Below are 72,089 nucleotides of genomic sequence, written 5' to 3'. Positions count from 1 at the left end.
GTCTAGTGAAATGGAAGTTTTACTTTAGTATTCCAAAGCTCAGGCCCCAGAGAGTCTGCATTAATGGGTCTAAGCACTGATGTATTTAAAAACTCCCCTAGATAACTGAATATGTCACAGGGATTGAGAACCAGCTCTGGTCCAGTGTTTCCTACTCCTGCTGAATCCTAAGAATCACATGGGGATATGATTAAAAGTGGGCCCCAGATCCACTATATTAAAATAAGAGGGCTGGAAGGTTGTGTTTTTAACAAACATCCCAGTAATGTTTATAATCGGACCGATTTGGGAAGTACTGATTGTTGTCAAAAATAAAATCTATTAGGGGCGCCTGGGTGGCGCAGTCGGTTAAGCGTCCGACTTCAGCCAGGTCACGATCTCGCGGTCCGTGAGTTCCAGCCCCGCGTCGGGCTCTGGGCTGATGGCTCAGAGCCTGGAGCCTGTTTCCGAGTCTGCGCCTCCCCCATTCATGCTCTCTGTCCCAAAAATAAATAAACGTTGAAAAAAAAAAATAAAAATTTAAAAATAAATAAATAAATAAATAAAAATAAAATCTATTAAATGAAATGTGAATTAATTTATCATAAATTCTAACTTTTAAGTTGAATTCAAAAAATTTGTAATCAGTTTTTCATTATTAACGAGCCAGAATTTGTCTTTCGTATAAACGTCATGCCACCATTTTATGAAATGTCAGAGTGAAGTAGAATTAAAATAAATATGGCCTTATATGTTGTTGGCTTTGAAAAGACCACATAAAAAAATGGACTTTGTCTTGGCATTAACACAATTACAAATCAGTTTGTTAAAATATGTTTGGATTAGGAACATCTGATTTCTTGTTCACAAACTAACCTAAACATTTCTCGTTAAATGAAATTTAGCCATGACTTAAAATATTTGAAGAAAAGCAGTCATCCAGAAAATTAAGGTCAACCAAAAACAGATGGCATCTATGAAATAGGGTGTTGAATTCTCTGTTATGCCAAGTAAAAAAATAAAACAAAATCTGTGTCAAAAGATAGTCCTTGTGAAATCTCTATGTCTTATCTCAGGATGCATATATATTTTGTAATAACCCACAACTTTTTAAATAGCAGCAGACCTTTCATGTTTATTTCCAAGACTTCTGTTATTTGACGATAAAGTTCCAGGAAGCATGATTTTTGGAGGAAATACATTTTTATGTCACAAACCGGTTAGGTCTTCTCAGGGCCCATTACATATACTACATTTCCATTTGCATCCATTAGAAAGAAAACATCTTTTTGCTTCCTTACTGCACCCTTTTTTTTGAATTTTTTTTTTCAACGTTTATTTATTTTTGGGACAGAGAGAGACAGAGCATGAATGGGGGAGGGGCAGACAGAGAGGGAGACACAGAATCGGAAACAGGCTCCAGGCTCTGAGCCATCAGCCCAGAGCCCGACGCGGGGCTGGAACTCACGGACCGCGAGATCGTGACCTGGCTGAAGTCGGACGCTTAACCGACTGTGCCACCCAGGCGCCCCTTACTGCACCCTTGTAAAGCACCAGCCTAGTGCTACTTTTGGAGAGAAACTTTTCCCAATGATGATGCGTGGGGGTGGGGGGTGGAAAGCATGTTCTCAAGTCTCAGGTGACTAACCCCTCTAGACCCTCGGAAAAAGGAAGGGAGAATAAATGACACTGGCAAGGGAACCAAATGGTTTTTGGTGAAGACAAAAATAACAGATCCTATTCTCGGGTAGCGAACACAATGAACAAATGGTTGCTGTTGTAGAGCTTTCTCATCAGGCATTTCCACTAGCCTTTCTATCTTTCAGATATAATGAGCAACCCAGATTTTTTCATTTACGAATGAAGAAAACCTCTTTCTAGGGCACTGGAATGTGAAAGGCATGAATAAAGATGAAGAAATGGGCATTTTCATTTTGATTGGAGCTAAGTAGTTTAAAAAATGATAATAGGATTGAAATGTATTTAATAAAAAATTATGCTGTGAATAATAAATCAGGTATTGTAATTCTGACATTAAATCATTTTCTAGAATATCTCCGTTTTTCAGTAGCATATGAGTTCAAAACTAAGAACTAGAAAGTATATTAGACATTTCTTATCCTGAAGGACATTTTTTTTTCCTTCTTTGTAGAAAAAAAATAAGGGCAAAACCATGCCCTAAATTGATATTTGTGGATGATGTAGTGTATAGTTTTAAAATTAAATATATTGTGAAATGCTTCACAAATATTAATTCATTAATCAAGACTAAGTTCCTTTGTAGATTATGGCAAAAATGCTATTAAAAGAAATCATATCCTTGTCCTGCTATCCAAATGGCTTTTCCTGTACCAAACTCTATTATGAAGAGCTGTATATTTCATGATTATTCAAGTTCCTAGGAAGAATTTGGTCTTTTTCTGACTAATGATACCATTTGTTCCAAACATCTGATTTCCAAGTTACAGAATAAATGATTCACAGAATGGATTTATTCCAACATAACTTGCTCTCAAACCACATTTTCTGACATCTCACTGAAATCTAATGATGTGAAAAGATATTCATGTTATGTTGTTAAATAAAATAATTTATCAAGTAACTACATGGTACCAAAATGTATAAACATATGCCTATAGCTATAGCTGTCAATATGTCTAAGAGGAATTATAGTTTATTCACATTTTTTCTGCAATGAACATGGCTTCCTATTGTAATTTAAATGGTTTTATTTTACTTATTTATCTTATTTTACTTATGGTATATGACTAGGAATAGCCTTAGTCAGTGTGATAAGAGACAAAGTAATTGTCAAGATTATGACACTTAATATTTAAGTACATTCTCAAATAAATAGAAAGTATCAAGACCACAAAACTAGAGTTAGACTCGTCATTATAATTTCCAAACTGCTGAGTAAGTCTTTTATCCTCCGTTCTCTCAACGCCTGGGCTCCCTCGTCTTCTTACAGACATTCAAGGCTACCCAATGCTCTTCTGGATGTGCATTGGATATCTGGGAGCACCCAAGATTTCCCACAACATGGGCAAACCAAACCTGGATCCCACCCTCAAGGAGTTTAGAAGAAAAGAGAAGCCATGTTCACAAATAGCAACCATTAAAATAATACAGGATAAGTTCCTTGAAGGGAATAAAACCATGTTGTTATGAAATTCTAACACCTTCCATTGCCCACCATTTCCCCCTTGGGTATCTTCATTGTCTCTTCCCTTGCACCTTTGATCTCTGCTGGCTCCGCCCTTCAATTGTGATACCCTTTCTAGTTTTGTTCCGCTCTCTCCCTTTCATATCAACAAATTCCTGTCTTCCCTTTCTTAACACAAACATGCATATTTCCTGTCTCATTGCCTTACTCCTTTCCAACATGGTTTGGAACTGCCCTCTGGGATGGAGGCATCTACATAGAGCTGCATTCAATAGATTCCCTCTGTGCTAAGGCCCCAGCCTAGAGTCAGGCTGAGACTTCACCCTGGGAAGAGTCAGCCAGGACCCTCCCTTCCGAACACTTCTCATGACTTTTGCCAAGGAACTGCATATAGCAAAACATGTGAAACAGGCAATGTTGAGGAAACAGTGTTAGGAATGGAATAAAGGTTGGTAGCAACCAATATTTCTTATGCTGAGTCTGAGTTCTAAATCTGTATTTGACTGTGTCTGAGTCTATGTGACAGAACTAAAAATATTAATACATTCAGCACCTTTCTTCTTCTGCCAGTTTCAGGAGATGGCTTCCTTGCTGCTCACTTCCAGGATTTTCCTTATACTGACATGGGGTACTTGATAAAGGAAAAGAGCCAAGAAGGAAAGAGCTGCAGACCAATGAATAATAGATCTGGAAGACTGAAGGAGGGCAGAGGAGCTGGCAAACCCAGGAGAAGGTGGGGTTCTGACTAAGAGAGAGAAAAGAGAGTTGGGGGCGGGGCGGGGGGGGGGGGGGAGATGGGGCAGTACTGTAGCCATGTGGGTAAAATGGGAAAGTTTGCCATGTGACGTAATTCCAGGTGGCCATTTCCTCCAAATACTTCAGCAAAAGCACACAGGGATTCTGAAGCCATTTGAGGCATTGTGTGAGTTTCTTTTAGATCTGACAGAACCAGAAAGACCTAGATCTAATCAGGTTTCAGCGCGTGTGTGATGTCAGGGATAGTGAGGGGTGTGAGGAAGGAGAGTGGGCAAAAGAGAAAGATACACAGTAAGTTCACGGTGTCAGTAAGACCACACAGAACATAGTCCTTTAGTCTCCAAGGCTTTAAGAGGAACTCCATTTGGGAGCGATTTTACCCCTATTTTTGCTAGACACTTATTGACGCCAGTTTTTCCCCACTAACAAGAAATGTTTTACAGTGTCACACCAATCTATTTAAAAACCAGAGAACCAGAGAACCGTGAAAATTCTGCACAAAAAATCCCAAACCCATGACGAAACAAACAGCAACGTGTGTGCTGCTGTATCGAGGTCCTTTAAAAGCTGTCAATGTTCATTATAAAATATTAAATGACTGAAGAAATATTAGCATAGATTCTTTTTTACGTTTTAATTTCACTGGAGTTAGGGACTAAAGGGGCAGCAGGAACTCCGTTTCACTGGTGTGAATGACTCATTTTGTCCTAAGTAAACTCCTACACAACCAAGTTTATTATACCCCTGTGTATCATCTGTTTTGTGTAAAAAAAAAAAAAAAATTAAACTAAATTAAGTTAAGTTAAATTAAAAATCTGGTAATAAGGTACAAATTCTAAAAATTAATGTTGCATATTAAAAATGTTATCAGACTATAAAATTAGTTCATTCTGGCATTAAGGAATTACGTAAACTCAAATAAACCCAAGAGAGACAGAGAGAAAGAATAAAATTTTTAAAAAGGACACTGTGAATCTTTTGGTTTATCTTACCCACCAGAGAATTTTGATGTAATTAACCCTAGTCTGACTTAGCTGCACTTTTGCTGTGTCAGAAGTCAATAGTAAAGCTCAATGTTAAAGGACACATCCCATACACAGGCAGCTGACCTTTGCCTTTCTCTGATTCATTAGGCTCATTTGTTACCAGATTTTAACTTCACAAATCCAGAACTTTCTGTATCTCTTGCCAAAGGAATTCATATGGACACCAATCTGTCCAGCCGTTCCTCTGTGGGATACGTCTGCATAATACCCTCTGTTCACTGTAAAGTTTTATTCCTCTGGAAGTTGAAGGTCTTCTGAATCATTATGAAAATGTCTGCTGAATGACCTCTCCTTTAGAAACTTCTAGAAAAGCTTTAGGATGGCCTGTCATTTCCAAATGGGTGGCCAAAGGAGTACATACACTCACACTGAGTTTCCCAGAGTTTCGATATTATTGCAGTCCTAATTCCTGCACCTCCTTAAATTCCTTCTATCCAGCTGACTTTAGTCCTTCCAACGATCATTTCCTTCAATCTTTCACTATAATTTAGAATCCTGTACTAATCCTAGGAAAAATGGAGAAATATGGTCAGGCCATATGTATTTTTACTGGGAAAAATAAGTAGTTGATGAGGTAGGCCTATTTTCACTCTACTTAGCAAAGGTAGAAAAAAAATCATGCTTATATTATTTTGTTCTTTGCATGTGCCCTGTTTACCCTTGAAACACAAAGACAATATTGTGCTTCCTTCAAGTTTTACCCACTACTTTCCAGAATCATTCATCAAGAAGGCAGTTGTATTGGGCAAAAGATTGGAGTTAGCATGGGAAGGAAGAAAAGGCAAAAGTAGGCTCAGCTAAATAAACAGTCCCAGACAAGGTGTATTAGGAGACTAGAGGAGGTGGTGACGAATGAAGGGAGATCAAAGCTGAAGAAGGTTTAGGTACACAGAGGTCACTCAGTGTTCCAAAGCTAGATGAGTGTGATATATCCATTAAGTTTCCTTCTTGTTTTGGCTGTCCAAAGGCTGAGAATTACATATTTATTGTTGACTCGCCATAAATCTCTCTGTATGATCTCCCTTCCCAGGTGCACAGGGTATGTGGTTGTGGCCACGAACAGAAATTGCTGTGCATCTTGAAGGCCTGAACCGAGCATTGGAATATGCAATTTCATGCTCATGATTGCCATTCAGGAAGCCAAGAGGCAAAGGCAGCCTTGTCTGAGGTTGTTGTCTGCGTACTGAAAACCAAAAGATAAACATTAATAAACAGGGAACCCAAAAGACCTCATGTACGGAGCAGGGAAAACAGGTGCTAGTCACCTCTAGTGTGAGCATTTTGGCAACACGCTAAGATGCTAAAGATGTTAAAGGTTGCAAGCCGTCCGTTCTGAGACACTAACTCTCCCCCACCTTACCTGGAAATTTTGCTCATCTATGCCATGCTTTTACCAGAGAGCACGGGGGACTTCTGTGCACACACGTGGCAATTTGCAGCATGTGGCAGATCCTGCTGGCTCTCACATCATGCCCCTGCTGGTCCTTGCTCATGTACCGTTTGAGCAGTTTTTCTCTCCTAGTGACAAGCTTCCTGAGGGTTCCAATACCTCCATTTTTCAAAACCCTTTATCATCAACCTTAACAGAAAGTCAAAATTTTCACCTCAATACCAGGCTTGACTCTCCCCAGATTAGTTTTGGCAGTTTTCCTCTCCACTGTTTCTTTATGGATGTATTTGCACTTACCTTTAACCTAAAGTCCCATGATACTATTGGGCCCTACAATAAATATTTACTGCTGATGAGAATATGAGATGCTCTATAACCTAGAACTTAAAGGTTGTGAAGCCACAATTTGGACGACGCTCTTTTAAACTAAATTTGATCATTGATAACTAATTCAATCATAATCACAAATATCTACATGATGTTTTATATTTTATGAAATACTTTTAGCCTGCCCATTATGGCATTTGAACCATACAACTAACTAAAATAGTAGAGCAGAAATTCTTGTGGCTCCCTATTTACAGATGGGGAAATTGAGGCTCTGGGGGATCATATGACTTGCTCAAGAGGAACAAGTTTTAACTGTCAGAGCAGTGACTCAGAACCACGACTTATGACTCCAAGTCAAATATTCATTCCACCCTTCTATGATGGTGGCCGTTTCCTGTCTTGAGCCTACATTAGAATTAAAATCTCCAGTGAAAGGGCACTAACCATTTTCTGGCATAACTGAGCAGCTGAATGTCACTGCTGATGCTTTCGGTCTTGCATATGTCTAGCTGTCTCATGACCACCTGGTCTTTATATTTCCTAATGCTTTTTGTACATAGCAAATGTCAGAGACAGTGGTTGGTCGTTGTCATTTCCCTCTTAATGATTTGATGGAGAATGTGCAAGTGGCCTGTGCATACTCTATTCAGAGGTCAGCTTGAAGCAAAGAGTTGCTATAAAGATAAGCATGTAGCCATTATATTCATTCAGTTTAGGCAAGGATGCTACTTTATCATTTACGCTTTCTTCCTTGGAGCTGATAAAGAAAGGGATAACTCTTCTGACTGCTAATTACCATGACAGAGGGAGATAGCATCTCTTTTGCCAGAAATAAGAGCTCTAGTTATGCTTGAGGGACCATGGATAAGCTACCTACCCCAGAACAGGCCCCAAACAGGTCCCTGGAACCATCTCCCTTTATGTTTATTTAAGCTGAGAATGATGTTGGGCCACCCTCTGTGAAGGCCAGGGTGAAGACGCTTTATTTTACACCAGACTTGTATACTCAGAGCTCATAGTAACTCCAGCTTCTTCCAGTGCAAAATAAAATGGAATATGTTGGGAATACCCGGAACGGCCCTCTGCACAACTCCTCCTCACTGTCACGCATGTCCTTCTTTCCTCCAAAGCAGCTTCCCTCCTGGCTAGAGGGATGAGACAACATCATTCTTTTTTTAATATAAAGATTGATTTTCAGTGTTTAAAAAAAAACCCTCCCATATGACAATAATTGTTATTTCACTATCTGTTAAACAAGAAAATACAGAATTAAAAAAAGGCTTTGTTGAAATCAATGTTTGAGAAGACAACTTTGGGTATTTTATGTTTTTTTGTGGGTTTTTTATTTTAATTTAGAGAGAGAGAGAGAGATAGTAGGAGAGGGGCAGAGGAGAGAGAGAGAGAGAGAGAGAGAGAGAGAGAGAGAATCTTAAGCAAGCTTCACGCTCAGTGCAGAGCCCAACGTGGGGCTCAATCCCACAACCCTAAAATCATGACCTGAGCCCAAATCAAGAGTCTGACACTCAACCAGCTGAGCCACTCAGGTGCCCAGAAAACTTTGTTTTTTATTTACAATGGTATTATCAATACCCTTTGGGGGGAAAAAGTCATATATGTATGCAAGACATATTTATGTCTCATCTGCACATGAACTCAGAACCATTCTCCTACCCATACATCCTTCTACAAGTGATACAGAACTTTTGCTTCTCAGACTATCCCATCATCTGAAGTCTCCATAGCTCAATTTTTCCAAGGAAAGAGATTGGACTTTACACACAAACAGCAAGGGACATCTGCCTGGTGTGAATTCATTCACCCCGTCAGCAAACATTTCTTGAGCACCTCCTCTCCCACTGCCATGCAAGACCCAGGTTTGTGTGATTCCTGAGGACTTCCCCACTCGTTGACGTCCAAAATGGCGCTAGTCAGAGCTGCATTCCTTTCCTCTAAAGCTTGGATTTCCCAACATTCAAATTTCCCTGAGCAAGATAAGACTTCTAAGTTGTCCATTGCTTCTCAATCCTCCCTATATGGCAAAATCACCTGGGGGACTTTCAAAAGATGACCAATGCCTGGTCCCACCCCAAGCCAATTAGAGTACATAGAAGAGGGAAAGCCAGACACCTTTTTTTTTTTTTTTCATTTTTATTTGGGTTTTTTTTTTTTTTTAAGTTTCCAGATGATTTAATATGTTGCCAAGTAGAAACTATTGGCTTCTCAATGTTTCTAAAGGACCTAAAGGAGAAGAAAAGCAAGGAGACTTATGTGGGGAAACACCTCTGAATGTACCCCTGCCTGGAGTTTGTATCAGTAGAGCAGGGTGAAGAAGGAAGACAAGTTTCTTGAACATCCTAACTCTGCCTTCGACCTGTGCTGACCCCTCTCGTATACTGCACATGTTACTGAGGATTTTCTCATCCCAAACACTTTTCCATTGGCCCTGGGAGGAAGACCACTCTGGCACTTCTATTTCCATCATTAAAGGTGAAGACAGATCTCCAGAAACCTCTTCCTCTTCACCACCATACACATGCTCTCACCACCACCGTCTTGATAACCATCTTTTATGCATTTATCCTCAGTATGTCAGCCGCCACAAAACCTCCCAGATTCCTCCTCATCTCCACACATTAATCCCCTTCAAGCCCCCTACGTACTTCATTCTGGCACCTTCTCCCTTCTTTCCACCAGTCCTGACACCCATCCACTATGCCTTCTGAAATCCGTGACCCTCATTTGCAAAAACCCCCTTTGATTAGTTATCAATAGATTTTCTGCATAGCAAACAACTCTACAAATTAGTGGCCTTCAAAAAATCGTTTATTATATAGCATTAGCCTTGCCAAATTGGATATTAGATCATGTCTTGACTAGACAGTTTTAGTTTGGAGTCTCTTGTGAGGCTGCCGTCAGTTGTCAGCTGGAGCTACAGTCATCTGAAGCTTTGGGAAGGAAAGATCTCTTCCAGTGCGGTTCACTCATATGCTGGCAAGTGGCTTCTAGTTGTTGGAAGGAGGGCTCTCTTCGTCTCCACAAGGATCTCTGCACAGGACTGCTTGAGTGTCCTCATGGCTGGTGGCTGGATTCACCAAGAGCCAGTGGTCTAAGAGAGCAAAGCAGACTCTGCAGTGCCTTTTATGACTTTGCCCCCTGAAGTACACGTCATCATTTCTGCAGTATCCTATTGGTCACACAGCTCAGCCAGATTCAATAAGGCAGAAGACTTTCAAAAAGGCTTCTTTGCCAGAAGGTGAGAATCATCGGGTACCATCTTGGGGGCTGGTTGCCACATCTTATTTTCATGAACAATTCTCTGAAAACTCTCTACTCTTTGCCCTCACCCAAACCTGACTTTCTCCTGAGAACATCCCCTCAGCCTCCCAGTTGAAGACTGATTTTCCTGTTGTAGATCTCAGTTCTTCAAGCCTAGGGATAGGTAGATGTCATGTTTGCTCCTTATTTCTTTCAGACTTCTCTTTCCCTCTTCCCTAAAAATGCCAGCTTAGATCTCACATCATCATGTATCACACTCCAGTGATGCTTCTGCCATCCTCCACATTTCTCTAGATTCTAGTTCCTGGCTCATAATCATACTCTTTAATACAGCTCTTATCTTAATTCCTGAAGCTATGGACACACAAGTAGATTATCATGTCCACACCCTCAATTCCTTAAATTTCTCCATGCCAACCATTCTACCACAGACTTAAATTCCATGGTCATATTCCTAGACCACATCATCAACAATAAATGCAAATCTTTTTTATGTTAATTTCATGTATTCTACCCTCTGACCACCACCTCCAATCCATCTAGCTCACTTCTTCTATGATTCTATCCCCTGATCAGCTTTTAAACTAATTGGGACCATTAATTTATTTATCTACCACCATTCCACTGTCCCTCACTCCTTAATTTGACCATCCCCCATACATATCAAGCTTAAATCCAATAACTAATCTTTATCATTGTTTCTTTATATATACCCTTGACTCCTTTGCCTCTCTTCAGAGTTATCACACTTACTTGAAAGACCAGGGTCTTGGTTAAAATCCAACTTTCTTCCCTATGCCCAGTCTCCCCCGAACAACTGAATGTGACTGGAGAAAAACAGAGTCATGCTGAATGGTCTCATTTTAAATTTATGAACTCATTCTCAAATACACTCTTAGTACTCTTTTTATGTTTTTTATTTTGAGAGAGAGAGGGCATACGCGCACAAGAAGGGGAGGGACAGAGAAAGAGGGAGAAAGAATTTCAAGCAGGCCTCCACACTGTCAGCACAGAGCCCAGTGTGGGGCTTTGATCCCACAAACCATGAGATCATGACCTGATGGAATCAAGAGTTGGACACTTAACTGACTGAGCCACCCAGGCGCCCATGCTCTTAATGCTTTTAATGTTGTCATAACTTGTCATTTACCTGTGTTGACCGCACAGAGCCTGCTTGGGATTCTCTCTCTTCTCTCTCCCTCTGCCCCTCCCCCAGCTCACTATAAATAAATAAATATAGGGGCGCCTGGGTGGCTCAGTCGGTTAAGCGGCCGACTTCGGCTCAGGTCATGATCTCTCAGTCCGTGAGTTAAAGCCCCACGTCGGGCTCTGTGCTGACAGCTCAGAGCCTGGAGCCTGTTTCAGACTCTGTGACTCCCTCTCTCTGACCCTCCCCTGTTCATGCTCTGTCTCTCCCTGTCTCAAAAATAAATAAAACGTTAAAAAAAAAATTAAAAAAATATATGTATATAAATAAATAAATAAATAAATAAATAAATAAGCTGGGGGGAGAAAAAACCATTTCAGTCAGACTTTTGCCTCACTACTCCACTGAAACTACCCTTAACAATGTGAACAATATCCGCCATGTTGCCAAATCCAGGAGCCAGTTGCTGGCCCTATCAGCAGCATTCGGCACAGTTGAACATTCCCTCCTTCTTGACACACTTGCTTCACCTGGCTTCCAGGACACCACATTCTCCTGTTTTCCTCCTGTATCACTGGCTTCTTCATCCTAATCTCCTTTGTTGGCCCTTTTTCTTCTCTTCAACCCTTTAAGGCAGCAATGACCCAGGGCTCATTCCTTAGTCCTGTTCTCTTCTCTAACTACACTGATTCTCTTGGTGATCACAGCAGTATCATAGATCTAAATTCCACTAATATGCTGTTGACCTCCCTAATGTATATCTCCAACTCCAACTCCAGATTTATATGTCCTTGGATGTAAAAATAAACATCTTCACACAACATGCCCGAATCTGAATTCCTGCTCTCACTACCAAACCTGCTCTATCCTCATTGGCACTCCCAACTTCCCATTCAACAGATAAAAATCCCTGACATTCTCCTTGACTTTTCTCTTTCTTTTACAGCCTACATTGGATCCAGCCACAGATCTTGCTGGCTGTACTTTCAAAATATATTTAGAATCTGAATGTTTTTCACCACTTTTTCTGCTGCCACCTGATCCAAGCCATCATCTCTCACATGGCTACTGCAATAACCTCTTAACAGTTCTCCCACTGCCCCCATCCCTTTAGAAGTTAGTCTCAGCATGGTAGCCAGAGAGATATTTTTAACACATTCTGATATCACTCTTCTGCTCAAAATCCCCAATTGTCTCCCTATTGGCACAGAGTAGAAGACAATGGCTCTCTAGACCTTATAGGACCGGCAATCCATATCACTTACCTCTCTGACGGCATCTCTAACTACTCTCCTCCTTAATTTCTCTACTCCAGCCACACTGGTCCCTCCTTATTCTTAGAACGTGAGCCAGACACCCTCCCATCTGACCACCTATACTTTAGTTATTTCTTCTGTGTAGATGTTACTCCCAGCTTGGTTAACTCCCCCACCTTTTTCATGTCTTTGCTCAAATGTTATATCACAGATGCTTACCTTCACCACCTTATTTATTACTGCAACAACACAACTGCACACACACACACACACACACACACACACACACACCCTGCCAACCCTCACTCTGTTCCATTTCTTTCTATTTTCTGCGTCATTTATCATATTCTAAGGTACTTGATAACTTATTTATCTTTTTATAGCTTATTCACTATCTTCTCCTTGTCCCTACCTCCCCCTCCGATAATGCAAAATGAGAATTCTTTGAGGACAGGGATCTTTGCAACATTTACTAATCTATCCCAAACCTACCACTTCGTGTAACATATTCAATAAATCAATAAACAATGTCCTCCTGGAATTTACAACCCAGAGATTATAGGTATCGTTTCTATAGCCAATTAGTAGAAGAGCCAAAATTTAAACTCAGACATTATGAACACAAGTTGAAAGAAACAATCCTCTCTCAAACCCTTGGAACATCAATACTATTTAAGTTTTGACCACGAAATAAGAATAAATATGTTACTTTAATTAACTAGATTATTAGGACAGATAAAGATTTTTCATTTTTCTTTGCCGAATTAGCTGTGAATTTTCAATGTATTTCACACCTCCAAAACTTCTGTTCTGTGGCTTAGAATCATTGTGTTCTTAGCTTTCCTGACTTTCTCTTTATTACCATTAGCAACACTAACAGATGATTTTCTTTTATAGCCCATTTTACACAAATAAACTAAGTTTTTATCACTTTAGGGGAGTTTGTGTGCATGCTAATGAGCATAGAACAAGACTGCCAAGTAAAAACTCAGAGGCTGTACTGGACCCTTCCTTCCTCTGTGAGTCACTCCAGCACATTAGTGTTGCAAAGCCTGCAACCAAACTTCATTCCTCAGCACAACTGCAAATCAGTACATGTTACGTTGCTTGAAAATAGTCAAAAGCACAAATGGTTAAGCCTCAAATCCCCGTCCTATAATTGGATTCAATCATTACAACAGACACCATGAAGTAGGGGTAGGACACAGATGAAAAAGGGAAAAGGATGGAAATCCAAATAGCTAGGAGCTCAGTATTTCCAACTAGAACTTTTTCTGCTTCGGGCAACCCTTTAACTCTTCCAGGTGGTGGCAGCAGGAAGGTAGCAAATGCAACAAGGAACTGTCAAAGTAAAAATGTCTTAATGTTACAACTGTGACTCTTTAAGATATAAAGTGTGTCAAAATTGACATAACTCATTAATGAGGAAATCAGCAGAATGATAAAGCTGGTTCAGAGAGTATTTATATGGGGCGCCTGGCTCAGTTGGTTAAGCATCAGACTTTGGCTCAGGTCGTCATCTCACAGTTTGTGGGTTTGAGCCCCGTGTCAGGTTTTGTGCTGCCAGCTCAGATCCTGGAACCTGCTTCAGATCCTTGTTTTCCCTCTGTCTCTGACTCTCCCATGCTCTCTCTCTCTCTCTCTCTCTCTCTCTCAAAATGGAAATAAACTTAAAGAAAAAAGAACATTTAGATAACTGAGCAGGTATAGAAATTGAAGAAAGTATCTTGGAATAAGACTACTGCATTAGATTCAAAACTGATGGATATTCTACAAAGCAATAAAAATGTAACCTTAGGAGTTATACTTTCTAGTAGACAGAAATCTTTGCATCTCTACCAGATAAAACTCTATGCGTGGACATGTAACTTCACAGAATTCAAGCCCTAATTAATAGCAAATGATATGCCAAACAAAAGGATGTTCCCCCAAAGAATTAAGTAATCCTTGGATGGGCCTCAATGACACTCCAAGGACACATAGCCATCCCTTTGTCTTATTTTTAAGTTTTTTGGTATAAATTTTTTTGTAACAAAACTTAAGGAGAAGAGCCTTCTCTTAGCCACCTTTAGAGAAACACTCTATTCCATTACAATAAAAATGTATCTGGTCTGCGTTGCAAAAACAAACAAACAACAACAACAACAACAACAACAAAAACCTTCCAGTTCCAAACTCTAAAAAGATTCCTTCAGACTACAGCCTATTTTAGTCATAGAGTATTTTCGTTGGATAATGTATTTCGCCTATAAACAAGAACATAATTAATGAATGAATGAATCCCATATTTCAGTTTGATTTATATATTCTCTGTATGCAAAGAATTCATTTAGAATTCTTTTTAGAAATGCAAAAGCACCTTGGCGAGGTGACCTTAGAGTCAAATGATGTCCAGAGAGGTTAAGCAATTTACCTGAGGTCACACTACGACTCTGACACTGAGCTCACAGAGAAACTTAAAGTTGCACAGAAAAACATATGGGGCTCTAACAGGTGAATTTCTAACTTCCTGTGATTGGTCTATTGACAACCCCCGTCTCTGACCCTCAAATCATGCTGCTGTGGCAGAAAACAGGCTTTTTATCAAGGAGCTCATGTTTAAGGACTATGAGGACTTTGTAACTATTACTAATCTTCTCCAGTAAGATGCACAGCAAAATAAACAGGTTAATTCAGCTGCAGAAAAAGAAAGATGAAAGCTTAGACACAGCACCATTTACATTGGCTAGTCAATTTATTTCGCTTTTTACAATTCAATCTTCTTCTTTTCTAATTTTTTTTCTTCCAAGTATTTTTTCTTCCAAAGAGAAATCTGCCTCACTGATGAACACTTAAATTGTAGAAAATAAAGCTGTATTGTTAAAGTAATCAGGTTTTACAAAAGATAGAGTATATTACAAAAGGGGAAAAAAAAAAAAAAAACAAGGGAATTTGACTACTGAATAACCTTGATGGCAGATTAGAACGCATGCCATTTCTCATCTTCTTTTTAATTCTCCTTATCTTCAAATTGAATTTTTGAATACAGGATGGGCTGACAGTATTGAGAGAGTTTTGTTGCTTACTTTGAAGTATTTATGTCAGCCATAGTAATTATGCTTGAGCAATAGTAGTCTTTCATCGTGAATTTGTAGAAGACGGATTTTTCCCCATCAAAATTATTCACTTAAAATGAGAGATTTGGCATTGGCAGATAAAGCTCAATGAGTGTTAAAATTGGATGCTAATTGCCACCTTGACTCTGCAATCCCTGAAGTTTTTTGAATGATAGGTTTCACACAATTTTAAGTTAATTCAAACCTATATTAATTGAAAATACATATGCATGCCACAGTGGCATTTTTGCATTGATGGAGACAAAGAAATCTGTCAGAAAAATAGAATAACCAAACTGGAATGTCAAAATCTGAAAAGTTTAGGGAGAAGTGTAATATCAAGAATACACCTTTTCAGTTGCATTTCAAGTTTTAACCCCATAGTATCCTGTAATTATCTTAAATTCTAAGGGTGGGCTTAATATTTACCATCCAACCTGGACAATTGAAAATATCTTTTTTATTGAAATACTCTTAAGTATACTATTCAGGGGCGCCTGGGTGGCTCAGTCGGTTGAGCATCCGACTTCGGCTCAGGTCATGATCTCTCGTCTGTGAGTTCGAGCCCCGCGTCGGGCTCTGGGCTGACAGCTCAGAGCCTGGAGCCTGCTTCATATTCTGGGTCTCCCTCTCTCTCTCTCTGCCCTCTCCCGCTCATGCTGTCTCTCTCTGTCTCTCAAAAATAAATAAACACTAAAAAAAAAAAAATTAAAAAAAAGTATACTATTCAAAGTGACTTAATAGAAATGTTTTTAAAAAAAATTTGAGAGAGAGAGAGAGGAAAGAGAGTGCGTGAGCACAAGCGGGGGAGCGGTAGAGGGAGAGAATCTTAAGTGCGTGGGGCTCGTGGGGCTCATGGGGCTAGGTGTCACAAACCATGAGATCATGACCTGAGCCAAAATCAAGAGTCTGAGGACGCTTCACCAACTGAGCCACCCAGGCATCCCTGAAAAGAAATCTTTTTAAATGGAAGCTGATGATTCTTATTCAGCTTTCTCAAGGTTGTTAATAAACATTCCTTTTCAAATTAAATGAGTATATCCAAATACAGAACAGATGTATCAATAAAATTTGGACAGCTTAAGCTGCCCAAAGCAGTGTTTCCTAATAGTTTTCTTGGCACATTCAAACAATTTCATATTCTCCTGTTTGGGCTAAATGTAAACTAAAAAGGAGAAGTATGACTGGTTTCACACAAGTGACCAGAATGGGGCCCTTGGGGGTGCCAATCCTAGGCTATGACGTGACAAATTGGAGCCGTAAAAGAGCAGAGATCCTTTATGACCCAGAAACCAACCCCTGAAGGCTGGGGAAACATCCTCGGTCCCATTCCCCCAGGGGAAAAAAAAAAAAAGTTTCTAATTGTTCTTAAAAATACAGTGAAAAGACAATGACGCTGTCCATTTTGGTTTTTTTGTGTGTTTTGTTTTTTTTTTTTTTTTTTCAGCATCTGAATTAGATATATGTGAAGGGGCACGCCTTGGGGGAAGAGGGAGCTGAAAATCTCCAGGATCCTAAAACAGAGAAACTTTTTATTTTGTTAAGTGAAAGTCACAAGTCCAAAAAGGTCCTCTGGCCATTGAATCATGTCTTGTGTTCCAGGTGACCCCTCCCCCCCCCCTTTTTTAATACCTCCTTAAAGTCATTAGAAATTTGTATCTTGAGCAAAATGTACCATTTAAAAAAATTTTTTTTAATGTTTTTATTTATTTTTGAGACAGAGAGAGACAGAGCATGAGCAGGGGAGGGGCAGAGAGAGAGGGAGACACAGAATCTGAAACAGGTTCCAGGCTCTGAGCTGTCAGCACAGAGCCTGATGCGGGGCTCGAACTCATGAATCGCGAGATCGTGACCTGAGCCAAAGTCAGACGCTCAACCGACTGAGCCACCCAGGCGCCCCCGAAATGTACCATTTTAAAAATAAAATTCCTTCCTGGAACTCAGATACAAAGTCACGAAGGTCACACTTTGACCTATTCTAGTGAATTGATAGATGGGGACTGGATGTAACAAGCTGCTACTGTTCCGATTCCTTGAATTCCGGCATCAGATGCGTATTCACACAGATTGAATGGGAAAGGCGTGGACATTAGCTATGCCCAGGGCATGAAAGATGCTACCCATTAGCATCTATGCCCATTAGCGTGCCCAGGGCATGAAAGATGCTACCTAAGTGCTACCTTACAAGATTTTGTTTGTCTACCAACTTCACAGGTGATGGGATAGAAAAGGGAAAAAAAAATTTGTTGTTGTTAGATAAAGAAAAAAAGCCTCAAACTAAAAATGTCAAAGATAATCTAACCAAAGGAGATATTCTAAAGCCAGTGGTGACATCATTGCCTTCCACCTTACCATAACAAACACCGTATACTTTTACTGGAATTACATTAAAGTATGTTCATGTAATTCTAAAAGAATGAAATATCACTATCTCAAGAGATGATACTATTTCCCAAGGTATACATGCCCTTAGGGATTTTAGATTAGAATATGATATGTGCATTACATATATAAACAAGGTAAAAAAGGTTGTACTTAATGATAAAATTGAGCAAATACACTGGGAGCATGACGTACCGTAAAGTTATCATTTATAATGAAAACAAAAGTAATCTGGGAATAAAGACTTTGAAAAAGCAGGAGAAATAAATTCACAATCTTGACGGTCAGCGTGAAGCTAGAAATTGAATTTACTAACGTGTTCTATGCCACTAGTAATAAGTTTCAGAAGTCCCTAGGTTTTCCTATGCTATGTTCAGTCTTTTTGTTGTTGTTTCCAGCTGTTGTTTTAATAAATGGAAACATTTCATATGTAAAAGAAATGACATATTAATGACTAGAACCTACTACAACGTTATTGGTAGCATATGTTCAGGACGTAAAATAAATCATTTAAAATATGTTTAAGTTAGGGGCGCCTGGGTGGCGCAGTCGGTTAAGCGTCCGACTTCAGCCAGGTCACGATCTCGCAGTCTGTGAGTTCGAGCCCCGCGTCGGGCTCTGGGCGGATGGCTCAGAGCCTGGAGCCTGTTTCCGATTCTGTGTCTCCCTCTCTCTCTGCCCCTCCCCCGTTCATGCTCTGTCTCTCTCTGTCCCAAAAATAAATAAAAACGTTGAAAAAAAATTAAAAAAAAATATGTTTAAGTTACTCAAATCCCAATTTTTAAAAAATGAGCCACATCAAGGAAAACACCTAATCAAATGGCTCCTTAGCCAGGCAGCCAGATCTCATTTTCCCCTCAGCCTCTCAAGCTTGGTAGGTCTGTGTTGCATTTTCCCTGGTAAGGACTGGTATTTTCCTTTTTATAGTTCCTATGTAGCAAGGTCAAGCTTGAATCTACTTGACTTTTTCTCTTTGTAAGCAATAAGTCTCCTGTAACCAAGGCAACTGATATTGGCTCCGATTACCTATTCCATATTGGTGAACAGTCCAAGATTATATTCACAGCCATAATGAATATGTTTGATAGCTTCAGAGTTCCAGCTAATATAGACAATCTTGGAAAGAACTTTTCTAAATAAAGGGAGATACTTGCATTTTCCTTGTTTTTTTCTTTTTTAATTAAACCAACTTTTTATTTTGGAATTATTTTAGATTTACGGTAAAGTAGAAAAGATAATACAGAGAGTATACCATTCAGCTATTAACATCTTACATTACCATAATACATTTGTCAAAGCCAAACAAACAAAAACAAAAAGATAAAAATCCCACAGAATACAAAAACAAACCCAATACAATCCTTGGTACATTGCTATTAACTAATCTTTAGATTTATTTGTATTTCATCAGGTTTTCTATAAATATTCTCTTTCTGTCCCTGTGATTCAATTCAGGGTACTATATTTCATTTACTTTTCATGTCTCTCTAGTCTCCTCTGGTCTATGACGGTTTCCCAGTATTTCTTGAGACAATTTCCCAATATTCGCCAGCTTTCTCCACTGTAAGTTCTAATTCTCCCTTCCTATAGTCTATTATTTGGAATTTAGTCACTAAGTCTAGCCCACCCCTCAAGGCAAGAAAGTTTCCATCATCTGAAGGGGAGAGTATCTATAAATACAAAATGGAATTCTTTTGTAAGGAAGATCTGTCTCTCTGCCGTTTATTCATTCATTTATCCATTTATCCATCCATCCATCCATCCATCCATCCATGCATTCATTTTGTTGGTCAAATGATTCCAGCTCTTTCAGGTTGGCTCCTATGTTACTCTAACATGAGCCCATTCTTTTGTTTTTCTCTCCTAGGTTTTTGGAGCTCCTTTTCTTTAAACTATATCACTTAATCCCTCGGGTATCTCATCTAGTCTCTTGGCTTTAAATAATACCAGTATGCTAATGTCCCTCAAATTTGTAGCATTAGCTCAGCCTTCGCTTCTGAATTCTAGACTTGTATAGTCTTCTGCTTCCTCCTCATCTCCACTTGGGTAGCTGACAGGCATTCCATCTCAACAAGTTCAAATCAGAACTTTTAATCTTCCTCTCCCACCCACCCCCAATCCTCATCTTCCCATGTTAGCCAATGATAATTCCATATTTCTTGTTGCTCAGGTCATATCTTACATCCTTCTTTCCATCCATTCATCCGCTCACTCAGAATCTCACTGTCTCTTATCAACTCCACTGCTATCAGCCTGGTCCAATTCACAGCCATCATTTCCTTGGCTTATTGAAAGAGCCTCTGCACTGGTCTCCTTATTTCTTCCGCTCAAGTCCTTCTCCAGCCCATTCTCACACTGCTGTCAGGATAATCTTTTTAAACATAAATTAAATCATGTTATTCTCCTCCTCTAAACTCTTTATTGGTACTCACAGTAATGATCAAATTCCTTAGCCTAAATTCTTGTAGCCCACAACTCTCCATAAATCTTCTGTGCTTCCGCACTACCACCTACACCACACACACACACACACACACACACACACACACACACACTCCCAGTGTCACTCTCTGAGTCCTTCTCCCAACAGTCTCTCCCACATTCACTGTGTGCCAACTACACAGGCTCCTATGCTATTGACCAGTCCACCAGGCATGCCCCTGCCTTAGAGTGTTTGCACTTACTGTTTCATCTGTCCAGAATGCTTTTTCCCCACCCACCCACATGGCTCATTCCTTCACCTCCTTCAGGTCTTTCCTGAAATGTTATACACTTAGTGAGGCCTTCCTTAGCAATGTCCCCTCCACTCACTGCCCACCACCTTCTTTCTTAACACTACTTTGCCTGATTTAATCTTTTCCATAGCACATCATCAACCACGCTATGTATTGTATCTTTTTATTGTCTAGATTCCCCCTTGAGAATAGTTAGCTTCTAAAAGCAATGTGTTTATTTCCTATATTGATTACTGTACCCTCAACCCCTAGAACCATCTCTGCCCTTTGTAGGAACCCCCAGTGCTGCCACAACCTAACACTGCAATTATATGTCATCACTGACAATATTATAGCACTTCCTAATGTTGGCAATGGAAACGATTTTGTGCCAGAAGTTCATGTCCTGTCCAGCAGATGTCGAATGTTGCTGTGTTTCACTCAAAAATATAAAATATCCCACCGCATCTCTGTTCAATAGCCTTGGAAAAATGCCTGAGTCCAAGTCCAAAGCAGAATATATACAAGATAAGCGTCAGACATTTTTTCACACTCATAGGGGAAGGGAAAAAACATCTTGAAAACTACTAGAGTCATGTCAGAGGGATTCTGGAACCAGCTTGAAGAGATTCTCATTGGCCAAGGAAGGGACAATTTGAGCATGATAAGAATAATAGCTTTAATGGATTTAAACACATCAATATGTTTAAATCCATGTGTTAACAATGATGCCCAAAAAATCTAAATGATCATATTGTAGATACATTAAGTCGTTATTTTGAAAACTGGTAAATAAAGAGAAGTAATCTAATGTTTAGCCTCCCTTTCTATATGAACTTGACCATTAATAACCAAATAGTACATGAGAGGTATTTTTCTTCATACAAGTATTTCAGCTAGCTAATAAGTAAAAAAAAAATGACATAGTAATAGGATATTACCATTTTGCAATATCTAATAAATTATAAAGTCTAGATATCAGATATCAATGGCTGATGGCATCACAAGAAAGAGAGAGAGAGAGACCCAGACACCATCTTCCTGCTGACAGAACGCTACAATATTCTATGAAATAACCCTGTTCCCCCAAAAAATCCAAATCACCTCATGAATCCAATCAACCTTCAAGATCTAATCAATAATTTGCAGGAAAGATAGAGGACAGCAGAGCATGCTAAGAGACACTAAACGGACACAATCAACAAATCCAGGTTTGCAGAAACTCAAAAACTTGGTTTTTTCCACAAATAAATTTCAAGTACAAAAGAAGGGGGCAGGGAAACCATAGGAATTTAGAGTGTAGTAAAGGTGGCATGTCACATCTTTATGGAAAATGCAGATTATTTAACATGGGATATTAGAATTCCTGACAGGATTTTGAAAAAAATGAAAGTAAATCACTTATACTGAAATAAGTACAGGAATATAAAAGATTTTATACATCAGTGACTTGTTTTTTATGCTATTGAGATACAGAGGGTCCACCTAAGCAAGGTGGCAGACCGAAATCCATGATACAAAGTAATCATAATTTTGACAACACTAATTTTAAGCTTTCATAGAGAAAAACACCACAAAATATGTCAAATATAAACAGCAAATTGGGAAAAAATATTTGTGACATGCATATCAGAAAATGAGGTATTTTTTTTAACATTTAAAGACCTCATTTTAATTTTAATTTTAATTTTTTTTTTGAGAGAGAGAGAGACAGGGCGTGCACATAAGGGGGGGAAAGGCATGGGGAGAGACAGAGAATCTGAAGCAGGATCCGTACGCAGCCCAGAGCCCAACACGTTCCCCAATCCTGGGATCAAGACCTGAGCTGAAATCAAAAGTCAGACACTCAACCGACTGAGCCACCCAGGTGCCCCAACGTTTAAAGATCTCTTAAAAATCCATTTGGAAAAAACACAAACCCTCCAATAAAAAATAGATGAGGACATGAAGCACCAATTCCCAGAAAAATAAGACAAGGAGATTCATTGCAGTCTTGTTCATAATAGTCAAGTCTTAGGAATACATGTTCATCAGTGATGAAAATAAAAAATAAAAATTAAAGGGGAACATATAAATTAAAATAAAATTAAAAGACATATCAACTGGGGCACCTGGGTGGCTCAGTCAGTTAAGCAACCAACCTCAGCTCAGATCATGATCTCGGGGTTTGTGGGTTCGAGCCCTGCATCAGGCTCTGCACTGACAGCTCAGAGCCTGGAACTTGCTTTGGATTCTGTGTCTCCCTCTCTCTCTGCCCCTCCCCAGATCGTGCTCTCTCTCTCTCTTTCAAAATAAATAAACATTTAAAAAACATCACAATGTCCACAATGTGTGGACACTATTTGAGTCATAACTCAAATGAAAATCTTTTCCTAAAGGAATGATATTTATGAAATAAACGGAAATTTGAATATTGACTGAGTATTTGATATCAAGAAATTGTCAATTTTTTGGCTTGATATGTTTTAAAAAGTTCCTATCTTTTAGACTGTCATACTAAAATAACTATGAATGAAATTATATGATGTCTGAGATTTCCTTCAAAATAAATAAGGAAAAAAGAGATAGGAAAAACCATAAGGTGATAGTTGGTAGAGTTGGGTGTTGAGTACACATTGGTTCATAGAATTATTATATCTAATTTATTGCACAAAGTTCTCATAATAAAGTGGAGGGTTTTTTAATTTTTATTTTGTAAAAGAAGAGACAGCATAGCTTGGTTTTAAGATCATGGGCTTCATAGTCAACTGCCTAAATTTAAATTTTAGCTCAAGCAATTACTTGAATAGCTTCTCTCTCAGTTTTCTGACATGGAAACTGGAGGTAATAATACCCACCTCTAAATAAATAAATAAATAAATATGCAAAACAAAACAAAACAGAATAATAATATCCACCTCATTGGACCGCCACGAAGATGACTTTGCGATGACACCCGAAAATTGGCAAACAAAATGCCTTTGACTTTGATTTCCGAAAATCATGACATAGATGTAATTCTTCCTGTTGCATGCGGTATTACTTCTAAATTTTTCTCACACCGCCCCCATCAGTCCAAGTAGACTATCAGAATCCCAAGACAAGAGGTGATTTTAGAAAATGCCACAGTCTCTCGTTTACTTGCTACCGGGGATCACGTTCCCGCCAGACCGTTACTCAAACGGTTTCTCAGAGATGCTCACCTGGCAAGACGCCGACAACCAACACCAACTTGCGAACCATGTGAGTGAGCCAATTTGAAAGTGGATCACCAATCCCCAGCTCGGCCTTCACATGGCTACCACCCCAGTCAACAACTGACCCAACCTCATGAGAAACCCTGAGCCAGAACCGCCTGGCCAAGGCACTCCTGAATTCCTGACCCACAAAAATAATGAACACTGTAAGAGACAATGAATGTTATTTAAAGCCCCTAAGGTTTGGAGTAATTGGTTACACAGTAACGGAAAACTAATAGACATAAAAATATGTGAACATTAAAATTCACTGGTAAATATAAATCTAGCTGTAAAATGCTACGCTGGTTTGCATAATTCTCAGAAAAATGTTCTTGAATGAACTTCAGAGAAGTTCCTCTACAAAATCAGTGCTACTCATGGTTAATACATGGATTAATTAATACAAAAGATTTAGTACTGACCAAAAAAAAAAAAAAAATGAATTTGCTTTCTTGGGTACATTATCCACTTGTGTGAAAACAAAGTATATTCTTGAAAAATAAATATTTGATTAAAAACTATCTAATGTAAAGCATGAGATGTAATATAGATTGTCAGCAACAAACTGTTCCTCATGGCATGTGTAATTTTGGTTTGCGGTCAATTTTTTTTTTTTTTTTCTCAAGTGATCTTAGTATTTTTGTTGGAACCATCTGGCAATACTATTTCCAAACATGCATTGGAAGTTCCAGTATGGAACTCTGCGTGGAGCTATGCAAATAAGGTCAGGGATAGTTAGAGCTATAAACTATAATTGACGAAGATGTTAGTTGAACAGAAGGTCCTCTATTTGCCAAGCACTGTGCTAGATGCTTGAAACAGAAAACTCAGTCGAGTGTAGATTTTAAAAAGCTCAAAGAGTCTGAGAACTCTTTTAAGCATTAAAGGCACTGATACAAGGGAAGATCAATTCAAAACGGAGGGGAAGAGGACGATAATGAAAATCATGGGCCATAAAGACCTAAGAGGATTGAAGAAAATAAAGGCTGGCCAAGAGTTATAAAACTTCCATTGCAGAGATACTGGAGGTTCGGTCAACACCATCACAATGTCTAGTAGCTTTAGATTTTCTGTGATATAATTATTATATCAAATGTTGAGGGGCGCCTGGGTGGCGCAGTCAGTTAAGCGTCCGACTTCAGCCCAGGTCATGATCTCGCGGTCCGTCAGTTCGAGCCCCGCGTCGGGCTCTGGGCTGATGGCTCAGAGCCTGGAGCCTGTTTCCGATTCTGTGTCTCCCTCTCTCTCTGTCCCTCCCCCGTTCATGCTCTGTCTCTCTCTGTCCCAAAAATAAATAAACGTTGAAAAAAAAATTTTTTTTTAAAATGTTGAACTGATAGGGAAGGTCATTGAAAAACCGTGACTTCCAGTTACCTACGAGCTGGATCCTCTCAGGCAGAGGCTCTCCTCCTGTCGCTGGACTGTGGGTTCCACTTGCCTTTCCAGCTCCCAGAGTCGTCTCCAGACACACAGTCTTGAGATGATGATGTGATATTGAAAATACCTGCACAGTATACACGATTGAATCCCGGGTTAGGCCACTTTTTTACATTTTTAAGATTTGATGGCGCAGGGATCCATTTGTCTTGCTACCGTCCAACACAGGCCCTCTAGGTGAGTCCTCCTTGCATATTAAAACTGTCCCGTGCCAACCTGGAGTGGCCTGCCTCTTTCTTTGGTCTCTTGCTGCCCTCTGCGCACGGGGCGATTTCAGATTTCAGGGAAGCTCCTGAGAGCGATGCGAACTGACAGAGCAAACTCAGCTCTCAATTAGCTCTCATTCCCTGGGGTGGTTTCCATCATTCTCAGTATTTTAGATAACCACATAACTTGTACGTGAAAAATATTTATGCAGAACTATCTATGTCACACGACAGTTTTTAAATCTTTAAGTGAGAAAAATTTTAAGGAACTGCTTAATAGCTCAGCACATCCTAAACCCAGTAATTCCATCTTTTTTTTTTTTTTCAGCTTATTGCTTTATTTTGAGAGAGCGAGAAAGCGGAGAAACTGCGAGAGTGAGCGGGAGAGGGGCAGAGAGAAGAAGCGAGAGAGAGAGAATCCCAGGCAGGCTCTGCGCTGTCAGCTACATCTCACAAACCATGAGATCATGACCAGAGCTAAAATCAAGAGTTGACTACTTAAACAACCGAGCCAGCCAGGTGTCCTCCCCTAATAATTCCCCTTCTAAGGAGAAATCTTTAAAAAAAAAACTTGCATTTATGGGCAAAAATAAGTGTAGAGAATACTCTTCGCTGTATTGTTTATAACAGGTAATCTTGGGTAACTTTAGTGGAAGAAATAAAGGATGGTTCTTTGACTCCTTTTCATTTTAGGGTTTGTCTAATTGTTCTTCCTTGTTTATTTTTTAAAATTATCTTTTTTAAAATTATCTTTAAATTCAATTTGTCTAGCTCTAAGGAAAATGTGCATTAGTATGTTTACTGGTTTTGCCTTAAATTTACACATTGACTTAAGAGAATTGACATCTCCACAAGGTTATGCCATTCTCTCCAAGAACAAAGAATATCTTTCCATTTGTTTTTTTCTTTCTTTCCTGTAGTTCACAGAGACATCCTTCTCTCACAGATTGCTGATATCGGTAAGGTGGAGCCTAATGTGATTGAGGGGAAAGAGTGGGCATATGACCCAGGCTCTATCCATCAGAGTAAGTGTTGGGCTCAGAGAGAGATATATGACCTGACCCGGACCGATGAAACTGCTTGAGAACTCTTTCTAGATCTATTAGGAGAGACACTTTGCTAGTGTTACTAAGTCAGCAGCATGTAAGCTTTCAGTTATTTGGGAAGACGCTGTGAACAAAGTCAACACCAAGGAAAAGGCAGTTCAAGTAATGGAGTGAGTCAGGTGCCTGACAACAATCTTCACATACCAGGATCCAGCCTTCCTGACTGTGCACACTGGAATCGATGCATTTATTTTCTTTAAGCCAATTCAAGTTGAAGTTTTATTACTTGCAACTGAAAGAGACAACAGGACTAAGAGAATACTTTTTTTTTACTAGTTGAGAATTCCATGTAGAGCACGACTCTGTTGATAGCGAATCATTTCTGTCTTCTACCTTGGTCACTCATATGTCACTTCATCTGGATCAAAGTCTTGAGATAGGGAAAGGACATAGTGGGCGATTTCCAAACCCTTTCCTCCCTAGAGAGAGCTCAGGTCAGCAGCCGCACACGTCACTTTCTTTGCAAACTGTTTTGTCTCTGTAGCCGGACAAGAGGTTCTTTACTTAGGGAATGTAATTAAACTCGTAAACATGTAATTAAACATGTAAAGATTCAGCTCAGGAAGAATGAGCCTTTCTCAGCCTAGTCCTTTCCAGCCAATTTCATGTGCATGAGACTCCTGATAACAGCGAGCCTGATATGTCCTTTATTTCTGAACGCAACGAACAGCCTCCTAGTTATTGCTTTACAAAGCGGAGATATGCTGTGTTACTGATTAAACACATATAAAGGACAGAAGGTAGGAACCTGGAGCCACTGTTGCTAAGCAGTTTAAATATGTGCAACCAAACACTACAAGATAACTTTAATATACTGGTCCTCATTTCACATATTCCACTGCTTATGTCTTGCACCACAAAACACAAAGAGGCCCGTAATACAAGAGACCCAGCAAATGCGCAGACAACATTTCCCAGCAGGGGCCTCAGCCTCTCACAGTGTGGGGCTCTGCCTCTCAGTGATGTGAAAAGCCTGTCACCGACTGACTTTCCAGCTGATGCTGCAGCCTTCTTACATTCTGGATAAGCAATTTCTATACTGTTAGTTTCTCACATGAATTTCACAAATGCTTCAGATGAATTTGGCACAACCTAGTCATCCAAAATTTCTGAAGAAATGACATTTCTGTCCCTCGGAAAGTAAAGTAAACTCGCAAATGCATTTGAGAATTTTGCTTTAAATATTATGTTACAGATTTCAGTTACATTGTATCTATTGGCAGTTATGACCTTATTTCTCTTTAGTCATTCTATATTATATGACATATAGTCTCTAAAAAAATGTATCAGAATCTCTAGAAAACTGTAAATCATTACTTGCTCCTATCCATTCCTCTACCTTAAATTATTAGGGATTTATGATGTGCTCAATTTCTTGAATTCTGCACTAGAGAGCTTTCATTCTTTATTCCATTCTTCCTCCTTCATTTCCTTCCCTTTTTCATTGTCTGCCTCTTGTCCTTTCCCTCTTATTGTGCAAGGTCTTTTGCTGGGCTCTGGGTTAATGTTCTCTACATATGCATATATGTATTTTGGTGATAGAATTAAACTAATCTGTTATAGGTACATCGACCTGACCCTAAGCTTTGCTTACTGAAGGATTTAGAATGTATTCGTATATTGGGGTGCCTGGGTGGCTCAGTTGGTTAAGCATCTCACTCTTGGTTTCAGCTCAGGTCATGATCTCATGGTTCATGGGTTCAAGCCCTGAGTCAGGCTCTGTGCTGACAGTGCAGAGCTTGCTTGAGATTCTCTCTCTTTCTCTCTCTCTCTGCCCCTCCTCTCTCTCTTTTTCTCAAAATACATCAATAAACTTAAAAAAAAAAAAAGAATGTATTCAGATATCTCGATGGATGGTGGACCAAGCCAACCAGGAGCCCATTTCCAGCAGAAAAAAAAAAAAAGAGAGAGAGAGAGAAAGAAAAATATTGAGAAAGAATTCATTCTTTTTTTTTTTAAGTTTATTTATTTATTTTGAGAGAGACAGTGCAAGCAGGGGAGGGGCAGATAGAGAGGGGGACAGAAGATCCAAACAGTCTGTGCTGTCAGCAGTGAGCCAAATGCAGAGCTCAAACCGTGAGATCATGACCTGAGCCAAAATTGGATGCTCAACAACTGAGCCACACAGGTGCCCCAAGAAAGAACTCATTCTAAGAGAAGAGAGAGTCAAGATGCACATTTTAGTCATAGGGATGAGGGTACAATAAAAGAGTGAGAAAGCCAGGTGATGTCACCACCATGGTTGAGTAGGAGACCCGAGCCTCTGCCCACGCCCCCCCCCCCAAAAGATCAACAAATACACAGCCACTCATGAACAAATATAGTTCTGGAAGAGCTTAGATGTTCACTTAGGAAAGTTCAGATTTGAATGAAAATCTTCTGAGAATAACAAAGCTAAAAAGGGAGGAAGAATAACTTCATTTTCCCTGCATCATCTCACCCTCCAGGCTGATGTTACACAGCACCAAGAAGGAACTTCCCAGTTCAAAAGAGTCCCCTTACCAGGAAAGGGAGAATAGGGTAAGCAGCCAACTTTGCCAGCCTTTCATGAATCTACAAAAGACCCTCTTCAGTTTCATTTTATCCACAGACCAAAAAAACAGAGACATTTAAAGATGGCTAGGAATAGGGGCGCTTGGGTGGCGCAGTCGGTTAAGCGTCCAACTTCAGCCAGGTCACGATCTCGCAGTCCGGGAGTTCGAGCCCCGCGTCAGGCTCTGGGCTGATGGCTCAGAGCCTGGAGCCTGTTTCCGATTCTGTGTCTCCCTCTCTCTCTGCCTCTCCCCGGTTCATGCTTTGTCTCTCTCTGTCCCAAAAATAAATAAACGTTGAAAAAAAAAATTAAAAAATAAATAAATAAATAAATAAATAAATAAATAAATAAAGATGGCTAGGAACCAAAACAGAAATTTTGGAGCTGAACAATAGAATGACTACACTGAAGAATTCTATATAGAGCTTCAATAACCAACTGGTTGAAGCAAAGAAAGAATCAGTGAATTCAAGGACAGATCATTTGAAAATATCAGTCAGAAGGGCAAAAATGAAAACTAATGAAAAGGAATGAAGAAAGCCTATAGGACTGATGAAACACAATAAAAGAAACAACCTATGGATTACTGGAGTTCCAGAAGGAGAAAAGAGGGAGAAAGAAGCAGAAAGCTTATCTAAAGAAATAATGGCTGATAACTTCCCAAAGCTACGGAGAGATTTCAACATTCGAGTTCACGAAGCTCATAGGTTCTCCCAAAATTTAAACCCAAAATGATTTTCTCCAAGACACATTATGATAAAACTGCCTAAAATTAAAAACAAAGAAGAACCTTGAAAACAGCAAAAAGAAGCTTGTCACTTACAAGAGAACCCCAAGAGGCTGTGAGCAGATTTATCAGCAGAAACCTTAGAGGCCAAGAGAGAGTGAGACAATTTACTCAAAGGACTAGGAAAAAAAGTTGCCATCCAAGAACACTTTTCCCAGCAAATATATCTTTCAGAACGAGAGAAAAACACTCCCAAACAAAAGCTGAGAGTTCATCACCTTACAAGAAATGCTGAAAGTTCTTCAAGCTGTAATAAAAGGATGTTAGCTAGTACCATGAAAATCTATGAATATATAAAACACAATTGCAGGGGCGCTTGGGTGGCTCAGTCGGTTGAGCATCCGACTTCGGCTCAGGTCATGATCTCACAGCTCCTGAGTTCGAGCCCCACATTGGGCTCTGTGCTGACAGCTCAGAGCCTGGAGCCTGCTTCATATTCTGAGTCTCCCTCTCTATGTCTCTGCCCTCTCCCGCTCATGCTGTCTTTCTCAGTCTCTCAAAAATAAATAAACATTAAAAAAAAAATAAAAATAAATAAATAAAACACAATTGTAAAGATAAGTATATCGTTAAATTCAGAAGTCTCCAAAACTGTAATATGATGCAGTGTGTTAATCACTGAACTCTAATATAAAGATAAAAGGACGGAAGCTGTAGCTATAATACTTTGTCAATGAATACACAATGTAAGAACATGTAAATTGTGGCATAAAAACATAAAAGGTAGGGAGGAAGTAAAATGACAGAATTTGAGTATTCAGTTGCAGGTTAAGTTGCTATCAGCTTAAAACAGGCTCTTCTACCTATAAGATGTTTCATGCAAGCCTCGGGGTAATCACCAAGCAAAAACCTATAGTATATACAAACAAGATAAAGATAAGGGAATCCAAGTATACCACTATGGAAAATCATTACTTTACAAAGGAAAATAGCAAGAAATGAACAAAGGAACTACAACCAGCCAGAAAACAACTAACAAGATAGTAATAGTAAGCCCTAACCTATTAATAATTACTTAACATGTAAATGGATTAAATTTTCCAATCAAGAGGCACAGAGTGGCTGAATGGATAAAAAACAAGACTAACTATATGCTGCCTACAAGACATTTACTCAGCTTTAAGGATATTTGTAAGCTCAAAGTGAAGGGATGGAAAAAGATATTTTATGCAAATAGAAACCAAAAGAGAGCAAGATTAGCTATATTTCTATCCAACAAAATAGATTTTTAATAAAAATTTTAACAAGAGAAAACAGTCATTATATAATGATAGAAGGGTTAACTTATGATGATAGGGAGTTGATTTCTCACAAAATGTATAATAATCAATTGTATAACTATAAATGCAACCAACATTGGGTCACCTAAATATGTTAAGCAAATACTAAAAGATCTTAGGAGACTAATAGAAAACAATATAATAATAGTAGAGACTTCAATATCTCACTTTCAACAATGGATACATTATCTGGACAGGAAATAAATAAAAAACATTAAGCCTGAGCTATACTTTAAACCAAATAGGCCTAAAAGACATATACATAACATTCTATCCGATAGCGATAGAACACACATTCTTCTCAAATGTATACTGAACATTCTCCAGGATAGATCATATGTTAGGTCATAAAACAAGTCTCCACAAACTTGAAAAGACTGAAATCATACCAAGTACATTTTCTGACCATAATGGTATGAAACTAGAAATCAATAACAAGAGAAAAACTGGAAATTTGACAAACATGTGGAAATTAAGCAACACATTCCCAAACAGCCAATGAGTGAAAGAAATAATCAAGAGGGAAATAAAAATATATCTTAAATAAAAATGGAAGCATGATATACCAAAACTTATGAGATGTAGCAAAAGCACTTCTAGGTAGGGAATTTGTAGCAGCAAGTGTTTACATTTAAGAAGAAGAAGAAGAAGAAGGAGAAGAAGAAGAAGAAGAAGAAATATCTGAAATAAATAACTTAGCTTTACAACTCAAGGAACTAGAAAAAGAAAAGCAAGCTAAGCCCAAAAGTAGCAGAAGGAAGGAGAATAACCAAGATCAGAGAAGAAATAAATGAAATAGAGAATAAAAATAATTTTTAAAAAATCAACAAAACTAAGAGTTGGTTTTTTGTAAACGTAAATAAAACTGACAACCTTTAGCCAGACTAACCAAGAAAAAAAGAGAGAGAGAGAGAGCACTCAAATAACTAAAGTTAACAATGAAAGAAGAGAAGTTAAAACTGATAGCACAGAAATACAAAGGATTATGAGACTACTATGAATAATTATGCATCAACAAACTGAACAAACTAGAAGAAATGATAAATTCCTAGAAACATACAACCTACCAAGACTGAATCATGAAGAAATAGAAAATCAGACCAAGAATAAGTAAGAGGATTGAATTATTAATCAAAAATCTTCCAACAAAGAAAAGCTTAGGACCAGATGTCTTCACAAGCGAATTCTACCAAACATTTTAAAAAGAACTAATATAAATTCTTCTCAAAATCCTTCCCAAAAATTGAAGAGGAGGGAATACTTTCAAGCTCATTTTATGAAGCCAGCATTTCTCTGATACCAGAGCCAGATTAAGATACTATAAGAAAAGTATAGGCCAATCTCCCTGATGAAAATTCCAAAATTCTCAACAAAATATTAGCAAACCAAATTCAGCAGTACATTAAAAGGATCATATACCATAATCAAGTGGGATTCATCCCTGGGATGCAAGGCTGGTTCAATATATACAAATTAATAAAATATGATGTATCATATTAATAGAATGAAAGGTAAAAATCCTGGTTATCTCAATAGATGCAAAAAAGTCTTTGACAAAATTCAACATCCTTTCACGATAAAAACTGTCAACAATGGGGGTACAATAAAAACATACTTCAACATATAAAAGCCATATATGACAAGCCCACAGCTGACATCATACACAGCAGTGAAAGTTTGAAAGTTTACCTTCTAAGATCAGGAACAAGGCAAGTGCCCACTATCACCACTCTTATTCAGCAGAGTACTAGAAATCCTAGCCAGAGCAGTTAGGAAAGAAAAAGAACTAAAAGGCGTCCAAAACTAAAAGGAAGAAGAAAAAATGTCTCTGTTTGCTGGTGACCTATTCCTGTCTATAAAAGATCCTAAAGACTCCACCTAAAAACTGTTAGAATAAACAAATTCAATCAAGTCTCAGGATACAAAGCTAACATACAAAACTCAGTTGTATTTATATACACTAATAATAAACTATTTGAAAAAGAAATAAAGAAAATAATCTCATTCACAATAGCATCAAAAAAGGTAAAATACTTAGAAATAAATTTAACCAAGGAAGTGAAAGATCTATACATCAAAAATTGTGAGACATTGATGAAAGAAATTGAAGAAAACATAAATACATAGAAAGATATCCATGTTTATGGATTGAAAGAGTCAATATTGTTAAAATGTCCATGCTATCCAAAGCATACTACAGATTCACTGCAATCCCTATTAAAATTCCAATGTTTTTTTTTTACAGAAACAGAAAAAAATAATCCTAAAATTTATGTGAAGCCTCAAAAGACCCAAGCATCCAAAAAAAATCTGGAGAAAGAACAAACTTGAAGGCATCACACCTCCTTATTTCAAACTATATTCAAAGCTATGGTGGGGCGCCTGGGTGGCGCAGTCGGTTAAGCGTCCGACTTCAGCCAGGTCACGATCTCGCGGTCCGTGAGTTCGAGCCCCGCATCAGGCTCTGGGCTGATGGCTCAGAGCCTGGAGCCTGTTTCCGATTCTGTGTCTCCCTCTCTCTCTGCCCCTCCCCCGTTCATGTTCTGTCTCTCTCTGTCCCAAAAATAAATAAACGTTGAAAAAAAAAAAAAAAAAAAAGCTATGGTAATCAAAACAATATGATACTGGCATAAAAGAGATACATAGGCCAATGGGACAGAATGGAGAGCCAAGAAATAAACCCATGTACATGCAGTAGACTAATATTTGAAATACTCAATAGTGAAAGAATAGTCTCTTCAATAAAAGGTATTGAGAAAACTAGATGTTCATATGCAGAAGAATGTAATTAGACCCCTATCTTAACACCTCTCACAAATATTAACTACAAACGGAGTAGGGACTTAGCTCTACAACCTGACACCATGAAACTCCTAGAAGAAAATATAGGGGAAAAAACTCTAAGACATTAATCTTGGCAAATGGTTTTTGAACATGACAACAAAAGCACAGGCAACAAAAGCAAATATCAATGACTCAAAAGCTCTGCGCAGCCAAAGAAACAATCAACGTAATGAAAAGGCAACCTATGGGATGGGAGAAAATATTTACAAACCATGTATCTAATAAAGGGTTAATATCCAAAATATATATGGGACTCCTACAACTCAATAGCATAAATAAATTAATTAAGTAGTTAATTAATCCAATTTAAAAATGGGCAGAGGAATGAATAGACATTTTCAAAAAAAAAAAAAATCCAAATGCCAACAGAGACTTGAAAAGATGTTCAACATCACTAATCATCAAAGAAATGCAAATCAAAACCACAGGGAGATATTACTTCACACCTGTTACAATGACTATTATACAAAACAAAACAAAAAAAAAAACAAGAGATAGCAAGTGTTGGTGAGGACATAAAAAGAAAGAGAACCCTTGTGCCCTATGCCACCCTGGGAAATGGTATGGAAGTTCCTCAGAAAATTAAAAGTAGATATACCATATGATCCAGTAATCCCATTTCTGGATATATACCCAAAGGAAATGAAATCACCATCTCAAAGAGTTAACTTCACTCCCATGTTCATTATAGCATTGTTCACAATAGCTAAGACGTGGCTGCAACCAAAGTATCCGTCAGTGGAAGAATGGATAAAGAAAATATGATATATGCACAATAGAATAGTATTCAGCCATAAAAAAAAAAGAAGGAAAGCCTACCATTTACAACAATATGAATGTTAAAGAGAATTATGCTAAGTAAAATGTCAGACAGAGAAAGACAAATACTGTATGAGCTCATTTATATATGTGACCTAAAAAAGCTGAAATAGAGTAGAACAGCAGTTGCCAGACTGGGTGAAGGATGATGGAAATAAGGAGATGTTGGTTAAAGGGTGCAAGCTTCCAGTTACGAGAGGAATTCATTCTGGAGATCTAATGTACAGCACGGTGACTATAGTAAACTATATGTTTTGAGTATTGGATACTTGAAAATGGCCATAAGAGCAGATTTTAAATGTTCTCACCATAACAGCAACAACAAAATGGTAGTTATCTGAGGCAAAGGATGCGTTACCTAACCTTACCGTGGTAAACGTTCCACAATATTTATGTCTATCAAGTCACTGCATTAGACACCTAACACTTCCACAATGTTATATGTTAGTTATATTTCAGTAAAACTGGGTGGTGGAAAGCATGAGAAATGCTAAAGCAGACAGAGATTTAGAAGAGCAGAGTGGTTGGCATTGAAGCCATCAGCCTTAGCAGCATCAGAAGGTGACACTCTCAGTATATATTATGCATGCTCTCACAGCCCTAGCTGCCCTGAGCCCAGATTTAGGGACAGATTCAGCTGCTTCACTACCACATCTTACAGTCTCTAATACTAGGCAGTACTAGGTACTAAGGCAGTGGGGGCGTCAACAAGAAAGTAGTAGGTTCGTGAGGTCATTGACCAGTAACACTGACCATCATTGATGGATATCCGTGGACACTGCCAGAGGCTTTGGTGTTTCATGCTCTAGCAGCAACAGGAGATAGCAGCACACCCAGGGTCTGGAGGGAACTATCTCCCAGGACTCATCATCAGAAGCTGATGATGTGCCTGTATTGCTAATCATTATTATGCCAGCATCTAACACAGTATACCTAACACATAGTAGGTATACATTAAATATTTATGGTATGTATGAGTAAATAATGGACGGATGGATGAATGGATGGATGAATGAACTAGAAAATATCGACGCCACTGGAGATATGTTTTCATATAAAGGAATACACTCCAAGGGTTGTCTTTAAAAATGTACGAAGGGAATATTTATGAACACTTTAAATTCCAGAAGTCTGAGGGAGGCAGAATTGGCATTTGATTGTAAGTAGAATCCTAATCAAGGATATTGGGCTCATGTTTGAAAGAAAAACCACATGAATAGAGAAGATGATCAGCCACGTAAGCAGGGGAAGAAGGAGGATCCCAGAGGAAGAAAATGTTTACAAATAACTATGCAAGTGTTATCTACAGAAAAAAGAAATTCTGACTGAACAGTAACATTTTCAATTTCTTGGCAACATTACCCCTAGAGTACCTCAATCCATCCCAACTGGGGGACGCTTCTTGAGTCAAATCACTCCTAATATTTGGATTCATTGCTTACCAATCTTCTACCAATTCAGGCATTTGGTTATAATGCTCTCTAAAATTTGGCAAATTTTCCCATAGGAGACAAGCCTCTGAGAGCCCAGTCAATGCTAGGCCACCTTAAGGGATGGTGCTATCTCAGTATGCTGGCATGCAATGCCCTCATGGTGGTGGAACTCTCAGGGTCAGTATTACAAGCTGTGGAAAGTGGTTGATGACTAGCCAGTGTATTAGACTTCTCTGCCTTGCCCTGTGCCTTTTCCAGCATAACCTGTCTCCCAGAGAGCCAGAAGAGGAGAGGAGGAAAATGGTGGACACCACTTGTCAACTAGTGGTTTCTAGTCAACGCGAGAAACATTCTGGAGTCCTCCAGATATGTGCAACGAACTTTTAAATCTCTGAATTTTTCTACAGAGTAAATAAAAGCAGAATCAGAGAAAATCCATTCTGGGTCTGCCACTATGATTATTCTTTGCTGGGCCAGGGTCTCTGGTAAACTTTGTTTACCCTGTGATTATCCCAAATCTTTTTAATTTTTTTTTTTTTTTCAACGTTTATTTATTTTTGGGACAGAGAGAGACAGAGCATGAACGGGGGAGGGGCAGAGAGAGAGGGAGACACAGAATCGGAAACAGGCTCCAGGCTCTGAGCCATCAGCCCAGAGCCCGACGCGGGGCTCGAACTCGCGGACCGTGAGATCGTGACCTGGCTGAAGTCGGACGCCTAACCGACTGCGCCACCCAGGGGCCCCTATCCCAAATCTAATAAAAGTCAAAGTTACTTACTACTTGTTTTTGTGCATCTCATCAAATTATCAATTGCCCCCAAATTACCAAGTTCATAGTTCACTGGTTATCTTGGTGTCTCTGAAACATTTGACATTGTAGATCGCCAGCTCTTCATGTAAATTTCTTTCTCATTAGACACAGTGATGTGACAACATGCTGCCTCCCTCCCTTTCTCTCCAGTAGCTTCTTCATTAATTCTAATTTCTCCTCCTTGGGGCGCCTGGGTGGCTCCTTCGGTTGAGCGTTTGACTTCGGCTCAGGTCACGATCTCTCAGTCTGTGAGTTCGAGCCCTGTGTCAGGCTCTGTGCTAACACCTCAGAGCCTGGAGCCTGCCTCGAATTCTGTGTCTCCCTCTCTCTCTGCCCCTCCCCCACTCATGCTCTGTCTCTCTCTCTCTGTCAAAAAGAAATAAAAACATTAAAAAAAATTTTTTTTAATTCTAATTTCTCCTCCTCATACTGACTGAAGTTTTGGTCTTCAGACTTCTACTCTCTGTCCTTTCTCCTAGCCAGTCCTGACCTGTTCTGACTATTCCAACAACACTCCACCAGTATTTATTTACTGAGCAGCTCCTGTGTGATATCTATCTCCTTACTTGTGACTCGCTCCCAGCCCTGACTGGTGTCTTGAACTTTAGATTCATGCCCATACCAAAATTTCTGGATATTTACACGTTGATGGCCTTAACATTGCCTCCAAAGCACAGTAAAAACAATTGTAAATTCTGTCACAAGCAACAAGATACACAAATCAAAATAGCCTAAACATACACGGAAATTATTGACTTAATCCCAGGTATACAGTAAAGTTCAGGATTCTGGATTCTTCTTTGTACCCATGAAGGTCACAAAAACAAAAATATGGAAAGGGGAAGGCCGGGGGCACTGGTGCAAGTTGTTAGACTGCATGCTACTGTCTGAAGTTGTTTCCATGGACCTAGAAATTCCATCACCATCCAGCCACCACAACCACTGAGAAACCCACCTTTCTTATACCAGACAGGCCCTTTTGGTCCTTTACCCTGGACCTGTAATATTCTGGACTAGTTGTGTTCTCAATTGTGTTACATGTGTAACATATATATACGATAAATCATCTCTTCTGCTGTTTTAAAAACAAAAATCCTCAGATGAGTTTCCTCATGGTAACAAAATGGTTGCAGCAGTTTCAGGACCCCAAAATCTGAAATTTTGGAGATCACTGTGGCTAGAAAAATGCTTTTAGCCATTAATTAAGGCCACAGCTCCAGGCTTATTCCTGAATCAGTTATTGGGCAAGAGGATGTGATCATCATGATTAACTTAGGCCAAGCAGAGTCCTTCTCTAAAGCAAGAGGTGAGGCCAGTCCCACCAAAAGCATGGCTGCTACAACATGGAACAGAATGGAATGGATGCCAGAAAGGCAACCCATAGTTTTAGCTACATCTTGTCTATGTATTTGGGACCCAGGGAAAAGGAAGAATTCTGCATAGTTAAGTTTATAAATAGGTAAGGGTTCACTTCACTCCTTATGTATATTAACCAGTTTAAATGATATAGTTCAAAAGTGTATTCTTTATATCCCTGACTTTTAACAGAAGTATACAAAACACAATTTAAGCATTTAATGATGATTTGAGGTCATCATGATGTAAATGTATTACTGGGTTTTTGGGGGGTTTGTTTTTTTGTTTTGGTTTGGTTTCTGTAAATGTATTATGGTACCAATTACAATGCAGTGACTGACCCCAGAAGTTACCGAGCTGTGCGTGGCGATGGCCAATTAGATGATTCCAGAGCACTATGCACTTTAACACATGTTACCAACTTTTTGTGACTTTTCTTTCTCGTCCCTTTCTCCAAATTGCCATTTCTAATCTGCAGTGGAATTGGGAACCACATAATGAAGCTTCAAAAATTATGTATAAATTCAAAGTAAAACTGAAATTGCCTAGGAGGAAATACGCCTAAATGCAAACGGGTTGCCTCGGGACATTAACTTGTTTTTATTGATTTTTGTTTTCTCAGTATTTTTTTGTTCTATAATGACTAAGAGTAGCTTTTACGATCTCTCCCTCACACACACACCACACACACATGCAAAACTAACAAAGTAAACACGATTTGGGTGGTGACTTAGAGTTCCCCAAGTGGAAAAATGTCCCAGGTATTATTTCCACAGCGTGTGACGGTTCCTCTAGGAGATTGGAGGCCTTGTTGTTGATTTCCTGATTCCTGTTCTCTGGTGTGCTCTGGGTCAGAAAGTATACATGCTTGAGAAGAGATCATGGGAAAGTCAGAACATACGAGAGGGAAGGTCCGCTGCCTACCTACCGTGAGGCCTCGAGCTGGTGGGTCACACCAGGCAGAGACTGGCCCTCAGCCTTACGGATGGGGAAACCCAGTTTGGCCTGTGCCCCGGGGTTGGACAGATCATGAGGATGATGACTCAACACTGTGGAAGCTCCTAAGTGACACATGTGCTTCTTACCCAGAATTCCAATTTAATGACAGACAATGAAAAGAGAGCTGCTACTCACAGGAATTTCTCTCCCAGCATAGAAGCCATATGGGGAGCCAAATTATAACTAGAAGATTGATTTGGTAAGCATAAAATTAGAACAAACTACAAAGTGGCAAAACGTTAAAATAGCCTGGTACCTCCATTCATCATCACACTGAGTCTTATCTGCTAACCACACTGGTCTGCCTCATAAGGCCTTAGGCCACACCAAACACTGTGTTGTGGGCACTTTCTAACTTTGTCTCTATGACTCTCCATTTTGTTTAGTTCCTTACCAAAGAGCCTCCTTTCTAATGATCTGTCCTTTCTTCAGAGAACGTGTTGTACTTTCACAGGTTATAGATAAAGATTACTGCTCTTAAAGTTACTTTGCATACTTGTCTAAGCATAGCTCTGGGAGAGCCATTTTCAAGTTTCAGGGTTGCCCCATGGTTACCTCCCATTCTACATTCTACCTTCAACTTCTAAGAGAGCTGAAATCCAGATAGAAAAAGGTTCAGATAGGGGCACCTGGGTGGCTCAGTCGGCTAAGTGTACGACTTCAGCTCAGGTCACGATCTCACAGTTTGTGAGTTCGAGCCCCGCGTCGGGCTCTGTGCTGACAGCTCAGAGCCTGGAGCCTGTTTTGGATTCTGTCTCCCCTTCTCTCTGCCCCACCCGTGCTCACACTCTGTCTCTGTCTCTCTCAAAAATAAACATTAAAAAAAAAAAAAGAAAAGAAAAGGGTTCAGATAAAACCGAACTCATTATTTTCCCCACAGCTCCCCCACCGAGAGCCAACTAGTTCCCCAAACTAACTTAAAAAAAAAAAAAAAAAACTAGTAATATGCTTACTGTATACTCTTTTCCCTCTGCTGCCCCTTATTCTTGGGGTGACCAAGTCTTGTTTGCTCCTTCTGCTCAGTGTCTTTCCCATGCATCATTTTCTTTCCACTCTCATTGCCCCACTATTTTTTTTTTTTATATCAACCTGAATTTCTGCAATAGTCCAGTCATTTCTTCCCTTGTCTTCTGTCTCTTCTCCTCTACCCTCATCTACATATTAATCTTCTAGAAACGTTCTCATGCAAGATATTTAAGGGCTCCTTATTCCACAAAGAATGAAGTACAAAGCCTTGGACCAGTGCTCAAAGCCCTCCCAAATTTGGCCTGTTTTGTCTTTACTTTCTCAACATGAGACTCCTCAACATGAACCCACCTTTTCAGCCTCTGTATATCCTCTGGATAAAGGAAAAAGTCAAAGGCAAACGATGCTTGTGTCTTGTAATCCAAATCTGTAGAGAAGAAGTCTCAGAAATTAACACCAACAGATAGAGTTTGCAGCTTTTCATTTTAACAGCTCATTCGGCTTTTTTTTTTTTTTTCTAATTTCCTACATTTACCTTCACAGACACATACATAAACTGATAGAATCATGACTGGTTACCAGGCAATCAAGAGGTTTCCATGGTTTCAGTCATGCTTTTGAAGGAAACCTACACCTGTTCAAGGTAGGTCGTAAACCAATGACAACATTACACAGACATTGAGTAAACTGTATTGACTTGTGACATACCATCATTCATAAATATCCTGAAACAAAAATGTTTCTGACATTTAAATGTGATAGAAACTCTGCTTATTTCTTACATAGGTTATGACCTGGAGGAACATAATATGAACTGTCAAGTTTAGTCACCTTTCGATAAGAGCCCAACACAGAATTATTTGAGTGATAAAGGGAATATATTGACTCATGTAAGCCCAAAGTCCAGAAACGGCTACCTGCAGCTGTTCAAACATGGTCACTGGGTCACTTGTCCATATCTCAGTTCTGCATTTCTCTGTGTAGATTCTTTCTACATAGGAGAAAAGATAGTCACCAGCAGCACAGGCCTGGCAAGCCCAGAAAAAAGATGGTGCCATTTTCCCAATATCAATAAACATCCTAGGTAGAGCTCTCAGTGAGCCACCTCAAGTCATGTGCCCATTACTGAACCAATCCCTTCTCCCTGCTGAGGCCAGAGGATGCCGTCAGCCCTGCTGATGTGGAGAAATCCACATCAAATTAATTAGAATCTGGGGAGTCTAATGTTTGTCTCTTCCTTTACAGGAATGGAGAAAATATGATTTCCAGAGGAAAATCAAGGTGCTGTCGTCAGAAGAAAGAACAGTTAGGAAACACACAGGTGACTCCTGGGGCAGATTTTTACACTCATAAACATTCCTATTTTCACTTATTTTAATATGCTCCCTAATGAGTCCCCCAGCTTTATAATCAAAAGTTAAGATGAAGTTGGCAATTTGTATCAACTTTGCAACATCCATATCCTTAACCCAGGGATTCTATTTCTAGGAATAATAGCTATGCTAGTAAGTGCTTTCCTGTGTGCCCAATACTGGCCTAAGCGCATTGCACATGACATAGTACACTAGGATGAATTGGCATTATATCCATTTTTGAGCTCATTTAGTTAAGTGACTTACACAAAGTTGCACAGCTAATAACAGGGAAAGCCAGAATTCAGCCTTCAACGTCTTCAAAACTATTAGTTACTTCCCTCTTGAGTCTCTGTGGCATACAGTCTCATGAGATTTATTCTGAGAAATACAACAGGTGAGAAAAGATGCACTCCCAGGATGTTATTTATTATTTACGAGTATTTGTCCACAGAACTCAAGTGTGAAATAAAGAATCAATAAATTATATCAACCTACATAAGTTCCTTCATTATCAGTAGACATACTAAGTTCCTACTTTATAAAATGCTAAAAGATTAATGGTTGGGGGTGTTTTTGCTCTGGTTTTGATTTTTTTTTTGTTTTGTTTTGGTTTTAGTTTTTTGGTAAGATTGTGAAATTATAAGTTTCTTCAAATCAGCTGCCTGAGCTACAAAAGCATCCACAGTCAAGGTTAATCAAACACAATGCCAATGTATTGTTCTATATCTATCACCATGTCAGTTTATCATTTAGGAAAAAATTGAGTACTTAATCTGTACAACCACTCAAAATATATCTTTGTATGGTGTAGCTGTCTGCTATCAGGCCAAAGGGAGACTTAGGCTAAATTATTTAACCTTGATGATGCTCAGCACTGGAACATTCCATCAGATGGGAAAGTGAGTGGCCTGGAGCCCACGAGGGGCCAGATTTAACTGCTGAACCCAGACTGAGGGGCTTCCTTTAGCAGTTAGAAAGCTTCACTCTGCTCCAGGCCCTAAATCAGAACAAAGAGGGGGTGGGCCAGCAATACCCCTGAAGCTTCTAAGGAGTTTAGACCACTACTAGTAAGGACAGCTGGAAAAGTAGACATACTGGTGTAGGTTTCCGACATGCTGCCTGGACTGGGTGGGGGTGGGGGGAACTCCAATGATATACGTCACTAATGCATCATTGTTACTTTTTAAAAAGATATGGATATTAGTGCAAAATAAGTCAAGTTTTTACGAGACCTCAGATTTTGCAATTTTTTTTGTTTGTTTTTTTTTTTTTTAACCTCTCACAATGCCTAGGAAGATCAGTTAGTTCATAATCAGTCTCTTTTTCACCATGCCTCCATTTCTCATTATCCTCAGGAATGTATCCCCAGCAAATATAGTCCTAAAACACTCCTGCAAAGCACACGAAGGAGAAGCTCATTTGCAGGAGAGTAATGATTTAGTCCTGTGAACTTTTCATTTGCATAATCCCCTTGCCTTTCCCCACTTTCTTAAGGTCTTTGATATTTTTTTTTCTCCAAATGACGAGGGTTGGGAGAAAGAATTAAGCAAGCATCAAAGTCCCAGCTCTTGTGTTCTCAGCTATTACATTAATCTTTAAGATTCTCTCTCCCATTTATTAAAAATCAGTGACTCATCCAACTTTACACAGAAATCCACATCAAAGTTAATTAGAATCTTGGGAGCCTAATGTTTGTCTCTTCCTTTATTAATTCCTAGAAGGTTGAAGCAAGGCTCCTTGTGTGACTGCGGAAGAAAGAAAAAGAGAAGTTATAGTAGACATGACCTGCCAGTGGCAGGATTCAGAACTGGACCCAAGCTCACTTGGTGCAAAGAAGGACCAGTCTTCTAGGCAGCCCTCTTGATGGTCAGGTCAACCTCCTGTGGAACAGAGGTGAATCTTGACCCCAGTCTGAAAGATCGAGGATGGAGGTAAGAATTAAGCAACAGAGAATAAAGCCCTGCTTGCTCATTTCTTTTTCCCTCCTTCCCCTATGATTAGGAAAAGCAGCCAATTATTCTCATGAACTGACTTTCTCTCCTTCCTTCCCGTGAAGTTTAAAAAACAAAAATACCATGCAGCTTTGCAAAACTTCTACTGGAAGCAGGGGATGGGGGGAGAATGCAGGAGATAAGATGGGGGCAAGATGGAAATTATCATGCAGCAAGACATTTTTACAGTTCGTTTCTCCAAGTGTATCTGGACACAAAATGTAGGGAAAGGACGTGAGTAGGACAGGGGATTCGATCGAATATACTTATTAGTGAGAAACTGACAGCAACAGCTCCAGGACTTTATTGCATATTGATTTTGCTTTAGGAGGTTTGTGTAGAAATCACATAAAACAAACTGAGGCGACTAATTTTCTCCCTAAACTGTTCTTGAAAAGTGTTGAGGAATTTCCTACTGTAGTTTCTTATTTTAAAAAATTAGTTGCATTACCATCCTAAAGTCTAAAGAAAATGCAACAGGAAAGCCATGAAACCCACACTTCTGTCCCGCAAGAGGCTTGAATCACCCACAGATAAGACAAGTTACCGTTTTAAAACTGCATAATAACTGTATTTCATATTAGTACCTTTGAAACCACTTTTTATAAAGCCATATACTTCTCTGTGCTATATGTAAGGAGATAACTCGAAGTCCTAGGAAAACTTAAAACCAAAGAAAGTCAATAGTGAGTGTAACCCACACTGGAGGGCTGAAGCAGGCACTGGGCCCCCTGAGAAGTGTCCCCCAACCGGAGAGTACTTGGATCCCCCCACAACCCAGGGACCACCATGTCTCTGCATGTGCACCTGCTCCCCGCCCCCCCCCCACCATGCCCTGAACCTGGCAGTGAACGCTCTGCCAGTTGTCCACCCCCTGAATCACCAGGTGAGCCCCGAGGTGCAGGAAGGTAAAATTAAAAAAAAAAAAAAATGTCTCCCTGAGCTCTGGCCTGAGCTCTGTTTGACCCTAGAGGACTCTCAGAGTAACATGCTGGTGCTCTAATGTGGCCCACAGTTGAGTGCATCAGCACTTTCCCTTATCTGCAGCTCTCTCCGTCCCCGGGATCCAGCCAGCACTGCCGGACCAAGGACACATTTGGAGAACAGTCGCTGCAATGTATTCAGGACTTCCTCCCACCCTGATGACTCAGGCTTTGTTCTGGGTCAAGTTCCATATGCTCAGATCCTTTCCTCCCAGGACTTTTCTCTCCCTTTTCCACCACCTTTTTCTCCCCGTCAAAACACAACTGTCAGGCAGTCTCACCAGCTTGATGCTCCGGAGCCCCAGCAACAAACAAGTCAAGGTCACTTCCCAGGGGGCTCTTCTGCCTCCAGTCAACAAGAAATCCAGTCAAGCTGAAACCCCAGAAGTGTTGATAATTCCAAGGAAGAGACTGGTTGGGGGCACGGGGGGAGAATGCAGAAGGTAATGGGACTTTCAGTCATACTGAAGAGTGGCCACAAGATTACTTTGGAGTAATGAATGGGTGCTTCACGCCATTACATAGCATGGCTAAATGGTAGCGGTGGGAATGGGCACAAATGGCTTGAATGTGATAAGCAATTTATAATATTCACATTTTCATGTAAGATCACCTAAGACCAAACTTATGCTTCAAAATTTACGTAGCCAAGTTCATGTTGTGATGGCAGCTTTATCACATTTCTACCCATTACTGCCTATTCCCTTTGAGATATTAAAAGGGTTCCTTTCCAGCATCCCTTGACCTTTCCCTCTCCCAGATACCACCTTTAAACTTTGTTTTCAGTTTTCAATGCTCAAACCACCCTGCTTTTAAGGATGTATTGTTTTTTTGTATGAAACAAAATGATAAACGCTGAATTTTGACACACACTCTGTGCAACACTGATTCAACACATCCAAATGAGACCTTTTGTTTTGATTCAATAACAGAAATCATACAGAGGAGTCGTGCTTTGCTCAGGGATAGGATCCAAAGTCAGCATATAAAATAAAACCCATATGGCACCTGAGTTAATTTAAAAATCCCTTAAACTGGGGCGCCTGGGTGGCGCAGTCAGTTAAGCGTCCGACTTCAGCCAGGTCACGATCTCGCGGTCCGTGAGTTCGAGCCCCGCGTCAGGCTCTGGGCTGATGGCTCAGAGCCTGGAGCCTGTTTCCGATTCTGTGTCTCCCTCTCTCTCTGCCCCTCCCCCGTTCATACTCTGTCTCTCTCTGTCCCAAAAATAAATAAACATTGAAAAAAAATTTTAAAAAAAAATCCCTTAAACTAATTTGAAAGGCATAGTTGTGCATGTACAGCCCCTTGCAGTAATATATACAGTTGACCCTTGAGCAATGCAGGTTAGGGGTGCTGACTCCACTGTGCAGTTGAAAATCCACATATAACTTTTGACTCCCCCCAAACTCAACTACTGATATCCTGCTGTTGACCAGAAGCCTTGCCAATAACAGAAATGGTCCATTAACGCATACTTTGTGTGCTCTATGAATTGTACTCTGCATGAGAGGAAACTACACTTACGGTATTCTACTGTATTTATTGAAAAAATCCACATGAGTGGATCTGAAGTTCAAATCTGTGTTGCTCAGGGGTCAACTGTATATATCACTTACCAATGATTTCACTTTATATGTAATAGATATGAAAAATATCACCTTCAACATTTTTAATTCCATAAGAAAAGAGAGCAAGAAGTTGGTATTCTTCATTGAGTTCTAGAGGACGTGGTGGCTTTGTGTTTAGAGTGCATGTTCTATTAAATAAACACCAAAACTGTGTCTTTAAGAGCAAGAATCGTACGCAGCAAGAGGCTCCACTCTGAGAATCACACACAAACTGAGACAACCCCGGGCAGCACCAGTTGTTGGTGTCATGGTGGATGCACGATTACGGTGAATGTTTTTGCCTTTCTCTCACTTCTCTCTTGCTTGTATCGCGCGGTAGGCTGTCGCTTTGCTAAGCCAAGCACTTTTGGTTGAATTCCCATACATTGAATGTGTATGAAATGCAACTCCACTATAGAAGGAAAAAATTACATATCAGGTTGATTACCCAGCAATGCTTGCTTATTTATCCATTAAATCTAAATACGAAGTTTGACTCCTTTTCACCAGGGGATTGAATCGTCCTGTTGCCACTGCTGCATGCAAACAGATGTCCATACACACATGCATAATATGCAGGCTTATGCCACACACACACACACACACACACACACACACACACACACAAGCACACTGGATTCCACCAAAGGGACACTAAAGGAAACACCTCCCTCCAAAACCTCCAGTCAAGGCTCATTCAACTTCTTCCCACTAGTTATCAAACCCCTTGGCATCTACAACTCCCACCTCACCTTGACCGTGCAGCAAAATGTGTCACCCACATCCCTGTGCGCCTGGAGGCGCCTACGTGTGGTCCGCAATGCCCCACTGACACTGAGCTCTTCTGGGGCCCTACATGCTTCCCGCCCCCATTCGGGTCCCTGCTGTGGTCAGCACTTTTCCAGCCGCCACCTCTTTGCCCTTGCCCCCACCCCGACCCAGCGCTATGGGCGGAGCCTCTATGATTGCTGCCTTTGCTGAGGCAGCCAATGCTACCACTGTGTCTCCCCTAGAAAGACAAGAAGCAGAGGAAAACAGAGGATAGTCTTAGGTACTAGTCAGCTCTTTCCTTTGACAGTCCAAGGTCTGAATTCCTGGGTTATATGGAATCTCGATAATACTACATCAAGTGGGTAAGGGGGCCTCGCCAGCAGTAGGACAAATTTCGAGGGGGTTGATTACGGGGAGGCGATTAGCGTGAAATGAAAACAATCATTTGCATAGTACTTAGAATGGTCTAAGCACTGTTTTAAGAGCTTTACACACATTAACTCACTTAGGGCAATTATTTTGGCCCCATTCAGTATTAAGAATGTTTGCGCCTATGTACGGCCTGCTAGCCACAGCTCCAAATTTTTCATAGAAGTAAAATCCTTTTCTCTCCCATAATCAGTCAGAGTGACAGTTCCATCTTCCGAGTCGGGGCATACTTAGATTACATTGTCCTGACACCTGGCTTCCCCCAAATTCTGAACAGTCCTAGATTGCTAGGTTATAATATAAAGCTTTAGCTTCCTAGGGACAGATAATGTGTCAATTCACGTTTTTAAACCTTTTTTTAAATAAAAATGAGTAGGAAATGCTTATATGTTAATACACATATACATATGAATGTATATGTTTATCTCATATATATCTCATAAACATCTCTCTCATATATGAACATATATATGATATATAAACATATATATCATATATAAACATATATATGATATATATGAATTAAACATGTATATAAAAAAAGAGTAAAATTGGGGCGCCTGGGTGGCGCAGTCGGTTAAGCGTCCGACTTCAGCCAGGTCACGATCTCCCGGTCCGGGAGTTCGAGCCCCGCGTCAGGCTCTGGGCTGATGGCTCAGAGCCTGGAGCCTGTTTCCGATTCTGTATCTCCCTCTCTCTCTGCCCCTCCCCCGTTCATGCTCTGTCTCTCTCTGTCCCAAAAATAAATAAAGGTTGAAAAAAAAAATTAAAAAAAAAAAAAAAGAGTAAAATGAACCCTTATATAAGAAGTCCCATCTTCAACAATTACCAACATGTGAATAACCTTGTTTCATCTGTAATCCCCGCCCCCCCAAGAGAATTATTTTGAAGCAAATCACAGACAGCCTATTATTTCATTCATAAGTACCTTGGTATGTGTACCAGTTTTCAGTTTAAAACTCTTCAGCTCCGTAGCCCATGAATCGACTGAGTGTCCATCTTCAGCTCAGGTCATGATCTCAAGGTTCATGAGTTCAAACCCCACCCACATCAGGCTTGCTGCTTCCAGCGCAGGGCCCGCTTTGGATCCTCTGTCTGTCTGTCTCTCTCTCTCTCTCTCTCTGCCCCTCCCCCATGCTTGCTCACTCTCTCGGCCTCCAAAATGAATAAACATTTAAAAAAATAATAACGATTAAAAAAATAAGAATAAATAAATAAAACCCTCCAGCTCTAAATCCACCCTTCTTTGTTCCAATGTGCGATACTGGAGCTGGACCCTATCAACATTTCTCTTTTGCAGGCAGGCAAGACGTTAGGCCTTGTCTGTAGAGGGCGCCAGAGGGATATTGGAAGAGGAAGCACCATCTTTTCCAAGTTCCACCGTCCCTGCCTGTTCCCATAGTTGAAACCAGCTACAGCTCATGAGAGCACAGTGACGCTAGTATTTCTAGAGTTCTGCTAGTATTTCAGCTAGCTTCCCAGGGGGGTCTCACAGGTGCCCCACCGGTGTCTTCCCATGGAGTTGGATGGCCACCCCTAGCTGGTGCCACCCCAGTGAACTGCTCTGCTCTCCAGTGGACCGCAAACTCGACCTCTCCGAGGAGATCTGGATCTTGCCATTGGAGGGTGACTGGGAGAGGGGGCCTTGTCCCTTCCTTGTGTCCTCTGTCTCTTCCCTGGGAGTAGTGGCTGCTCTTGTATCTCTTCTTGTTCTATTCTTTAGTGTTGGCTTTACCCCGTTTACCTACAGTGAATGTTACTAATTAATAATTCTTTATATTAAACTCTCTCCAAACTACTGTGTGATTTCTATTCTGACTACATCAACTGCTACAAAATGTAATTCCAAAAAATAAGGACTCTTTCAACACAGCCACAAAATCATGTCACACTTAATCATCATCTAATTACTGTTCAGATCCTCCAAACTGTCTAATAAATAATTTGTATTTTCTCTCCAATTGTTTCTTTTCCAATCAGAATTCAAATAATTCATTTGACTGATGTTTCTCTTAAGTGCCTTTTCTGCAACCACCTGTCCACGTCGCCCTTGTTTTCCTTATAATCGATTTGTTGAAGAATCAGGGCTGCTGGTCTTATAATTACTTGTGGTATTGCTCAACTCGATCCTCTGTACCCTGTACATCCTATAAACTAGTAGTTATATCTAGAGACTTGAATAGATTCCAGTTCAATTTTTTTTTGAAAGAATACTGGTGATGGTATTTCTTATTGCTTCATATGAGGAGGTACATAATGTCTGGTTGTCTTTTTTTTTTTTTTTTTTTTTTTGATTGATCAGGGAGATCCTGAATTGCCAACGAGGTCTATCAAGAAGGTTCTCATCAATTATTCCAAAATGACTTTAGAAGTTACTATTTTTTCTTTTGAAGAAAATGCCTTTTGACTTCATAACAATATTTCCCATTCAAATTTATAATTATATTTAGAGTTTATAATTTTACTTAGCATCTTTGATTTTCTCTCTCCATGATTTCTAATAGCATTAACAAAATTGTGTATTTTATTTATCTTGAGTATATATACATAATTCAGAATAACAACATCACTAATGATATCTCTTCCTAATTCATTTTTAATTTAGGTTATATCCACTAAGAATGCATAGACAGAGGACTGTGTTTTTACAATATTTGAAATAATTCTTCTCTGTTGTGGCTAAACCACCCACAGAAATTTATTTCATTTTGTTTTTGCTCTAGATATGTATTTTATTGTGATTTTATGTATATGGGTGTGTTGTATGCATCTATATGAAAATCATTTCCATGATTCTAAAGTTATATCCACAACACAGAAGTATTTAGTAAAGTCTAGCTTCCATCCCTGCTCTCTTCCTTTTAAGAAATCACATTTTGGGATCCCTGGGTGGCTCAGTTGGTTAAGCGTCTGACTTCAGCTCAGGTCATAATCTCATGGTTTGTGGATTCAAGTCCCGAGCCGGGCTCTGTGCCGACAGCTCGAAGCCGGGAACCTCTTTTGGATTCTGTGTCTCCCTCTCTCTCTCTCTGCCCCTCTTGCCCTGTTTGTCTCTCTCTCTCAAAAATAAATAAACATTTAAAAAAATTGTAATCACTTTTTATTAGTTTGACAATTCTTTCATTTTTAAAATTTAAAGCAAATATTCACATTCCCTTTTTAAAAAATTTTTTTAATGTTTATTTTTTGAGAGAGAGGGAGAGAGACAGAGTGTGTGCAGGCGAGGGTCAGAGAGAGAGGGAGACACAGAATCTGAAGCAGGCTCCAGGCTCTGAGCTGTCGACACAGAGCCCGGCGCGGGGCTGGAACTCATGGACCATGAGATCATGACCTGAGCTGAAGTCAGACACACAACCGACTGAGCCACACAAGCACACCATATTCCCTTCCTTTGAAAGAAGGTAGCACAGTATATGTACTATTCTTATAACTGCTTTTTTCCACTGAATATATTCTAAAAATCACTTCACAAAAAAGTGTGTAGAGATTTCTATTGCACCTGCTTAGTCTTCCACTGAATGAACACAGTGAATATAATGTAATGTATTCAACCATTCTTGAATTGGTGGGCATGGGTTGTGTCCACTCCTTTGCTCTTATAGGCAATGCTTCAATAAATATCTTTTTATGTTTTTGCCAATGTATCTTTAGTACTGTATCAGTTAGCTTTGGCTACCTATAGCACACTACCTCAAAACTTAGTGGCATAAAGCAATAGCATTTATCAGCTCAAGAGTCTGTAGGTCAGCAATTTAGGTAGGCTCAGCCCTGTCCTTCCTTCTGCTGCTCTCACTCATGTGACTGAAGTCAGCTGTCAACTCAGTTGGAGCTGGATAGTTCAAGATAGACTTATTCACACATCAGGAGGTTGGCAGGCAGTCAGCCAAGGTGCCTCAAGTGGCCGCTCATCCTCCAGTAGGTGAACTGGCACTCATTTATACGTTCTCATGGCACGCTCAGGGCTCCAAGCCCATTAAGAGAGAGCAAGCCCCAAAGCTCAAGTGCTTTTCAATTTTCTCCTTGCATGAAGTTTGCTACTGTCATAGGGCACTGGACAAGCCCATTGTCATTGGGAAGAGGAGACTACCTAAAGATCGACAAACAGGCATGGGTATTCCAGCAGCCTTTGCAAACAGTTGGCCACAGAGATAGAGGCAGGATTGTTGGGTCACAGGGCATAGTCAAATATGAAATTGCCAAGTCCCGCCCTCAACCCTAGAGATTTAAACAGTTTACATTCCCTCCAACTATGAATGAAGGTTTCTTTTTTATAAATTTTTTGAACATTTTTATTCATTTTTGAGAGACAGAGAGAGACAGGGTGCGAGCAGGGGAGAGACAGAGTGGGGGGGTTGGGAGGGGACACAGAATCTGAAGCAGGCTTCAGGCTCTGAACTGTCAGCCCAGAGCCCAATACGGGGGTCGAGCTCATGAACTGTGAGATCATGACCTGAGCCGAAGTTGGATGCTTACTACTAAACCACCCAGGTGCCCTGAAAATATTTCTTATAGTGTCACCAATAGAGTGTGTTTTCAAACTTTTATAATTTTGCCAATATAAAAGTGAGGAATGGCATTTTAATTTTGTTTAATGTTTATCTTTGAGAGCATGAGAGACAGAACACGAGTGGGGCAGAGAGAAAAGACACAGCATCTGAAGCAGGCTCCAGGCTCTGAACTGTCAGCATAGAGCCCAACATGGGGCTTGAACTCACGAGCCGTGAGATCATGACCTGAGCTGAAGTCAGACGTTTAACCACTTAACCGACTGAGCCACCCAGGCACCACTCAATAACATTTTAATTTGCATCCCTTATTATGAGGTTTAACATTCCTTTCATATGCTTAGAGGCCATGTGAATTTTGTGTGAACTGCTTATATTTTTTGTCCATTTTTCCAGAGTGAGTGGTCATCTCTTTTACAAGCTTTTTTTTAAATTTTTTTTTTTTCAACGTTTATTTATTTTTGGGACAGAGAGAGACAGAGCATGAATGGGGGAGGGGCAGAGAGAGAGGGAGACACAGAATCGGAAACAGGCTCCAGGCTCTGAGCCATCAGCCCAGAGCCTGACGCGGGGCTCGAACTCAGGGACCGCGAGATCGTGACCAGGCTGAAGTCGGACGCTTAACCGACTGCGCCACCCAGGCGCCCCTCTTTTACAAGCTTTTAATATATCAGGAATATTAGCCCTTTTCCAGTGATATAAATTACAAATAATTTTCCCAGTTTGTCTTCATACTTTTGTAACCATGCAAATGTAGTCAAATTAATCTTTAATGTTTCCAGACTTTGAGCCATTGTTTTCTCCATTCTCAAATAATTCACCCATGGTCTTCTAATATTTGTATGTGGGGGTGCTATTCAATTATCCCATTTTCCCTATCGAGATACCACCTATATTGTAGACTAAATTTCCTTAATTGGGTCTGTATTCAGTTGATGTATAAAGTATGACTAATCCTAGTTAAACATGTGAATTAGTCAAATTCTGTATTTCTATTCTCCATCTTCCCCTTCGCTATAGCTGAATCTGCACTCCCTTTTAAAATCAAACTCCACCTCCTGTCCAGCACTGTCGGGTGAGTCAGCAGCAGTCTCCAAGCTTCCACATCGATTAAGCAGTTAAAAGTATAGGCTTTGTTGTGTGGGTCTTTGTCAATTTCTGGTAGTGTGATATGAAATTACTCAATCCTTCTAAATCATAGTCTCTATTGGTAACATGAAAATAGCAAAACCTCCCCCACACGTTCATTTAATTGAGATAATCTAGGTGACTCACTACCATTGTACTGGCTCATAGTAAGTACTTAATAAATTACAGGTAGCCAATTAAAGCGGAGGAGAGGACCCTTAAGCACTAAGTGACAAAAAAAAAAAAAAGTAAGATTGGAAAATATGGAGCTTAATGCAGAAATAGCTTTGTTGGCAGCGATTAATATATGTCATTAGTGGGTACACTTGCATGAGCACATGAATAAGCTGGGAAAAAACACACAATTATATGTTTCATTCAGGGATGCTTTTCTGTAGACTGAATAGTAGGGTCTTTGCTTGGCAAGGAATTTATACAACTTTGAGTATGCCAACACTGAAACGTTAACTATGAAAAGAAAGGGCAAAACCCTAAGGGGCAGAAGGCACTTTCGGACAGCTCATTCCTTAAGAAAATTAGAGTTTTTAGAATCAAAATCTGAATAGTTGAACACCTGACCTGAAAACACTGAAGTTCCAGTGTATCCCTTCTACTCCTGGCAATCAGTGTACCTTCTACACCTGCCACTTCTTATCATGTCCTGCCAGAGGCTCCCATCTCAACTAGAACTGCTCAGGTCAAAGTGGTATACCCCAGGTAGCCAACTCCTTCCAGCCACAGTCCTAGTACTGAAAGGCATGCTGCCCAGCTGGTCTTCATTCCAGTAGTTTCCGTCTGAAGAGTCTAGGATGCCAAGTATAAATCTCGAGGCCAAATAAATAAATAAAGATAGTAAGGGCAGAGCTGGAGCTAAATTGAAATAAGGGAACAGGGTAAAAAATACCAAGGTCTTGGGATTACATTTTTGAGATGTGTGAGAGGCTGGGTTTGGCAGTACTCTGACATGGTTGGAGTTCTGTAACTCAGTGAGGAAATCTAGAGCCGACCTTGGCACATATGAATTAAGCCAACAATGGCTTTTTAAATATCGGAAGAGTGAACTGCCCCTGGTCCATGGGAAGAGGGGTTAATTTAGGAAAGTGCTTGAGAAAAGTTTCTGCAGTGATGGCAATACTCTGTATCTTGATAGGGGCTTGAGTTACATAGGCATGGGCATTCATTAAAACTCACAAATGTACACCTAAGATTTGTGCATTTCTTTGTATGTAAATTTTACACTAAAAACTGCAAAATATTGAACTCTAGTGAATAAATATGCTGAAATAAATATTCATGATGTCTGCTTGAAATGTATTACAAATGGATAAATGAATGTGATGGATGTGATAAAACCAGTCTCAGATGTTGATAAAATCTAAGTGGTGAGGGGTGCTTGGGTGGCTCAGTCTGGGGAGTGTCTGACTTTGGATCAAGTCATGATCTCACAGTTCCTGGGTTCAAACCCTGCATCGAGCTCTGTGCAGACAGCTCAGAGCCTAGGAGCCTGCTTCAGATTCTGTGTCCCTCTCTCTCTGTCCTCCCCTGCTCACACTCTGTCTCTGTCTCTGTCTCTCTCTCTCAAAAATAAAGATTAGGGGCACCTGGTGGTTCAGTCAGTTAAGCGTCTGACTTCGGCTCAGGTCATGACTTTGCGGTCCCTGAGTTCGAGTCCCCACATCAGGCTCTGTGCTGACAACTCAGAGCCTGGACCCTGCTTCAGATTCTGTGTCTCCCTCTCTCTCTCTGCCCCTCCCTCTCTCTCTCTGCCCCTCCCCCACCTGCACTCTATCTCAAAAGTAAATATTTAAAAAAATTTTTTTAAATAATTTTTTAATTTTAGTGATGAATGTACAAATGTTTGCTCTATAACTTGTCCAACATCACTGTATATTTGAAAATTTTCATAAGATGTTGGGAAGTTACCCAATGCTTTATCAGAAGCAAACAAACACTCTGCCCTCTGGGTGCACAGCAATTCTGAGGACTGTCACTGGGAATATGGAATTCCTTCCAGTGTACCCTCTGCCTTCCCCTTGGCCATTGACCTCCTCTGTGGCACACACTCTGGCCCGCATGTCCTCCCTCTCCCTCTGCCGTTTCATAACCACACCCTCACCCACTGGGCAAAGGTGAAGGAAGAAACAGCACAGGGTACCCAGCTATTGAGCAGATCTTTGTGAAGACTCAACCCTACAGTGCTGTCATGGTAAATTGCCAGCATACATACTTTTCTGTGCCCAGAGAAGGCTGCAAAAGCTTGACTGTGTGTGTCACACACACACACACAAAGCCTAATTGCGGTAACTAATATAAATTGCTTAGTATTTCAGATATAAAATTATAGAAAAGATTGTCTTCTGACAGCATGAAGAAAATGATCAGTATTTGCCTTATTTCCACTGCTCATGGAGAAAGAGCTTGACATTTTTTGAGCCCCAGATACGGTTGCGATGTTTTTGCATCCATTGGCTCACACAGCCCCATTATCCTCATTTTATAACAAAGCTCATGGTCATGGAGCCAGTAAATAGATCTAGGACTCAAAAACCAGGATCTCCTCAGCTCAAAACTTTTTCACCAAAGCACATCGTCACTGACATTTAAAATAGGTTATGTCCGGCAAAGCTAACGTAACTACAAGAACAACAGTAGTCATGGGGCCAGGACTTTACAAAGAAAGGTACTTTCATATTCTACTTTGCCCATTTTTACCAAAACACCACCCACCAAAGGGTATTTTTGACAGTTTACACTAGTCAATATATAGTTTGTCAATATATAATTTTTACATTCTGCTGACAAATAACAGAAAATCTGGCAAACTTTTCCATATTTTCTATGGCTTTGGGGGGCAGTTTGGGGTTTAAGAAACCTGGTTAACTGAAAGGAATTTACTCTTGATGTCAGTGTTGCTAGTTCATACGTTAAAATTAAACAGTCCAACTAATCCCTAGTGATCTTCTGTATCATGCTCAGACCATCTGACAAAAATTCTTATCCAATGGAATGGAACCTTTTCCCCACGTGTTAAGCCAGATCCCTAAACTACAGAAACTAGAATCACCCAGTAGATGGCACTAGTTGGCGCGGACTACTCTTTTTATTCCTTTTCTATCCTTAGTCCCAGGACCTAGGTCAGAGATCTTACTCTATTAGGGTTGTATCTGAAACAAGACTAGCCCCACATAGCAACCAAGTAATGCCTTGCATGTTACTTGTGGAAAATATTTAGCTGCCCTTGTACAGAACAAGACTGCCATCCTGTAAGTAGTGGGATCTACTGGGCATTTTTAGGAATGTTTACCATGCCTCAACCACCCTACTTTTCACTTTGGCCAGCCTCACTCCACATAACAAAGTAGGAGGCTGAGGAATGCTCTGGGAGATAAGAGGAAGGTAGAAGATACTGTAAACATGTACTTTGCTGAGATAAGCAATAATAAAATCTACTTGTAAAAAATTCAACAGAAACCTACGGCGAAAAAACTTTTTACTTTTAGGCCCAAGTGAAGCTAGGTGACTCCATTATAAATAATCTGATCTTAGTATGGACATAATTTGAATAGTTCTATTTGAACCTAATTCAAAACTCAACAATGCTCACATCTAGAGGCCATACTCAAACCCTACTCTGCTTGGGACTACCCTACTTTACCCATCAATTCTGTGCTTTGGAGACATATGCTTCTAAGTACAATTTTCCCATGTTTTACAAACCAGAATTTTGGTATATTCTAGCTTCACAATAATAAATGAAACTAAGGATGTATGGAGATATGCATGTGCCGTTTCAAAGCAAAGTTATTTCTGTATTGGGGGAAATGTCAAGGGCAAGACACAAAAATCTTCAGGGTCATTATCTCAAGTGCTGCTCTACCAGACCTACACTTACAAAGTCCCCTTCTGGTCCAGCAGGGAACCGATTCCTAGTCCTAACAAGTTCCTGGGGAAAATCTCCTACAACTGGCTTATAAACCATTGCTTCAGTTCTACTCAACATACAGTCAACATATGGACAAGACACTGAACTAACTCTATGTCCAAAAGATTTTGCTGGAGTAAAACAAAATTTTTTGGCTGAAAAGGGTAAAGAACCGGTTTCTAAAGCCAGGCCAACTCCTTACGTTGAGGTTGTCAGTAAGCACACGTGATAGTGAAGACTGTGGGGTCTATTCGCAGTTCAATAGCTAGTCTCCAAGCTTTGGGTTGGCGTGGTCCTAAAACTTGGGGAGTCACACTGCAGTTGTGGGTTACCTACAGAGGCCTCTCAAAAGGCTGAAGTGTCTACCAGTCAAACTTGTTAAAATGCTCATTTTACTGCATACCAGTTACCTGATACTGGTAGACAGCCCTTAAAAACATCTTTGGGTTGAATGTTCTTAGTGTGAAAAGTACTAAATAAATGGCTTATTAGGAACAGTCGGACTTGGTTTTCTCCAGTCTCTTTGTGATCTGTGCTTTGAGAAACATCATTAGACACTTTAAGCTCAGAAACCTGGAATAATCTGGTCACAGTATTTGAACAAAAGTCTGGTGTGTGCCTAATAAAACAAACTTCCAGGAATTGGGAGAAAAGTTGAATACACCTGGAAAGCAAAATGTTTTTCCTAAGCTTCTCCCTGAGGACCTAACAACACACCATTCATGGCAGTGCTGTTTTCCAAAGGTCACAATCAGATTTCCTTGGAAGCATACCTTAACTGTTAATCATTAGGACTTCTTTGCGAAACGTGGGAGTGTTTTAATTACCCTGACATTTAATCATTGGCTGAAACCTGGTTTCCACCACAGCCAAGAACATCTGCTTTTACCCGTCATACAACCAACCCCTACCAGAGAACTGTCACCCTCTTTTCTATCAGAAACGTAAAGACTCATCAGATAGGAAAGGGGGGCAAGCCCTCCATGTTGATACTGCCTTTTCCACGGTTTTCAAGGTTTGTTGTCTCTAGACCCTTTCCAAATACATTAGAGAAAAGGGTCTTAAGAGTCACAGCAGCCTAAATTTGCTTGGAGCAAACAGTAATCACTTTCTAACAGAAAAGGGAAGTCATTTCAGTAACTGAAACTCCAGATCTATATAAACTTAAAACTGCCGTTGTGTCTTCACACTGACGTAGAACAGCCAATCTGTACCTCTGAGAAAACTTTTCAGGACTAGTTAACCAGCTACCTCTACTCTAAACATTCTTTTTTACTAACCTCCCATCTGTTTGTTTTCAGCATCATCCCTTTGGCATTATATTACTCAACCCAGCAAATTAAACATTCTTTCAAAATGTTAAATGCTCAAAATATGAGTGGCAAGTACTCAGTGCTACAAATACCCAGGGCATCAAATTAAACTGTCCTCAAAGCTAAAGCAGATTCCTAAAACTACAGGAACAAAGCAAGAGCTGGTAATAAAAAAGGAAATCCTGTGTAAATGCCTAGGGGAAAGCACACTGCACCCTTCACTATTACCCATCATCTTCTGGCCTTACGAACTTCTGGATCGTAGTAACAACCCCATACTGGCCCAGAGAGGAGGGGCCAGCTGGCCGATGACACTTCAAACCTCTTCAGAACTGTTCTGCCAAAATAAGATGGGACCCAATCCTAGCAGCGTGTATTGCTATACTAAATGATTTTTGTTTTCGGTAGGTGTTTAAACATTTAAAAATTCACAGGTGAAAGCACCAGGAAAGAGGAAGGTAGAAAACTTTCTTCCTCTTCTTGATGAGTACCGTCCAAGCAGACTGGTAGGGCAAATATTCATTATGGATTGTAATTCACTTGGGTTTTGAAGGCTTCCCTTAAGAAAAAAGAGATTTGTTAATAAATGATAAAGAACACAGAACAACAAGATTAAATTACTGAGGCAAATGTCAGTTACAAAAGTAAAAGCTTAGATCTTTCTCTATTTAATATCCATGTTAAAGGGTAACAGTATTTCCACACCTAACGCTGCATTTTTTTCTATTCTTGAGGTATGATTAGAGGACAAACATTTGACTGCCTATTGTAGCCAGAAATGATTCTGATCACTTACATGGAAAATCCTCAATAACTCTAAAGGGATGATATTACTTACTTGTTTTTTCAAGTTGTGGAACGTAAGGCTCACAGGTTTTAAGTGTCATAATTTGGCTACCATCATAGGTGAGGAGACAACAGGGCTGGGATTGGAAGCCCAGCAATGAGCTCAACCTGAGAGTTTACTTTTCAGAACCTCCAAAATTCTTCCTTTTAAAATCATCTTTCACACTATATTCTCCCATAAACAGCTTACAGTATTATCGCTCCTACCGCTACTTAGATTTTAAAAAAGGTTTTTTTAGTATTTTAGTATTTTTTTTACTCCAAGCGTTTGTAATTTTGTGAACATCTTAAGAAAATATTAGTCACAAAGCCAAATTAGCTACAATCATTGAGTAGATGATTAAGGAAAAACTTCTAGCACACATAAACCCCAGTTACTGAAGTACTATGAACCATAAATAAGTTCCTTGAGATTAGTCATCATCCACCTCTAACACTCTCCACAGTGCCTAATATGCAGCGTGTAATGAAATCGTTAGATACACTGAATTAGGGTACATGAATATTCTGGCGCCAACTTTTATATTCGAAGGCTATGGAGTTCTTAATAAAACAGAGTCTACTTATTTTGTGACTTAGGTAGGGGAAAAAAGACAGTGACAAATACAGAGCTAAGCAGTCGCCAGGCTGAAGCAACCATTACAACTACGGTAAAATGTGCTGGCTCTCCACTGTAAATCATTCAAAGAGCAAAAATAAGGTAGGTCTGTTAACATTAATGCAAGTTTTATTCAAGAGATAGTACTGAAGAACTGAATTCTAACAACAGAAAAATTTACCAGTCATCCACTCTACAGTAAAAAGTGGAACTGGGGACCACTTAAAACACATAAATAAATTCTACCTTTACATATCTGAATAAAGCTGTATTCACTTGAGAGAGAGAGAGCCATGTAACTTTTGCTGATAAGGCTTTGTGAATTGTGTTCAGAAACTCTGACAACACACACATACATACACTCTTCAAAGAAGGCAAATCCCTAGGATTTTCACTCCAGGATGAGTTTCTGTAAGTACTTAGGACTCTCTGACTTAAGACTGCATATTTCTACACGAATTCGATTTGAATTGCCTTCATTCTAATGTCTATCCGTCACAATTTTTAATAATTAAATCAACATTTATTATGACTTTATAACTCCCTCAAATTACACGTTAATATTTGACATGGTAGTTTCAAAAAATAAATATTCAAGGCCTCAAGTTTTAAATTTTCCTTCAGTGTAATGCGCAAAGTAGATAACAAATATTAATAGGGCTACCCTAAAATAAATGCAGCTTTCTTATAAAAATTACTTGTTATAATACAGTTCCCATTCTATTCTGTAATTCTGACAAAGAATATATTTTTTGGTAATAAAACAAGAGTTTAGAATGGTTCAGTCCTTGGAAAACCTTAATGGCAGTCACTCAGTGAAGACATCAATCATTCCTAGAGTCCCAACTCAAAAATTGCTATTAGCATTGACTGAGTTTTTGTGTTTTTTTTAGTGGTTATTGCTTCAGTTGGCAATACCTGAATTTAAGACAAAAGAACATCTCCCACTAAGCCTTATTTTAAATATTACAAAATGTATACAGAAGATAGACTCATAGAGGCTATAATGCTGATGTCTTAAGTAACTCACCCACGAAATGGGTGCAGGCTTTTTAGAGGATAACCATAGATCTTCTGGCTCTAAAAATAAATGCCCCTACTTTTCAGAGTGTTCCCATTCTTCAAATTCTTCAACAGGAGACTTGAGCAGCTTAACAGTTTTGCTATAAAAACAAACCACTCTTGTTACCAAACCAAAAACAGAAAAGGAAACCGATAAAGGACATAGTTTTCACAGTTAACGATAAATAAAAGTGCAGTAAGTGTTCAAGTAGGGCATGTAGTTTAAAAACTACATGTGAATATTTGGCATAGGTCATCTTTTAAAGGCTCTCCGAGGGTCCCTGCCATTACTTATTGTGGTCATGACTGTTTGATTATTAGCCGTTCCTTGTAGCTGTGGATTTGTAGGTCCCCGGCCATTGCTTCTACCAGCATATGAAAATTGGCATCCCCTTGATTCTGGGCCAGTTTGAACCCCATTTCCTAAAAGAGAATATAAAAGTTCATCATCATTTTCAGACACTGACCTAGATCTACAGAAGTACACCTATCTGAAGTCCTAACGCACACTATTAATGCTAACAAGTAGTATTAGAGAAAACAAAGGCCTTTATTGTTAAACTACTGGAAAAAACTCAATGTGGGCTCTAGGTTTTTCCAGATGTATGATTACTGTAAATACATTCACTTGATGCTGATCAGCAGGGAGACAGAAATAGATGATTGGGCAATAGAATGAAAAATTAGTAGAGTACAAAAGCAAAGGTAATGCACTGCCTACATTGTAAGGGAAAAAGAAAAAAAAACAAAGGGGAAAATGGTGTATGAACACTGGCATTAGGTTCAAACACGGTTAATAATACTTCAAAAGAACAGTGTAATTCTAACTTTGCAAAGAAAAGACAGCAAGGTTTCCCACAATGTGATGATCACCAGCTGTGCCAAAACACGCAGCCCCGGGTCAAATAAAACTTCAGCCACCCTAACAAACTCCAATCCCAAAGACTTTTCCTCAGTTATTTAAGAATAAAAACTTCAAAAGACCTTTAACACAGCTGTAAGCACCATTAACATGACATTTGAGAGTATTTGAGGTCTTTGTAAAGGCGATTCTTTTAAAGAGGCAGCTATCAGCATGTGAAAAATTAAGGTTGAGCTATTAGTCTAAAGAAAAAAGGCTTTTGCTGTGCCAAAATGACCAGTAATTCTGCATCTATTAAATAACCACTAGATCACAGAAATTTTGTTAAAAAAAAAAAAAAATCGATGGAAAAACACATTATGCATCACCAAAACAGATTTCTTGTTATTAGCCACTGTTTAAATATAGAATGTGCTCTGGAGGTGGGTGGGGGGATGGGTGGAATAGAGGGGATTAGGAGGACACTATCTTCATGAGCACTGAGCACACATGGAATTGCTGAATCACTACACTGTACACCTGAAACTAATGTAACACTGTATGTTAACTACACTGGAATTTAAATTACACAAATAAATGTATGTGTAGAAACATTTTTTAAAAATGTGCTCAATAAATTAGCTGCAGAAGGTATCTGCTATCTAGACAATCAGTTATTTAGGAATTCCCTGTTAACCAGCACTTCCCTTTTAGTGCCAGTCTACGCCTAAAGACAATTTTCTTCTAAACCTTTCACAGGATACAGTCTCTTAATTCTTAACATCTGATCACAAATACGAAAAAAAAAAAAAAAATCTTACCCACTGGTCCAAATGTACCTGTACCCATATTATTATTCATGGAATTATTCTTCTGTTCATTTTGTGCCTAAAAAATATGTTTTTAATTTAACCAGTTGAAAATCTATTAAAAAATTATTATAATAACATGTTGTATCCACTCTTTAATTGTTAAAGTTTTTTGGTTTTTGTTTTTTTTTTTTTAATAAATTTTTTTAAAGATCTACCCAAGTCCATTCAATGTTAACATTCAGGAATATTTCCCAATTCTTTCATAGCTTCTGTTACATCTTACTGTATTTTCCTGACATTACTCCCTACTCCTCAAAGTACTAAATGGCATATATATTTAATACACGATACTAAAGATACATATACAGACTCACAAAACATAGAGAATAAAAATACTTTAAGAAGATTTTTTTTTTCAACTGTCTTCATTATACCCTGGGTACGACAGGGTTGGACACCTAGTCACAGAATTAGAGTACCCAGTCGAAATTAGCCTAACTATAAAAATAGACTATACGTGTGAATTAATTACCCCTCTGCTCTGTTGTCCTCGATAATCTGGATTGGGTTCACTGAAATTTGGCACTTCTGAATAAACCATACAAAATCTGAAAGAAAATAAAGCACAAAGTTAAATGACTTCTAAAATAATCAACCTTTCTTCATAGAACATGCATAACTGATAGGAAAGAAGAATTTAGGTGTCAAATGAATTAACCAAAAAGCAACATGCTAACTACTTATACAACAAAAACTTCCAAAATGCTATTTTGTTCCATAAAACAAAGTAGTTGAAAATATTCAACTGCCTACATGTATAAAACATTCTATTTTTTATTTTAATTCTGTACTGCAAAAAATAAATCATGTCAAAGATCAAAGACACAGAAACACATCTTTGTGCTGTTTTTCCATATAGGCTGATGCCACTGAACCATGTTTAGGGTTCCAGAGTGGTTTTTCCAGCAGTGGTGATGGATTTGCACTGATCCATTCACACACTCTCATCCAGTCCCTCTTTTGACCAATCACTGTGAATCTGCAAAGATAATCATTCACGGTTAAGAGTGGAATGTGCAGGTATGAATAAAGACAAGTGGCTATAAAGACAAGTTTACCCCAATGCTTCTTGTAGGTCGACTATGGCATATATTAACATTACACATAAGCATTTACTTAGCTCCTCACCCCATAAATAAGAAGTTAAAATCAATTTTGGCAAATCCTAGACTGACCTTGTCAGTCACTAAGAACCGATTGACCTCCAGTGGTTCTTCACTTAAGTGACCTCTATTATTATAAATACTTCTGTACACATGAAGGTCAGGACAAGATCCTAAATCCGTTGATAATAACGATGCTAAGAGCTTTCAATAACATGTTGCTCTAATACTATTCTAAAAACAAACATAAGTGAATTCTAATTTTTCTCCTAGCAAAAGCAAAATGTTGTTTCTGATCTTTAAAAGCCAGCAACATTGCTTTATCTTTTCCAAACAAAGAATCTTATCCCTGTAGTGTGGAAGAGTATCTCCCCCACAACCCTTTTTTCAGTGCCACGTGTGGCTTCTCTTTAAAAATATCCTCCAATGTGATGGGCATTAAGTAGATATCTAAGCATTAACCAAACAGAATGGACTAATGATCTGGCTCATTGCTAACACAATACTTTATGAATACATCCCAAATGTCTAGGCTGATATGGAGGCTGAATTACCTTTACACCCCTAGAGAGGATGGTTCCTCCAAGTCAGGGTGGAGATTACGAGGGTAGTAGTGTATGGAAGCTCGCATTGTGGCTGCCTGTACGGTACCTAGACTGTGGATAAATACAGGACTTCAATTGTCATCGCTGTAAGTCCTTTTATCACGAGTACAATTCACCCATAAATGAAAAGAGATAAATTTATGGCCTGAAACCTAGCTTCTTACCTAGCTGCTTATTTGGCAATTCCCTAGAAGACAGAACTAATTTGAAATGGCACTGTGACACCTGAAAGCTGCACATTCCCAAAGCCTACAGAAATGGCCCCAGCGGAGCTCGTCTCAAGTGCAACTGGATTCTCTTTGCTGGGGAAAATGGACATTCTCAACCACAAGAAACAGAATAGATGGCTATTAAACTGGTACATACGTGTAAAGTGGTTTCTACAGTCTGCTGTTGAAGGCATTCAGTATACCAGTCAAGAAAAGCCAAGAGAAATTTATTACAGTTAATACCTACCAGTTACTCTGTAGATATTTTATGCAATGTATTCAATTATAGGAAATGCATTTTAATACTTACTCCCCAATTTTTTGAAGTTCTCCACCCCTTCCAGTATAAAGTGTCAAACACCCTTTCCACATGGAGGCATACCTACACAAAAAAGAAACATCAGTTCTATAGAAACACGTGTATGTCCTTCTACTTAAGTAAAACTTTATCCTTTGTTTTTTTTTTTTTTTTTTTGCATTAGGGTTAGGTGGAGATCAAACTCTGTGTTTATGGTAATAAATCAAATACAATTCATCTCATTTTGATTGTTACTTACAAAGGAATACAACGAAAAACAACTGCCAAATTCTGACATAATTGTCTTACCTATAACTACCCTTAGATAGTTGAAAGTCTTTTTTGCAAGGTAATAAGCATTGTTATACTCCAAAGATCACGTCTTTAGCCAATTAACAAAAGAACTTTCAACTGTAGAGATTTAAGCAGAAATTATTTTTCAATCACAGAATTTATAAAAATCAACACCAAGTGTTTACTTTTACACTCATTTACTTGGTCTACTCAGAAATTAATAGAATAGTTTTTCCTCTGCCTCCTTAAAACACATAGGGTAGATAAGCTACTGAAAATTTAGTAAAATTTAATCAAGGACCTTAAAAAAAAAAAAAACCCAATCTCTCACCTATCTGCCTTTCCAAATCTGCAATTTTTAGCATCAACTTAGCTGAACAGATCATTTATTCTGATCAACTTTGACTGCACACAGCATCATTAAATATTCCTACACACAAATCTAATAGAAATGTAAATTAAACATTATAAAATCAGTCCAAGGTTTGGTTTTCAGTTGTTCTCCACACAACTACAATGGTAACCTTATGACTTAGAAGGGTGAATTATAACTAAATGTTGTTTAAGTATAGTGACGGTTCCTCTTTTAATATAGGTTAATAAATACTTACTAGTTCCATACTATATATTCCTCTTTAGTAAGGACATATTTATTAAAGACTCCAGCACACTCACACTATACAAAAAGTGACTTTGAAGAGATAGTGCACTAATATTTCACCTTGGTAGCGTAAAAGTTAATGCATATTGAGAAAAAATTGGAAGTTACTACAAGTAAACATTTAACTGGCACTTGTGTTTTGGGAATGAGATCAACACTAGCAGGGTGTCCTGATAAACCTATGAATATTCAAATTACCATTATTTAGATGTATGCCTTTCTTGGAAAACTACTTTTCTTAGATACAACCTGAATTTAAGGGCCTTCTAATAAACAGGCCAGACTCCGCTGGATATGTTATTTTAGTAAGTAAAGTATAAATATTTCCGTTTTACAGAAGACGAAGTTAAAGAAGTGTATTAACCTCAAGGTCACACTGTAGTTAGGAAACAGTGGAGTTTCTTTAGTTTTGAATTTTCCTTTAAATTATATTCCTTGAAATTCCTGTATAAATACTATACAAATACTGAATTTAGTTTTTCCACAAATTTTTTGAGGGCCACATCTATGTGTTTTCCGTGACTACAAAATATGAAATATCTGAAATGGGATGCTGTTTACACTGTATAAGATACTTTTAATCACTGGATGAGAAATACTTTGGCAGCCAAAAAAACTTTAATTATGCTAATCCTCACCACACCCTCACAGGCAGGAATTCTTTTGTGTAAGCTACAGATATGGAAATTTAAAAGACACAATTAGTGTCCTAATGAGTCACTGTATGAGAATAAAATGTCTACGTTCTGACTCTCACTTCCTTCTTTGATGATACTCTGCCTCACTTCCTGAAGATGTTGTAAGGCCTGGAAGATATTATCAAAGGGCTCTAACCTCCTCCATTCAGGGTGATCCAACACTTCTCTGAGATTCTATTTACTTTGCCAACATCAATCTCCGCCCACTTTTCTTACAGTTGTGACAAATAAATTCTAATTCTACTGACCACAGAACTTCCCAAATCCATTTCAAAACCCTTTTCTGACCTTATACCTTCCTAATTTAAATACCTGGTAAATTTTTAAAGGCAGGATAACTGCCAATCAAAAAACAGACCAAAAAAAGGTGTGCTAAATTATTTTTAAAGGCCAATCAGCCAACTGAATCTTTTGGATGGAGGTAGCAGAGACCTCTTTCTGCCAAACATTTCCTGCATATCATTCTGGTTTTTGTACTATGCTGACCTTACGGCAATAGGCACAGGAAATTACTCTCCAGAAGGTGCCTTCCAGATATTGTCAACTTCCCCTCTTAATATTTACATCCGAGTACAAATTTGACACACCACAAAAACTGCTAAATTGTTCAACTACAATCTTATGTCCTCACTGTCTAAATAAAATATAGGCAGGATTTCAAAAGTCACTAAAAAGGGGGAAAGGTTGGAAAAGAGCTGACAACTGTATTCAATAATTTGTGGGGGGAGAAAAGTATTGACTATATTGATTTTATCAATCTACTAAAAATACTCAATAATCCCCGAAGAGTATTTAAAAATCTACTTAACCTGTAAACTGAGGGGGGTGAAACTGAACACTTTTACTGGCGAGGGTATTACATCCCAACGCTGTCCACTATCTAAAGTTAACATCCAAGGGGCTCAAAACTGCTTGGAGGCCCACAGAAAAGAATGGAACTCCAGAACTTGCCAAGATCCCCCATCAGGCAATGATTCGGCAGACTGCTATTTTGGAAGCATTCTCCCTCCTCCCCATTTTGTGCACACCTACCCTCTGGTCAACCGAATAATATCCCCTGGCTGTATGAGACCTCCGATTTCATCCCACACGGAAATAGTGATGCTGCCCGTTTTATCTGCTACTTTGCATGATCTCACTTCATGGCCGTCTTTGGTTTTGGTCACGCGTCCTGTGAAGATTTAAAAATCACAAGGGGGGAAGGGGTGTATTAGATGAGGACTTCCAGAAAGGATCTAACTCCTCCTCCGGGATCAAAACGCAGTGGAAAGGTGGGAAGAGGTCGAGCCCCGGGTTTTCGCTGCAGGTTGGATCCGAGCCCCGGCGGGGGCCACCAGGGCCACGTGGATGGGGGGAGGGGAGGGGGAACGGAGGAGAGGAGGAGGGGAGCCCCCGGCTAGCAGCGGCGGCGCCCTTCCCTCTTGCCCCAGAACGCAAGGGGGCGGAGGGGTGGGCTGCAGACCCCACTTACCTATCTCCAGGACAATAAAGACGACATTTAAGTTTTTCAGTCCGGGCTTAATATCTTTTATAAAAAGAGGTGGGTCGCTGACCCCATTCATATTGAGGCAGGTGCGGCTACGGCTGCGGAGACGCGTGTGGGCAGGGAGTGGGACAAAGCTTCCCACCCTCCCGGGCAAGGGCGAGGGCGCAGGGGAGACTCTGGGCGGGGGTGGCGAGACAACGGGCAGAAAGCGGTTAGTCAGGGATCACGGAAACCAGCCCAGACGGCACTGAGTCCAAAAAGAGGAAGGAAAAAACCGGGCTCACAAGTTTAAAAAGAAAAAAAAGATGAACTAGTCCACACGCAAACCCCGCTCCCAACGGGGCGACAGGAAGGCAAGCGTGCGAACCGCCTCCTTTGGGTAAAAAGGCAAAACAAAAAAAAAGGCAGCGAGGGGACGTCTCTGCCCTGAGTCCCCCTCACAGTCACAGCACACACAAACACACACACACACACACACACACACACACACCACACGCGGGCGCGCGCCCAGTCTGTTCCAGGCTTCGAGAAGAGACAGACTGTGACAGCGAACCCGGAGCGGAGACCTAGCAACCGCGCACTCAGCGTCCCAAACAGCGACTGCCGAACGCACCCGCGCGCAGGCTGGACCCCAACCCCGGCCGCCACGCCCCTTATGACGTCACGTAGCGTCGGCACGCCCGTCGCCCGGCCCTCCGGGCTTGTAGGAAGAGAAGCGAGGGGTCCGGAACCGTCCGGCGTCGTCCGCGCAGCCTCCCTCTTTCCTCCCCGGCTGTCAGCCTGGGCCCCGCCCTCTCAGCCTTCCAATAGGCTCTCGGCCTCGCCCCGCCCGTTCCTGCTTCCGCCGTCGCTGCGCCGCGTCCGCTTTGCCCTGCAATTTTCCCACTGCCGGTTTCTAGTGCTCGCTGTCCAACTTCAGGGTATTTTTGCTCTCGCTCAGAGTTCAGACGTCCGCCCCGGCCATTTAGTCCCGTGGTCACAAGGAGCAGTTGCTGTGTTAGGACCCAGTGGGTACGTTAAAAAAAAAAAAAGTGTGCATTTGAGTCCAGGTTTAGGCCAGGGTAACTAGTTGGGTGGAAGGAAAAAAAAAAACAAAATAGGCAGGGATGGGTCTTTAGCTACAATGCTGGAATTTTAGTACCAGAAGGGAACTGAAGATTAATTCGACCGCCTGTTTTTAAGCGTATGTAAACTGAGGTCCGGAAGGGTGAGATATTTTGTTGAAAGTCACCCAGCAACTTGTGAGCAAGCAAGACTTGAACACCAATCATCTGACCTGGTCTTGGCACCTTGGCACTGTAATAGTAGGCAGATAAGTAGTTAAATTCCTTTGCAAGTTTCTTATTTTTCCTTCCCCTTCCCCTCTTACATGTCACCCCTTTGTCACTTTACTTTATCTTCTCTATGCTTTTTTTTTTAATGGACTTATTTTTAGGGAAGTTTTAGATTCACAGCAAAATTTAAAGGAGAGTATAGAGATTTCACATATATCCCCTACTCCCATGCATGCTTGTCCTCTCCCATTTTCATGTTCCCCAGTGGAGTGGTACATTTGTGATAGTTGATGAACCTACATTAACACATCACTATCCCCCAAAGTTTATAGTTAACCTTAGGGCCCACTCTTGGTGTTTTATGTTTTATGGGTTTGGACAAATGTGTGATAACTTGTAGTCACCATGACAGCATCATACAGTGTAGTTTCACTGCCCTCAGAATCTGTGTGCCACTTACTCAACCCTCCCTCTCCCCCAGCAACCACTGATCTTTTTACTGTCTCCCCAGTCTTGGCTTTTCCAGAATGTCATATGGTTGGCAACATATAGTGTGCGACCCTTTCAGATTGGCTTCTTTCACTTAGTAACATGCATTTAAGTTTCCTCTGTGCCTTTTCATGTCCTATCAAGTTATGCATTTGTTTTTATACATCCAAAAAATCCTGTAACAGCAGTTAGAAACCCTGAGAAATTATAACCTGGAAAAAAAATGAATAAAGTTTTCTTTACCTCTTTGCCCCACATAGTGGAGAGGCATGTGCTTTAGAAACAAACCTGGGCTCCAACTCCTTAACTGTGTGACCTTTGGGAAAATTGATTAAGCTTTCTAGTCATAATTTAAAATCTGAAAGATGAAGCTGGCCTCAGGGAATTACGTAGGATCACATATAGTCTAACCAGTGCCTAGTAAATAGTAGATACTCAATACTATTTCCCCCACTTATTTTTTATTATTAAAGAAGAGAAGGGGCGCCTGAGTGGCCCAGTCAGTTAAACATCCCACTTTCGCACAGGTCATAATCTCACAGGTTTGTGAGTTCAAGTCTGCCTACAGAACTCTGTACAGACTGCAAGTCTCCCTGCAGAACTGGCTTCAGATCCTCAGTCTCCCTCTCTACCCCTCCGCAAGCACACACACATGCACTCATCTGCTATCTCAAAAATAAACATGAAAAAAATAATAAAATAAAGAAGAGAAGAACAAGAGTAGCTTAAACTGTGATTGCTTAATCCTTCCATCAATCCTATGTGGTGACTGCTAACTTTTATCCCCAATTTACAGATAATGAAACTCACCAGAGACCACATAGCTAGAGAATGGCCAGACTCAGTTTTGAATCTAAGCAATCTTGACTCCAGAGCCCTCCAGCTTAAAGGTAATTTTTAGACTTAAATTACAGCGGTAGAATTAAACATTTTAGTAGTACAATGCATCTGTAGGGCTTTAAAGAATCATCTCCTTAACTATTTGTGATGGTGACAGAAATGTTGAGAAGAGTCAGAATTTGCAGGGCAGAAGCCTTAATTTTTCCTTGATTCTTACTTAATATTTTTAGATCAACTCCCACTTCCCAAACATCTGCGAGGAAGTGGCATAGATATATTACAGCCCGAGAAGAGTTTCAGAATGATCAGATTAATAGGAGAAACAAGACATTCTTAAGGAAGCAGAAGCTCCCATCACATGGACAAATAAGGCCAGGAGAGCCAAAGACACGGGTGTAATGCTAGAAAGTGGTGTGAAATAATCTCATAGGTATGATTTCAACATCAAATAAAACAAATGATGAAACATGTAATGGCAGAACCACATCCATCCTCAGGGCTCCCAAAGACTACCATCACTTCAGATCAGAAGCTCTGATTCCACCAAGATTAATCTAGCGGGACTTGATGCTTCATTTAGATTTTACTCAAAGGTATGTTCTTCAACACAGGCAAAAACGTTCTCACAGAAGTAATATTTAAATCAGACCTTTTTAAAAAAAAAAAAAAAAAAGGTGGACAAGATCTTTCAAAGATTAACAATAGATAGGAAACCAATTAAGAATGTTGGGCACCATGTAGCCGAGAGTTTGGACAAAGCAAATTAGCCACTCCTTGCAGCCTCAGTCATTTGTTCCCAGAAACGGGATTAAGTAGAGCTGCTCAGACTAATTTTATTGACACTGATAAAGAGGAACCAGTTAGGAAACCAAGCCCCACAAAAGCAGAAGCTGATGCTCCTCAGCCCAGCCCCGCCCTTACCCCACTGGAGAGAACTCAGCCCGAACATCTACTTCCTTCCCTGACTAACTCAGCTGTTCTCAGAAAGGAAGTGGCAACCAAGTGCTTTTTCATTCGCTAAAATTAAAGACATCTGAGAAACAAGATGGTGTGGTCAGTGCTGGAACTCTTCAATCCAGACCAGTTGGTTTCAACGAACCCCAATCACTCCTCAAGAGTGGTGGTTAACAAAAAGAGAAAGGGGCTGTCTAGAAAAACAGCAGTTGCCACGCAGATAATCTTTCCTAATGTACAATTCAATGAAATAAACAAAGATCCTTTGTCACTGAGGACGAGTCAGGTCATAATAATTATACCGCTGATTCTTTACTACTTTCACAAGATTACTTCGTGATTTTCCTTTTAAGACTATTGTTCCTCAGGCCCTCCTCATTTGCAGAGACCAAACATAAACTTATGAGATAGTGAGAGGCTAATGGCCAGAACCTCAAGACCACCATTCCGTGTAAAGAAGATATTGTTTAGTGAGATCAGTACAATACAGAAGGATATCCATCAGAATCCTGTACATAAGGTTCTGGTTATCTGGGTCCTCAGTGATAAAGGTTTTCCTGTAAATTTTGCCACCTCCCACACCCATGCTCACTAACGTGTTTTGCTTTCTGGGATCACAAAAA

At 39.7% G+C, this 72,089-nt stretch overlaps 1 protein-coding gene across 3 annotated transcripts; it reads right to left on the bottom strand.

The window, feature by feature from the left end:
- Window positions 1-59,891: 59,891 nt before the first annotated feature.
- On the bottom strand, window positions 59,892-68,635 carry NABP1 (nucleic acid binding protein 1). Of its 3 annotated transcripts, none has more exons than XM_045480566.1 (6): window positions 68,523-68,635; window positions 67,456-67,594; window positions 64,783-64,854; window positions 63,028-63,103; window positions 62,505-62,571; window positions 59,892-61,265 (listed from the first exon to the last, which is right to left on the bottom strand). In XM_045480566.1, the coding sequence occupies exons 3-6, from the start codon at window positions 64,842-64,844 to the stop codon at window positions 61,096-61,098; spliced, it is 375 nt and encodes a 124-aa protein (XP_045336522.1). In that variant the 5' UTR covers window positions 64,845-64,854; window positions 67,456-67,594; window positions 68,523-68,635; the 3' UTR covers window positions 59,892-61,095. The 3 variants fall into 3 exon arrangements, with proteins under 3 accessions (XP_045336522.1, XP_045336521.1, XP_045336523.1); XM_045480565.1 differs by having other exon boundaries at window positions 67,895-68,542; XM_045480567.1 differs by lacking the exon at window positions 68,523-68,635 and adding an exon at window positions 68,400-68,502.
- Between the last annotated feature and the right edge of the window lie 3,454 nt (window positions 68,636-72,089).

This window comes from Leopardus geoffroyi, chromosome C1 (genome assembly GCF_018350155.1).
Source record: "Leopardus geoffroyi isolate Oge1 chromosome C1, O.geoffroyi_Oge1_pat1.0, whole genome shotgun sequence".
In the NCBI taxonomy this organism is placed as follows: Eukaryota; Metazoa; Chordata; class Mammalia; order Carnivora; family Felidae; genus Leopardus; species Leopardus geoffroyi.
This window is presented reverse-complemented; position numbering and strand designations above follow the sequence as displayed.

Bases quoted from the DNA above. Each gene is read 5' to 3' on its own strand.
- NABP1 (XM_045480565.1), bottom strand. From the start codon at position 67,985: ATGAATGGGGTCAGCGACCCACCTCTTTTTATAAAAGATATTAAGCCC. The intron at 64,855-67,455 runs GTAGGTGTGCAC...TTTTTTGTGTAG, and splicing joins ATTATTCGGTTGACCAGAGG to GTATGCCTCCATGTGGAAAG. The intron at 61,266-62,504 runs GTAAGATTTTTT...ATTCTCTTTTAG, and splicing joins AGGTACATTTGGACCAGTGG to GAAATGGGGTTCAAACTGGC.